At 38.4% G+C, this 72,089-nt stretch overlaps 3 protein-coding genes across 4 annotated transcripts; 1 reads left to right on the top strand and 2 right to left on the bottom strand.

The window, feature by feature from the left end:
* Positions 1 to 13,077: 13,077 nt before the first annotated feature.
* lpcat1 (lysophosphatidylcholine acyltransferase 1) lies at positions 13,078 to 38,328 on the bottom strand. 2 transcript variants are annotated; one of them, XM_042011530.1, is made up of 14 exons: positions 38,126 to 38,328; positions 28,661 to 28,800; positions 28,271 to 28,485; positions 26,084 to 26,196; positions 25,849 to 25,909; positions 20,687 to 20,745; positions 19,453 to 19,487; positions 19,177 to 19,231; positions 18,947 to 19,029; positions 18,710 to 18,835; positions 17,831 to 17,984; positions 15,328 to 15,423; positions 15,123 to 15,255; positions 13,078 to 14,570 (listed from the first exon to the last, which is right to left on the bottom strand). In XM_042011530.1, the coding sequence occupies exons 1-14, from the start codon at positions 38,210 to 38,212 to the stop codon at positions 14,437 to 14,439; spliced, it is 1,491 nt and encodes a 496-aa protein (XP_041867464.1). In that variant the 5' UTR covers positions 38,213 to 38,328; the 3' UTR covers positions 13,078 to 14,436. The 2 variants fall into 2 exon arrangements, with proteins under 2 accessions (XP_041867464.1, XP_041867463.1); XM_042011529.1 differs by having other exon boundaries at positions 15,328 to 15,426; positions 38,126 to 38,327.
* A 3,957-nt stretch (positions 38,329 to 42,285) lies between these two features.
* On the top strand, positions 42,286 to 46,438 carry ndufs6 (NADH:ubiquinone oxidoreductase subunit S6). The gene is made up of 4 exons (XM_042011541.1): positions 42,286 to 42,578; positions 42,861 to 42,914; positions 44,537 to 44,659; positions 46,305 to 46,438. The coding sequence occupies exons 1-4, from the start codon at positions 42,435 to 42,437 to the stop codon at positions 46,371 to 46,373; spliced, it is 390 nt and encodes a 129-aa protein (XP_041867475.1). The 5' UTR covers positions 42,286 to 42,434; the 3' UTR covers positions 46,374 to 46,438.
* Positions 46,439 to 57,934: 11,496 nt separating this feature from the next.
* On the bottom strand, positions 57,935 to 60,798 carry irx4b (iroquois homeobox 4b). Its single transcript, XM_042011533.1, has 6 exons — positions 60,754 to 60,798; positions 60,393 to 60,566; positions 60,150 to 60,259; positions 59,780 to 59,936; positions 59,479 to 59,632; positions 57,935 to 59,392 (listed from the first exon to the last, which is right to left on the bottom strand). The coding sequence occupies exons 1-6, from the start codon at positions 60,796 to 60,798 to the stop codon at positions 58,809 to 58,811; spliced, it is 1,224 nt and encodes a 407-aa protein (XP_041867467.1). The 3' UTR covers positions 57,935 to 58,808.
* Positions 60,799 to 72,089: the final 11,291 nt, after the last annotated feature.

The following is a 72,089-nucleotide window of genomic DNA, read 5'->3' on the forward strand; positions in this document are numbered from 1 at the left end:
GCCAGCGGTGCTTTTAGTGACCTCTGGAAATTTCAACAATGCCTCTCTCTCTGCTACACCTCCAACTTTTCTGTGGTTTTTCCATTTCTTTCTCTTTTCTTTTCTTCTTCCTGAATAGTTTATCTTGCAACAGTATAAAATCTGTATATTATCCCATCCCATAAATAACATAGGATGAATAATTAAAAAATGCCCCTTTAAAAACTGATTTAGCTTTTAAAAAGAAAAGAAAAGAAAAGAAAAATGGGAGGAAATGAGCTAAATCTGGATAAATAAACTCATCAGTAACTTAATTAGCTACACCTGCTCAGGTGCTTGTTAACATGACGTATCATCCAATCACATGGCAGCCAAAACAACTTGCTGAAGTTTAAGCTAAGCATCAGAATGAGGAAGAACGGGGATTTAAGTGACTTTGATCATAGTATGGTTATTGGTGCCAGACTGGTCTGAGTATTTCAGAAACTGCTGATCTACTGGGATTTTCATGTAAAGCCCAGGTCTATGGTTTACAGAGAATGGCCTGAAGAGAGAATGCCCAGTGTGCTGCAGTTGTCTGGACCAAAATGTCTTGTTGATGTCAGACGAGAATGGACAGACTGACTGGAGATCTGAACTCTTGAGATGATAGAAAATGAACTTAAATATGAACAGCTGTAAGATCATGGGGCATATTCCTTTCATCCAGTCATTTCACAGGCAACAAAACATCTTAAGTGACAGCTCCCATGCTCTGCATAGAGAATATACATAGCTAAAAACAGGGGGGAGGTAAAGGGTCCCCATATGCAAACATAACAGATGCAAACATTCATTTGTTCCGCTGTTCGTTAAACATTTCAATGAGCAAACATGATGAGGTTAGTTATGATGGAATTTATGGCAAATTTTGCACACAGACATTCTTTACAATTTGTATTGTGTTACTTTAATTGTTTCAAATTTTATTGTTAGATGCTTTTATTGTTTTAAATTTAGCATTTCAAATTATTGTTGTGTTGTTATCTTTTTGTTTAGCAGTGTCCTTTAAACCGAGCAAAATTTCTCCCAAGTGGGAAACAAAGAAATCTTAAAATCTTGAAATAAGCACTGGTTCCAACCAAGATATGCAGAATAGCATCATACCACCAAGGTCCACTCCTGTCAGCCAAGAACAGGAAACTGAGGCTAAAATTCACACAGACAATTAATTGAGTTAATACAAAAGGAAGTCCAACTGGGGTAGCAGTGGCTCAGGTGGTAGAGCAGGTCATCCGATAACCGATAACAGGTTCATCCCAGTCAACCTGTTGTGTCCTTGGGCAAGACACTTCACCCTCCCTGTCTCCAGTGTCGGCTTTGCTGGGATATGAATGTGTATGTATGATCTGTGGTGGTCGGGAGGCCATTGACACAGATTGGCTGCCATGTTTCCAGCAGTCTGCCCCAAGGAAGATGTGGCTGCACATGTAGCTCACCACCACCATGTATGAATGATGGATTCAATGTAAAATCGGCAGAAAAATACTATATAGATCAAATCCATTGTTATTATTAACCAATCCAGTACTATCAAGGTGTTCCAAATAAAAAGGCTGGTGACTGTATTCACACAACCAGCAGTTTTATTTATACATATATACATATATATATATATATATATATATATATATATATATATATATATTGTGATGCATTGTAACAGCCTATAGCTTTATGGGATCAAAATGGATTTTATTATTACACTAGACTCACCTTCATTATCACGGTGTAGTGATTAAAAACATTTATAAGACAGTTTCCCTGAAGATCATTTAAAGACAGAACAGAACAGCAGTGTATGATGAGAGATTCCCTCATTTATTGTTAAATAACTCTTGACTGGTTGACATAGACCTTTAACACAATGAAAGAATGATGTCAGTTTGGATGAAGGGGAGACACGTGAGGAAGAAAGATTTACACAGAGACATTAAAGGGTTCAAATGTTTTGTTTTTTTTTGTTTTGTTTTTTTTTTTCCAGCTGAACTATTGTCATTGCAGGTGTGAAAACATAAGCTCAACATCAAACTTGTGAACAAGCAACCTGTCCATGAATTAACAGTGTATGTACAAACCAGATGTTCATCACTTCCATTAAAAAAAAAAAATCACATGAGTAATGCAGAGATGACACAACACCAAATAAGGACAGATGGCAAAGTTCGAGGTGCTGAAAATGAAAAGCTCAAGGACTACAAACCCTTATAATTCTCTGGTTTTAATATGAACACTCCTGTATGCTCACTCTTGATTGAAGCAACAACTCACCGCTTCTCTGGTGCCTGTCTGAAGTCATTCATGCAAAAAAAAAAATGGGGAAAAAAATGACTGAAGGAGAAATGTTAGCGAGACAAGGAGAGAGGAGGCAGGTAGGGAAGGAGGGGTGTAATTTAAAACACTTCATCACAACATAACTCCAGGAACACATTAAACTGTAGATATTGGTGATATATATAAAACAATTTTAGATGATCTGCAGTTGGTTTTCATTTCAGTTTTAATGACTTGCCAAAAAAGTCCATCTTTCCCTCCAATTTAATCTGCTGTGTTGATCTATCTCATTTAAGTATTTATGAGAGGAAAGTAATAATAAGGCAGCTATATTCAAGGGTGTAGGTGCGCAAAGACAGGGCTCAATAAAGTGGTAAGTAGCATTTTGAATAATTATTGCATCGTAAGAAAAACTCCTTGTACTGTTGCTCTAAACTAATTTAATCCTTTTATGTAGATTTACATGGCATAACTGTATCTCAACCAGCAGTAAAAGCTAAATTTATGTGATATTAAAAAAGGGTGCATGTAAGATTACCCCACTTAAAAGAGACAATAGACGGTACCTGTGTCATCTCTGATAAGAATAATGAATGACTAATAAGGATTTCTGTGTTTGAAGGGTTTGACAGTGTTTCCTCTCCTACACAATATTTAAATATCAGCCTTTTCTCTCTCTCTTTACACCCTCCCTCCTAATTTAAAGCCCACTGACAGAGGAGCCCAAACACACTGTTAAGCTAATCAAAAGTTTGCTTTGTGTAAAAGTTATTTCTCTGGCTCCTTTGTCTGAATCCCATCAGGAGATTTACCACACTCAAACACCTCTGCATATTTGCAGTCACCATTGGTTTGTTGAGCATTAAAAATGTTAATTGGAATTTTTAAAAAGGAAAGAAAATATCGCATTACCATCCCACCTCCTCCAGTCACAGGCTGTCAAAATGCAATATTCCAAATTAGATTGTATTTGGATAATCTTTTGAACTGTAATAGGTTTCCAGCCAGCAGGCATATTACTATTGGCACATCATTATTAAACAAAAGTGACACCGAACCATCACTTTGCAGGCGGTGCCAGATAAACGTTCGACACCGTGCAAATAATATTAGTTCTGCTTCCAGAGTCACTGGCTTATCTCTGGGATGCTATATTGGGTTCATATCCCTGTCGGCTGGCGAGGGCCTTCTGACGGAAGTGTCTAAATTTATGAGTAGCCAATATGTGTGAGGTGCATGTTTGAATAGGCTGCTGTGTGTGTACTATGTAACATGTGAGTCGCACATTAATGCTTTTATATGTAAATGCTAGTTTTTGTATGTGTGTGTGTGTGGGTGGGTGAGATGAGTGTATGCCTGCTTGTGTGAGCAAAACTGGATACATTCATATGTAAATAGGTAGTGTATGTGTGGCTATATATGCAGACGCGACCCATATCATGGCATAATGAGATCCGCCACTGTTGGTTACCCTCAGACTGTGGTAATTATGGCTGCAGTGAAAAGAACTGATGCTGAAGGCAGAATGGATGCTTTCACGTTCGCACATTGAACCTCACACAGGCCTCAGTCTCACTGACAGCCAGCTGCAGGCAAAATGACGCCCTGTCCATTCTACAGCGGGAGGGAAAATTGACTCTGTTAACTGGAATTGATAAATGAGACCTGCATTCGCTTTGTGATCAGCCTTACAAAGCCTGCATACCTGTTCATATATTCAATAACAGAGATGGAGGACATTCACAGGGATGTCATGTCAATAAAAACTGGATAAAAACCTTAATAGAAGACAGCGTGGTACAAAGAGTTATCAATAAAAACAAGCAATATGAGAAAATGTTATTCCTTTTTTCAGTCATACCATGAAACTCACTTCATTTGATTCATGATGTCAAGTCAAGTGGTCTATAGATGTGTTAAATGGAGCAAAACAAACAAAAAGGTATTTTCTTTAAAAAAAAAAGGGGGAGGGGGGGGACTTATAAACTTCCATGCAAAAGAATTCTAATGGCTCATCTTTGGTCATAATGAAGTATCCTGTCTTTTTTGCACGAGGACATAATAGAAAAAGTAAAAGCATTTGATCCACCAGGCCCCAGTTGAACAATTTCTGAATTGTTACAGTCTTATTATTTAACAAGAACAACAAATGCTGAAGAAGGGTTTGGAAAAACTAAGTACACCCTTGTTTCAATATATAGCAACCAGGTACGTCAAAAAAAAAAGCATTTGATCAACTGATGGTCATCCCTGTGAGCCTCTCCATTAAAAGCAGGTGCTTTGGCAGTTCACTGGCATCCAGCATTCAGGTGTGTTTCAACACAGTGCCAAGGAGGAAAGACATCAGCAGTGATCTACCAGAAGCAATTATTGCTGCTCGTCAAATCAGCAAGATTCATCAGGCCATATAAAACTCCATCATTCTACAGTGAGAGAGGTTATTAACAAGTGGAACATATTCATCACAGTAGTAAATCATGTCAGGAGTGGATATCCCAACAAGTCCGAGCCCCAGTCAGACCATGCAATACTCCGAGAAACTATTCAAAAGCTACATCTCAGACTCTACAGGCCTCAGTCGCCATGTCAAATGTTCATGACAGAACAATTATAGAAAATGATGGAACAAGTTTGGTGCCAGTTAGTATTGTTTCTACAAATGAAGAAGGTTACTGGTCTAAGTCTTGCTTTGGCCCTTTTGCTGTGGAGTTTGCATGTTCTCACAAGTTCTTTCTGGGCTACACATGCTAGTCATGCAGGTCTGGATTTTCTTTGGTCACTCCTTCTTCCTCCACTGTTCCAAAACATGCTTGTTAGGTTTTCTAAGTTGAACTAAGGAGTCAGCATGCATGGTTGTTTTTGTTAGCTCTGTGATGGACTAGCGACCTGTCCAGGGTGTACCCCGCCTCTTATACCCATGGCAGTTGGAATAGGCTCCACAGCCTGGATGGATTAAGCAGCCATAGAAAAAAAAACTGGTGGATGAACAAGAAAAGTTTGTTCATGGGCTTCTAAAAAAAAGTATTTTCTCTCTAGAAAAACCCATTACGAGATGCATCTGAAAAATTGTCCTCGGGACAGATCAGACCAAAGTGGAGATGTTTGATCATAATGCACATCAGTACATTTCATAAAAACTAAACACAGTATATCACCACAAACACCTCATACCAAATGTCAAGCACAGTGATGGAGGGTTGATGATTTGTGCTTGCTTTGCAGCCTCGGCACGTCTTACAGCCAACCATGATCTTCTCTGTATACCAAAGTATTCTGAGAGGGATGTGAGGCCATCTGTCCGGCAGCTAATGCTTGACTGAAACAATAGGAAAATTGTCCCAGAAATACCACCAATCTACAAGAAAGTGCCTGAAGAAGAACAAAAAATGAAGGCGCTGCAATGACCCAGTCAGAGTCCAGACCCCAACCTGACAGAAATCTTGTGGAGATCTGTACCAAGCAATAACTTCAAGTTACTGCTGCTAAAGGTCATCCTACAAGCTGCCAAATCATGAAGGGTAATTACCTTTTGACATGCTGCTGCTGCATTTGGCTTCGTTTTTGGTAAATAAGTCATGACAGAGTTTTAAATGTTTGGTCTGTTTTGAAAACCAGATAATGTCCCTTCTTTATTTTTTCCCTCCATATCCTGGTTCCACAAAACCTTCGACCTGGAAGCTGCACTCTCTTTTTCACAACTATTTCCCCTATAGATTTCCAACAAACACAATGTTTAACAAAAGTACAGCTTTTTATATAGTCCTGCAGCATCAAAAGGTTTTTAAAACAAGAATTTAGTATTTGTTTGCTGTGTTTAAAAACGCATGCTTTCATTAGGAGCCATTCAGCTTGCAGCATGTCAGAACATGAAGGGCTGGAAGAAATAATCAGATGCATTTCTCAACTAGCAGATGGAAAGTAAGTAGAAATAAATATATATTAGCAGAAAATTATAGTTAAAATATTAAATCACAAGCACAGTTTTCCCCTCTGACTGGTGTAACATTACATATGGAATTACATCATTACTGAGGAATCAGTGTAAGCAGCAAGTTGATGCTGCAGCTACTAGACATGGAGCCAATTAATACAATTTTATATAAGGTTTTATGTACAGTACAGATATCAGAGGTAATTTTTTTCTTTTTTTTTATACAATTGAAAAAGAAATATAGTAAAAATAACTTTGAAAAGTGCTTAAGCAAAGTACATGATTAAATGTGCTTTCAATACAAATACTAATGCACAAACCACTGCTTTGTTGTTAATTATAGTCTCGGTAATGGTGTGGAAAATATACATATCATCAGCCATTAATCACTCAAAATTATTCATGTTCTTAAAGGTTCTACTTTCTACGATCCTGTCACAAGAAAAAAAGACTTCACATCTTGTTACTTATTTAATGAATTGGTGATAAATACATATGCAGCTTTGCTAGTCAGTGCCCACCCACACAACTGTACCAATGGGACTAGCTCAAGATGTCTTGTAACACATAAAAACCATAAACATCTTGGACATGCCATTATTTTAAATGAAGACTTTAATTTAAATACATATTTACAATTTTAGAATCAATTGATTTTAGAATCAATTTTATGACATTTTTTGTCAATTAAAGCTTTACATGAATTAAAAAAACAAAAACAAAAACAAAAACACAAAAAAAAACAAAATGCAACTAAATAAATAATTTACTGTACTCCCTTTGCAGATGCTATTTTCTCAAGCCTTGCTGTGCTGAAAATAACTGACTTAACTTAGTTGTTTTTACGTCCAGTTTCTGCTTGTCACGCTCACTCGTTAATAAACTTCATGTTGAAAACATGTCTGACTTACTTTTACTTCACAATAATTCTTGGAAGCTAAAGCTGTACGAGACATACACACTCAACGTGAGTCATCCACATGCTTTTCGGCAGTCATATTAGATCCATGGCGGATGAAAACATGAAGAAAGGTACGCTGTGAAACAGCCTCACTCAGGGTGTTTGTATCCTGTCACATCTTCATTTCTAACATCTGTCATCTCTGTAATTGTCCTTGTGCTTCTGTTTCTCCTCCACAGAGAGCTCATCCTGCTCTCTGATGTTTCTGACAGCCTGTTCTACCTCACAGGCTCTACATCCCTTATGCTCCCTGACAATCGCATCAGCCAAGTTCCAACTCATTTTCTTGGTACTCGCCTTGAACCTTTCAACATCCAGTTTCGCTCCCTTTACATCTTTCTATCTCCGAACCCCAGTGTTTTTACTCTCTGCTTGTCTCAGAGACTAATGGACTCCATACAGCACAGTGTGCCTTTTAAGGCGAGGGTCCCTTGATCAAATGCATTTTTCCATGTTTCATATAAGCAACACAGGAAGAAAAACATAAAGGATATGGCAATATTCTATGAGTGCAAGCCATCAACCATCAATATGTTGCACTCAGAGAGCAGACGTGCACGTGAACATTTTCCACAGCTTTTAACGTGGATACCTCTTTAAATGGTTCTGAGCTGAAAGGCTTTCACAGCTGCTTGTCAACAAGGCCATTTCTAGAAATTTGCAACCTTCTTATTAAGCTCATCAATGCTGCCAGCTTAGCTCCTTCCAATTCAGAATACATCTAATCATTGAAGCTGTAATGGAAACCGAGATGAAAAAGTTCTGTAAAAAGCAGCATTGCCATGGTGCACGCCTCTTGGCGTGATTTTGATGTAGCTAAATCACCGTGATTCGAACAGCAGGGTGCCTGTTCCTCTTTCTTAGAAAGGATTTCATTTTTAGTTTCTTGCTGCTGACATTTGATGTATACGAAAAAGCATCTTTGGATAGGACTTAGAGGGTGGATGCTCAAAAGTGAGCAGATTGAACCATGAACACATAAAAAAAGTCACTCAGACTCAGAGGAATTTGGTACATTTCTGCTTCAGCACCTACGTTGCTCCGCTTATGAAGCAAGCGCTGCACAAAATAACTCTCATGAGGGGAAGAGGAGTACAGTTTGCAGAGTCTAAACAAGAATAAGTATGAAATCTCTGCAGGCAACTCACAGAGATTAAGCTACTTCATGCATCCAACCCTGAACGAGGTTCGAAACAGGTGGTAATTGTATGAAAGCCAAGTAACTAATACTGTAGAATTTGATCAAATATACAGTATACAGTAGAAAAGAAGGTAAATACACAAAAGAATCAACATAAGTGATGATTTTAGGGGAATTCATTTCACTCAGATGATACAACATGCAGACTATAGTGATATTAATTTCTTTACCCTATCACTACGTTCCAAATTTGTTTGGAATTTTTTTTTTAATTCTTTATATTTTTTTTCCACATGCCTAGCCCAAAGCCATTTTGATTTAAATATATATATTTTTTCCATTGATGTGACTTATATAAGACTTTTTTTTATGGCTGTGTGGACACATCCAGTTGATTTGTGTCACTTTGTACGTAGAGCTACAAACTCACATCAGTTATCTCAAGGCACTTTTAAAGACACAGTCCAAAATAAATAAATCAAACTGATCATATAATCCACATAACTTCAGTTCTTAATATTTGTGATCACATAAAGCCAAATTAATGAATTTATTTTATTTCTCATAGTTTAGATTAAAGCTTTCTAACTCTTTTCCATCTTCAGTCTCTATGATAGGCAAGAGAAGACATTTAAGGATTGAAAAGGTAGAAAGAAATAAAAAAGAATAAAATCATGAGGAAAAAAGAAGGAAAAAGTACAGATCAGATTGCACTGAATGTTCCCATGGATTCAATCTCCATCTTGGGAATGCATGAGGTGGCCGGCAACAGACAGAAAACCAGCAGGACCAGATCCAGAGAGGACGGCTAGCTAACTCAACCAGGTGAGAAAACTCATTCTTGTTACTAACCGGAGCATTACTACAGTACAGTACTGCTAACAGTAGCAACTAAAACAGCTAAAGCTAGCCATCTATCTGTCGTTGCTCATTGCAAGCTTTTCCTCTGTAGCTATCCTCTAGATGTCCTCATCAAAACTGATGTGAAAGCTCCCAATTCATCAAGTCTCCTGAGCGGTCTCATAAAAATGACATTTTCTGTTATTGATACAAATGATGCAAGTGAAACGTGCTAGTGCACATGTTCAGTTTCATTCACATGAAAGTCAAATGAAGGATACCTGTTAAAATGTAAAGAGTCAGATGTGTTGGTAATGAAAACTTAGTGTTTCTATTGATTTAACTTGTGATCAGATATATTAAAAGTCTGAAGCACATGCAAAAAAAGTCCCCACTTCTTGAATATGTAGGAAGAAGAAAAGATCTTGTGGAGAGTCAAGCCCACAGGCTTGAAGACTGAAAAAAAACTAATTCATCACACTGTGACAACATTTGTAATTCAGAGGACAAATTGAGATAAAGGCTAATTAAAGAAAAATCACCAGATGTGCACAGCTGTGAGCCCATTCATCTATATCAAGTTGTAAGCAGAACTTTTAGAAGTTGTGTGTCTATACAATCATTACTACAATACTACAATCATTTTGACCATGAATGACTGTTACTGAACAATAGTCTGGATCAATGCTGAAATTTCTGTTGCAGCTTCTCTGGCTTATTAAAGAAGTTTCTGACAGCCAAAAAACAAATCTGAGGAGAAAATATTATTATGCTCTCTGGAGTCTGAAAAACCACTTGATGGAGGATCATCCAGAGGCTGGCAGCTGTGCAGAGACCTGCACTTCAAACACCGCTAAGGTCACAAAGCGAGATGTTAGCAGAAGGCTCAGAAGTACCACTTCATCCATAGATGGCTGCAATCTGTTGGATGGTCCAGATGAATGTCTAACGTAAAGATGAAGATGGCAGAATTACAATCTGAGCTGGAATGCTGGGACATGTGATGGCCGGTCCCTTTAGGATCCTCCAGGGTGTCAAAATGACCTCTGCAAGGTATGCAGACCTCCCAAATCACTATTCCCTGCTATGGAATTGTATAGTGAAGAGGAAGCAAACCTGTGGAAAGGTAATTATGTCTGTGTTGGACAAAGCTCAGCTGACTCTGGTTGCTATGGGAATTAAAGGAGAGAAAACAATACCCGATCTACCCCTTATGGATAATCTATGGGGCACCCTTAATACAAAAGATTTATGAGGTTGGGCAGCGGTATACATCAAAACAGCAGTTCTGGGAGGCAAACGGGTATCCTCAAGTGAAAAACAGGCAGTAACTAAACATGGATTTAGAAGTGCAATGGATGACAGATCATACAGTGAAAAAAAGAGTTCAGAAACAACAAAAGATCACACTGAATAATTCTCAGTTGATCCAGACTGAAACAGATTTTTATGTACAGTAACCCACAGGCAAGAGATAAATAAGTAATTGTGTAATAATTTGTGGCTTTTCTTTTGCATACAAACTCACCTCCTAAGCCGAGATGCTGAGAGAGAATTTCATCCATTACTTCATTAGTGAAGCTGGAGGGGCTGATAAACACGATGAAACCGCTACATGAAGCGGTGTGGCAGTGGAAGCTGACATGTTTGCTCAGATGTGTCATCAATCACTCCCCCAAAAATATATTTTACTTCAGTAGTGAATAGTTGAGCAGAATCAGGTCACAGCTAAAACCCACTGAGATGCAGAATATTTAAATAATGCCAACTGAGGAGGAACTCAACAGTGAAATCAAAGCCAAAATGTAGCTGCACTTACTGGTTCAGCATAGTTAAAAAGACTGAATTTGACAGCTGAAGAGGAGATTATCCTACTTCTTGTTGGACCACAAGACAAGGATGGGGCTTTTAAAGGATTTTCAGATGCAGCACACCAATGTTTTCTTTACCAGTTCATGCAACTAACTATATGGATGTTTATCCACAATTTTTAGCTTATTTAAACTGTTTTACTTTTAGTTATTTTATATTTTTCTGTTTGAAACTCAGTTTTATTTATCAATTAGAATAAAAGAACACCATAATGAAACTTGGACAGATTTTCTCAGACGTGCCTCCTAACGATGGTAAATTCTGTATCCATCTTGCATCCTGTCTCTTCTCTGAGCTCACTCCAACGAGTAAAAGTCAGTCTGATGTATCGCTTGCTATGTCCCTTTCTCTTTGCCTTTTCCGCTCTTTCCCCAACAATGTCCTCTTGGGTTTCTTTGCTGAATCGGCCAGGTGCCGCTGTGTTGATATCCATTTATAGTGTGTGACTCTGTACCCTAAAACGAAAAGTGGCGGTCTGGGAAGGAAAATAAACAGTGGTGAAGTGCCGTTTCTCAGCCTCAAGATGCTGCTGGGCAATGACGACTCCAGTTACGTACATAATAAATATCTGTGGGCCATCATAATGAGTCAGAAGCAGTGTTAAAGTTGAAAAGTTGCTGTAACCACTCAACCTCCTATTAGCTATTAGCCTATGAACACCCTCCCTAGTTATTATATGGGTTTGTTTTATAATAACAAAATATACATAATCTCAGACACCCCTAGACTACAGAAATCCAGAAAGAGAGATCATCACAACTGGAAAACATCAGGAACAACAAATTCTTCTCTAAGTGACCAAGATTCTAACTTGGCTACAATTCAACCAGGAAGTCTGAAAACTTCATATCGCCCTCCCCTGAGTGACTGTTACCAACTGCAGAAGTTATGCAGTACACGTACTGCTGGTTCGGACTGTACTACATGTCCCCTTTCATCAAACCTTTACCATTACAGCATAAGTTGTAAAAGACGTTCTAAACATTTATTCTAAATGTTTTAATGTTGACATCCACTTGGCTCAGAGGAAAGGAAACAGGCCAACTTTCAGGCATTGAGAGGCTCATCCTCTTTTCATGTGAAGCAAATGTAAACATGATCAGTATGAGACTAAATACTTCCATACAAGCATGAATTTAAAAAAGTCCTCAATTTAAATCTAGATCAGCAGAAAGAGTTTTTTTTTTTTTTTTAAGTAGGTCCATAAGCCACCTCTTGTAAAGTTTTTATTGTTAGTGATCCTGTTCAACAAGCAAACTGTACCAATCATATAACCTCCTTGGCAAAGGAGAAGCGAAGCTAGGACCAGGGTTTCTTCAGAGGAATGTGCTGTGATGTTTCCTCAAGTACAGTCACTGGGATTAAATCCAAGTTCTGGGGAGAGATTTTTCTTGGCTAAGATAACGGCTGGAGATGGATCTCCGTACACTGAACAGATTCAAACTCTCCTGTGTGGTGTGGTGTGGTTCGGCACAGTAGGCTGCAGGCTGCCTGCTGTAATGGCAGCGTCCTTTGAGGCAGGAGTATCTGAGGGATGCTGCAGACAGGCACTGCTCAATGAGCAATTTATATGTTCTCCACAAAGCCTCTTCTTTAGACCCTGAAGGCAGGTCTTAATTGTTAGACGTGATATCTCCACTCTCCCTCTCCCCTGTTTCTTTGACTGTTTTCTTCGCCCTCCTCCCACCCGCCTCCCTCCCTCCAGCTATTAGGAATTGGATTTGGAGCAGAACGATCCATTTAGTCTCTCTCCTCCATTGCTATCCCCCTCTCCCTGCTTCCACACCTCCTCTGTAGGTTTCTCTCATCAAAGCCCAGGCTTAATCTGTCTATTTTTACCTGAAGGAATGAAGGGAAGGGATGAGGTAATGCTTTTCCTGTCCATCAGGTGGGCAGTGGTGCATGGGGCTCTCTGGTGTGGTTAGCATAGGGAGTTAGCACCACCATCTGGACTGTTAAGAGAAGAGTCATTATGAAAGTAACAGGAGGATGAGGTTGAGCCTGCTCATCTACTGTACGACTAGAAGAAATGATGAAAGGAAATTGCAAAGAATTTAATCTTAGTGACAATTTTAAAAAAGGGTTGAAACACAAATAACACCAAAATCCACCAGTAGCATTATAAAAAAAAATAAAAAATAAAAAAAACAGTTTCTGATATGAGTCTTACAGTAAGGCCACTTCAGAAAAGTTAAAGCATGTGGAGGGAAATGTATGAAATCAAAGCTCCACCTAGTGGATAAAAACAGAACAGAAAAGACAAAAGTATTTTAATTGTACAATAAAGAAAACAGCTTTGATCTCTCGGTTCATGACTCTTATTAATGACAGTGAAATGTGACAGAAACACTGCAGTTAAAAAACATGTCAGTCCAGCAAAAACATCTGATATCAACAATTTAACCAGCAGGAAAATGAAAGTGAAGGTAAGAAGTTCTGTAATCCAGAAAGGCCAAAAAGTTCCCAAAGTAAATATTAAAAAAAAAAAAAAAAAAACACAGAAATAACCTTAAAAAATACAAATAAAACAAATAAAAATAAAAAAAAACAAAGAACAATGTTATTCTGACACCACTGAAGATATGAAGTTATACTTGCTGCCTTTATAAGGCCTTTATAAAGATAGTCTGTCATCAGACTACAAAACATGAGTGAAAACTCTTCATCAGCTGTTTTTATTTGGGAGATGATTCCTGTCGAGGAGAACATCTAGGAATGCTGCAGAAGTCCCAACCTGGCAAAGACTTGCGACACATAACAACCTGATGAATTTCATGAGGCTTTAGATTATTACTAATTTTGGGATACCATGTTCACATTAATAGATGTATTCATAAAGGATGAAGCCTTTACTACGATTTCACTACTATCAGGAAAGCAGTGTTTCGTGTTATGAATATTTGAGAAAAAGCTGGTTTATACTCTGTGTTTCCTCTTTTTTCTGAAATTTGCCTCTTTTGCTAACATTCAGCACAGTTCTGCAGATTCTGAGACATCTGATAAATATGAGCCCAATCATCAATCAACATCAGTCAGCTTCAGGCTCATTAAATTACTGTATTCTTAGTGGTTTTTAGTTTAAAAATGAACTTACAAAAACTGGAAATGTGCTTAGATTTGCCTGAGACAACCTTTAATAAATGTAACTCATCTGCAACAATAAACTCAACTTCAAACATAAGAAGGTTAAGATAAATTACATGTTTGCAGGGCATAAAAAATGTTCTTTTTATAACAAAATAGGAATTAAAATAAAGCAATTTAAAAGAAAAAAAGAAGAGAACTGATGGCAAGATGGAGCAGAGGTTTTTAATCCCCTCTAACAGCTTTGCTCTGTGTTTACCTGCACTTAAAGGCACCGAGGTGGCAGGCAGGCAGATAAGATAAACAGTCTGACTTTTAGTTATCTTTGTCATGGCTGTGGCCGTTGCAGCTCTTGGGTCGACTGATGCAGGATTTGTGTGGATGATCTGTAAAATGAAGGCCTTCCGGGGCGAAGTGTGGATGCTGCTGTATGAGATGCTGAAGCTTGTCTGCAACGGTAAGAAATGGACAAATTAAAACAGATACAAGCTGATTATTTTGTGGTGAAGAAATTCAACTTTAGCATTAACAGTGCTAAAGATCACATTAACATTTCTGAAGCTTTTTTATTTAGAGAAATTATTATAATTAGTATAATCATTTCAGATCATGACAGATACAACTAAAAAAGCTTCCATCTGTCTGTATACTGCATTTAACATGACATGCAGATGAGAAATCTGCTGAATTGTTTTATGGTAAAAGAAGAAATGGATTTAAAGGACAGCTGAGAAAGAAAAGCAGAACAAAAAAAAGCTTTGACAGTTTCTAGAAAAAGCAGATGGTGCACATAAAATCTCCAACAGATGGCATTTATCTTCTCCAGTAAAGCCAAGAAATAATCAAAAGTGATTGTGACAGCACAGATGAAGTGGAAGACACGCTGACAGATGCTGTCAATCATATCTAACATGGTCTCAGTTGTATCATATGCTATAAATAGTACAAATCCTTAAACAATAAAAATAAAAAAACAACCACAAACAAAAACAGTGTCTTACTATAAGAGATCGTCCCTGTTTGAGATCCTTCAAGCAGACCTGAGAGCTCCACTTTCTTCACTCCCAACATTATTTCCAAGACGACGACGAGCTCCTCCTCCAGGATTTCTCCGCTTTCCTCGTTTTCATACATCTGCTCACGAAGCTGCATTTTAGTAAAATGGAGTTAAATGTACAAAGCAAATTTGGTGTTAAAAACGCTCACCTTGAAGGCCAGCTTTAGAGTTTCCATGGATTTAGAAGGTCGACGTGTGGTGGACAGAGCGACGACGAAGCGTCTGACGTCTATCCGTCCGTCACCCTGCTGAGGTCGCAACAATCAGAGAGAAAGCAGCAAATAAACCAACCCGATCAATAAACAGTCATCTCCAGCTTAGACCATCTTTACTACATTAACCCATAAGAGCCCGACGTGACATATTTGTCACATACAGTTTCTGAGACATTTTGCTTCAATTTATGGTGTAAACTTTGCCTAAAATCCTGTTGAACACAATCTGATATTTGTCTTCTTTCCCCTAATAGATACCCAGAAGCAGAAAACCACATTATATTTTTAAACTATCACATGGTAATAAATGGTAGATATCCCTCCCAAAAAAAAAAGTTAATTTTTTTGTTACGTTTTGTTAAAGGGCCAAATAAAGACATCATAAAAATTGGACTTTTCTAACCATTTTTTAATGGGTCGGGCCTTTATGGGTTTAAGTCATCTCAGTGTTATGTGCTGTACATGTACAAAGGTGTTGCTGTTTTCTTCTTCTGTTACGGTAAAATAAAGTCATTTTCAACCCATTTAAACCATCAGTGTTTGTTACAGGAGGGATTTCAGCATTTACAGCAGCTCCTTGTTTATAAGTCTTATTTACCGTTTTTAACGTGGGAATGATGATTGAAATTAACTGTTCAAATAGCAAATTAATAAAACAAGATTTTCCAAAACACATTAAAACCAAAACATTACCAAAACTTTTATTTATTTATTTTACTTTACTTAAAGTGCAAAGTGACAGATCTGCATCTGCAAGTACTATTACACCCTGGAGCTGCAGTCAGCTGCACCAGTTAGAATACCTGTAAATAACTGGGACTGCCACTTTATTAAATAAATGTAACTCTCACTGCTGACAAGCTCATATCGCTGCTGTCGGGCGCGAACCTCCCATGTCCAAAACAGTTATTTTTCATAAAATGAATAAAACTGTATGGTTTTTATAATAATGGACATAATGTCATCAAACTTGGTGTTGTGTTTTACATCATATATCATCGGTTAAATATTTGTAAAACTACAGACAGACATGAAGGGTGACCAATAGTACTGATTTATGAAGGAAAAAGAAAATGACGAATTTTGGACATAGGTGGTTTTTCCCTGACAGCAATGATGTGAAAACTACGTATTCTCTTTTAATTTTTTTATACTGAAGGTCATCCTTGAATAGTTTGAAATATAATAAACTTTACAGAGAAGAAAATCTTGGATCAAGATCTTTAGTGTATTTTTGTTGTTGCTCATTCTGTGGAGCGTAGATGGAACAATGCCATTTTTCCCACAATGTCAATGATATTTTAAACCTTTAATGCCACTGGTATAATTTAATAGATACAGTTTTGAGACCTATTGCATCACCTTATGTTAAAAACTTTGCTAAAAATCCTATTGTAAACAACTTCTTACTTGACTTCTGCCCCCTGGTGGACATCTTTTGCACTACACTAAATCTGACATATTGCACGGTAATAAATTGTACGTAAATTATTTATCTAGTTAATAATCTATTTCTTTTTCACATTTTATAAAAAGCCCCCCAAAAACATTTTGGATAAAAAAAATTTATTGAAAAAAATCATCCTATTACTTCTTGGGTCAGGAGTTAAGAGGGTTAACACATTCTACATTAAATCAAGAATCTTAAACCCTGGTCATCGAGGGCCACCATCCTGCCTGTTGTAAACGATTCCCTCCTTCAACACACTGGGTTAACATTATTGGGTCATTGTACAGAACTTAGGCTATCGGATCTATTTTTATTTGAAGCAGGTGTATTGGAGTAGGGAAACATCTAACACCTTCTGAACATTGGCTCTTCAGGCCAATATTTAAGATCCCTGCATTAAACAGAACAAACTTTAGAGATGCTCCTGGTTTTATATTTATATGACTATGTAGAGTAGACCATAGAAAACAGCAATAAGCATTCACATAAAAGCAGAATGAGGAAAATAAATACAAGTTTCTTAATCTCAGAACAGCAGTGATTACAAAAAAAACAAAGTCTTCATATAACTAATGAAGAGCCTCCATATGAAGGGCAAGGGTTTCAAATTTCAACATCACCTCAGCGATAGAAGCTGATTTTAGGCATGAAGGTTTTTTTGTTTTTTTTATTAATCAATCAGAGATTAATTTCTGTCCGTAAATATCTGAATATCTTATATTGTATTTTATTCAGTTCCACTAGTGTTGCACACATCAGTATTAAGTGTTTGTACTTAATACATGCTTTTCTTTCTCCGAGTTCAGAAAAGGAGGAGAAGATTTGTAATGTAGTGTATTTTAATTTATAATAACACAACTTCTAAACCGTGGAAATGTTTCCCATCAATGCTAAACATAGATCTCATTTCCTCCAATGCTATTTTTAATTTTTACTTGCATTCATTTACTTACAAAAACACTTGTTTATTATGTGTGTTGTGTTTACCTGATCAAAGAGACTGTGGATTTGATTCAGTGTGTCTGTAACTGGTAAATCGAGGAACTGGGCAAAGTCCTCCAAACCCAGTCTGTCTCCCTGCAGCTTCCTGGCTCTCCTGGCCTGATCCTCAAGCAGCTGCTCTGTGCTTCCTGTTTTCAGCCTAAATATATGGAAACAATGCTGGTCAATGTAACGTTTCTTAAGCTGTCAAACAAAAATAAATAAACACAATATTCTCTAAAATAATTTACATAAAATTTATGGTAAAATATTCCTTCTCCACTCAACATATAGCAGTTGTTACTTGTCATACTTTAGTGTGGTTGTCTTAAAGGGAGAACATAACCCAGGTGGGTATTTACAGATGCTTTGATACACAACACCTGCAGATTTAACACAGAGACTACATTTTCCTCTTCATGCATCTTATGCAGGCAGGTAACCATAGTTGCCAAAAAACAAAAACACACACAATCAAAATCACCGTCTCGAGAGAAAGACGGTGATGTCTATAAGCTACAGCTATCAAATGTCATTCCTGTAAGCAAACACACAAAGGCAGCAGAAATAATGCAAGTTACAGTTTTTGCTATATTATTACCTGCACACTCGCCTTGTGATAAACTTTATGTGGATCGTCATGTTTTGTAAATCACAGGCATAACTGACCAGATAAAATTGCCCAGGAACCAGTCATGCAGTGCTGACTTATGCATAAGTTATGAAAATCACCCATTAGCAAAGAGTAAATTTCTTGCTGTGTATGCATGTTTTAGTGAATGGCTTTGCCCGAGTGTGTTTCTGCTCTTTGACCACCAGATGTCAGTGTACACACACCCTGAATCAGCCCAGTTAAATGAGTTAATCCAGTCTCCGACCACTCACCCCAAACGAGACAGCAGCTGGTTGAGCTGCAGTAGGCTGCTGCTGTCACGGATACGCAGCGGACCCTGAGACAGGATGATGTCTCGGTCATCGAAGGACAGGTCTGTGAGTGGCAGCTCCAGCGCTCTTCCAGTACAAAAGGAAACAATTTATGTTTACAGACACCAAAAACTGAAAACGAGTGGGAGATTTCAATTTCAATGACACTTATGCAAATAGACCAGAATAAACACTTACTTTGCCATTATCTTTCTGACATTATTGGCAAACAGAGTGGGGTTTTCTTTTTCCTTCTCGGATGGCGTGTATACTGGTAAATACTGAGGAGATGAAGAGAGCGTGTCGGCTGATTTCTGCTGGCCTGTCACACTACTGTGCACTGAAGCACAATATATGACGATTTCCATAAAACAGAAATACTAAGACATAAAAAAAACACTTTATTTCTGATAAACGTAGTCACTCACCTCAATTTCTATAGAGTTATGAGGTTGGCACAGAGTGAGCCAAATAATCTTAAACCTGGAGGGAAGAGTTTGTTTTAAATGGGGTAAGACTCTTAATATAAATTTATATTATGAAGCTATAAGTTTGCTTCTAATGGAAAGCAGATCCTATTTTAAACTGCACCTGTCCAAAGTTTGGGCACACCTTCCTATTTAATCTAATGGGTAAATGTGTCCAAACTTTTGACTGATAGTGTGCATCTGCTGTGTATGTCATGTGTCTGAAAGAAAACTCACGCTCCAGGACCATGCCACGTCCATGTAACAGTGTCCTGTAGAGATGGAAGAGATGAATAAGAAAAAGCGTAGAAACCCATCGTACAGCTGAAGAAAGTTTAAAAGTTGAGATTTGATCTGATTATCAGCCAAAATGAAAGATTACGCTCTAACCAGTGTTATTTTACATCCAAATATCTGCTACTTATCCTAACTTCTCTTAGATTTTACATGTTCGCTGCAAAGAAAATGTTCATTTTCTTTCTTAACTCAGAGTAGATCAGCCAAGTGAACTCTGTTGATGCGTGGAACATTTTTTCGCTGAGCTTGTCAGCTTCCTACACATACACTCAAACCAAGATGTGCGCTTTAGCTGTACCAAAATCTGCTCCTCTTACACTTTAAAGCTTTGGGTTTATTTATTTGCATCTTGGAGTAATAAAAAGTTCATCTCTAATTGTTTCGCAGTTTTTGGAACATTAACATTAACCGGCAGTGACAACAGAGGGATTTGAGTAAAGGAGCCCTTAAAAAATTCCAGATGCAGCTTTAATCACAACTCCCTTAAACGTAATGTGGAAACTTAAAATCTTAACTTTTATGGCTTGAAAATGAATCTTATAAGGCTCCTAACGTCAGCTGAATAAAACACTGAATGGAATATGCTTAAAATCCTTCTGCATGATCATCAAAGTATAAAACACCAACATATTCATGCACGGAGAAAAAAACAGAAAGACTTAAACTGGTCCAAGTGTTACATCTACAACAGGCCTGTGGTACCATCAGCTTCCTTTAACAAAGTGCCAATTTTTTTTACCTCAGTGTGGCATCACCACATTGTCAGTGATGTCAGCACTACAAAGTGAAACAGAGACGAGGGGCTTTCTAGGGAAGAGGATGAGGGAAAACTAGGTAAAACTCTAATAAATGTATAATTAATGAGCGGGTGAGGTGCTGAGGGGAGACATGACACCTGTGTGTGTAGGTTTGTGTGTGAAGGGTATGAAATATCATCCCCACTAGAACATGAAGTCATTCAACACAAAAGGAAAACACACCCTAATGCAAGGGGATATAAAGCATTACATCACGGGCGTGTCAGTATGTGTAGCTGGAAAGTGTATAACTGGAAGTATGTGGTGTTTGCATGAGCACAAACATGAACCTGGTTACAGGCGTAGAAAAGGAAGAAGCATAGAAAAGATTAAAAGAAAGGAACACTAGCAGAAGACAGGAGGGGCTGGGTATTTACCAGTTTGTTTGAGTACCGTAGTACCACTGGCTGCACTGGGAGTCCTGGGATGAAGGCACCTTTGAACCACAAGAGAGAAGGGGAATTGTTATTGTTACATATTTATAGCAGAAACAAAACCCAAATAACTGGACTGTTTTGGGGTTTCAGCAGAAAAAGCATAAAGGAAATGAACTGATGAACTGAGCTGAGATGTGTAGAGAAGAAAAGCTGCACGGTGGGAGAGGAATGCCGTCTTGTAAGGCTTGTCCTCTCTTACTCATGCTTGCTACTGAGGTTACTTTGGCTAAGAACGATGTTTACAAGGTCAAACCTGACAAAAAAGAGAAGAAATAAAGAAGAAACAGCAACACTAAGGTCCAGTATTATGAGTCTGATAAACGTACACTCAGCAGCTACTTTATTAGGTGCATCTGTTCAACTGCTTGTTAACACAAATATCTGATCAACCAATCACATGGCAGACTCTCAATATATTTGTGTTATGTAGAGACAATCAAAATGACTTCTTAAAGTTAAAATTGAGCAAATGAATGAGGGGAAAAAAGGAGATTTAAGTGACTTTGAATGGTGGTTGTTGGCGCCAGACAAGCTGGTCTGCGTATTTCAGAAGCTACTGGAATTTTTACACACAACCATCTCTAGGGTCTACAGAGAATAGTCTGAAAAAGAGAAAATATCCAGTTAGCAGCCTGGACTGATGAGTCTCCATTTCAGATGCAACATTCAGATGCTAGAGTCAGAATTTGGTGTGATCCTAAAAACACGGATCCATCCTATCAACACTTTATGCTGCTGCTGGTGTAATGGGGTGAGGGATATTTTCTTGGCACACTTTGGGCCCCTTAGAACCAAGTGATCATCATTTAAACACCAAAGCCTGAGTACTGTTGCTGACCATGTCCATCCCTTTATGACCACAGCGTAGCATCTTATGATGGCTACTTCCAGCAGGATAATGCACCATGTCACAAAGTTTAAATCATCTCCAACTACTTTCTTAAACATGACAATCCAATAAAGCACCTTTGGGATGAGATGGAACAGGAAATTGTCTTTATGAATTTCAATCCATTCATTTTTTATACCTGCTTTTTCTAATTCGGAGTCGTCAGGAGGGCTATACCAACAATTAGCAGGCGAGGGGCAAGGTGCACCCTGGACAGGTCTACCACATCATAGCTGTGCAGCAACTGTGTGACGCTATCATGTCAATATGAAGCAAACCTCTGACGAATGTTTCCAACACTTCGTTGAATCTATAACCACCAAGAATTAAACACTAATTACGTAGCTTTCCGACCTCAAAACTCCGTATTCCGGATTCATTTGATTCACAGTGACATCTATCATGCGCATTTCTTCCCAGCAGCGTCCTGAGGCTGAGAAAACACACTTTACCTTTTTCTTCACGTTACAACCAAGTTTTGCTTTACACATCGAATCATATGAAAGAAATGCAAGAAGACATCACAGGAAGAGAGAAAAAGAAAGGAAGGGACAGAACAAGTGTCAGGATAAGACTGCCCTGCTGGCTGAATTGAGCTCACAGTACAGGTAGGATGCAAGATGGATGACGAATTATCCGACAATAGTTTGCGTGTCACTGGGAAAATTGCAAAAAGTTCTGTAGTGCTTCTTTAAGTTGTGAAGGCAAAGGTTCAACCTGGTACTAGTGTTCAGTAAGTATAGCTCCATACCCTGAACTAATTTAAGAGGCTCATGCACCATGTTCACTCTTCTTCTAGCACACTTTTTTGAGTGAGTGGGTGCTCTCAAACCCAACTAACTTCATGAGCAGTTGCCCAACTGCTGACTGCAAGAATCTGCTGTTGAGTCAAAGTCAGACTCACCGGAGAATCTGACCCCCATCTTTTGGTTCAGTTGCAATTAATTGTTTTAGTTTTAATTTGGGGGGGCACAGTATGTAAAACAAAAGTGAGCTGCAAGTTTGATCTTATGGTGTGTGCATAAAAACAGACCTTTAACCTTAGTATGCATCCCTGCATACAAAAGACAACGGGATGGCGTGTGAACAAAACACTGACCTCCAATGATCCAAAATTCAACATGGCGTGACGTCAACTTCACATTCTCTACCCCAGCCCTGATGAGCGACAGCCTCAGGATAACCTGCTGTATTATATCCTGCTGATGACTGACAAGCTGACCAGCTAACATGCAGTATTAATTGCTGGACAAAGACCCATTCAAGCTCTGCGACCTTTGAAAGAACTAGAACATGAAAAGAATTTTACAGACGTGAAAATGGTCAACATATTTTTGACCAGTGTATGAGCTTGTCCACTTCTTTTTCAGTCAGCACTTAGTAAAAAAAAAAAGGTACAAATTGAGCCTCTTTCACTAAACACAAATGACTGGCTGACAACTGGTTTTAAATAAAACAAAGTTACAATGATCAATGTTTGTTAAAGCTTCTGATGAGGCAGAGAGGACATGAAGCATGTAACTGATCAATATCTACATTATCTGTATAATGGTGGTGTTATATTAAGAGAACAAAGAGACAAAAGGGTGGAGATGAAAGACATAAAAAGCTGTTTGAAATGTGAAAATAGGGTGTTCATGCACAGGTGGCAAAAGCACAGCAATACACACACACAAACAGCTGATGTGTTGTCCTAGGAGGCAGTGATGAGACATAACTAGAGGAGACAAATCCAGATAGGACTGGCAACACGCAGCAGAATAATCAAGCTGGTCAAACACACACACCATCACACACTGACAGCAGGACAGAGCGACCAACAGGGCTTACTGGGAATGAGAGAATTACAGACTGGAAGAAAGGGGATTAGAGAAAGCAGCCAGTGGACAATGGCTGACAACATAATGCTCACACACACACACACACACACACACACACACACACACACACACACACACAGGATGTGAGTTGAAAAACAAGTTCTCAAAGAGCTGAGTCTGACTGAATCTGCAGCATCCTGAAGCAACACACCGAGCCTCCAACCCCACTGGCCCATCAGATCAGTGTACCCTGATGTCTGGAAGTGCAGAACAGTCAGCTCCGTTTGTAAATAAGCCTTTACAAGTCCAGGCAGACTCAATGAAATACATACAGACGCTTTCTATTGACACAGACACACCTATGGTTGGAAATCACCGACAATCCCAAACGCAACACCGCTCTGTAACTCCTACAACAACCATCAAAGGGACTGAAGGAAAAGTTGCTTTACTAAACTAAACAAACAGAAAGTAAATTACATTTACTGTAATATCAATGTCAACGTTTATATGGAATGCTTTGGATTATGCAAACTGGCCTTGTAAATTAGAATTAAAGCATTAACCATGTTTTTTTTTTTTTTTTCGTTTTATTCCAGCTCATACAAGTCTTTTAGCAACAAAACATAAACATGTGAGGAAATAGCTGAAAACATGCAAAAACATAGGACTAGATTTAGATTTAAAAGTTACATTTCTGTTTATATTTTAGGATTCTTTAATCAGGCCAGAGATTCTTGCTCAGTAACACATTAAAGCATCAAAGATAAGACTACTCCTCACACTACAGAAGCATCCACATCTAACTAGCCAGTTATCCATCAGGCTAAACACCAGACATCTAGCTAGGCAACAATAATGCCTTCATCACACAAGTGCATCAACTATTGAAGTATGGGTAAAATCTAAGACCCAGTTAATCTAAGAGTGGAGGATCATCACCAACATCTGCCACTGCTGTAGCTATTTTACACCTGGTAGTTTTACAGTTTCAACAGTGAGGATTTGCAGGTAAAGTGCTGATGAACATGAACATTACATTTTCCAACCAAGCTTCTCAGAGACTGACGAAGGTAAAGGTCAAATTTATTTATGCAGCACCTCAGTTGTCCCAAAACATCCAAGGCTGGTCAAAGTGCTTTACATGTGTACCACCTCTACTGTGTACAATGCTTGTTTATATTATTTTATTTAACTTATCTTATTGTTATTTGTTGCATTCTATTTGTGCTTTTCTTGCACCTTGTTGCCTCTATTTTGCTTTGTACCTGTATATATTGTGTCTTGTGCTTGTCCTGCCTTACTGTTGGTGTTGTATTGCTGCTGGTACCCAAATTTCCCTGAGGACTCTCCAAAGGGATTAAAAAAGTATTTCTACTCTATTCTATGTAAATTTACAGTCCAAATAATGTGCATTAGTGTTGTGCCTACAGAAAACAGACCATTAAGCAACAGCTCAGGGACTACAAAGTTTAATAGGATTAAAATAGTATTTTTTCACCATGATTCCTAAAGAGCTATTAGCTGAAAACTTGGTACATCTAAGCACAATTTGCAGTGTGTCTGCAAATTTAAAGAAACTAATCAAGAAGAGGACAAAACAAGTGCTTTTTTTTTTTACAGCAGTGAAAACTGACATCCTTAAGAAATAGGGAAAAATACACAAAAGACCTGATCCAGAACCTGAGAGATTCATCTGGACCTTCAGCGAATCCATCTACTCTTCGCTGAATCCTCATTACAAATGACAAGAAGCCATTCTTAAAGAAGGGAAACGGAGAAAAGGCTGAGGTATGCCAAATGACAAGAACTGCACTGAAAATCAGGAGCAACAGGTCTGATGGCATGATGAGTCCTTCCCAGAGCCTGGACCTCAACATCACTGAAGCAGCGTGGGATCGTCAAAAGGCAGCCAACGTCCTAAGAAGAGCTTTGGAAGGTTGTTTAAGTCAAGAAGTCTGAAGATCTATTCCCAAAGACTACGTAGAAACACCACAAGAGAACTTGTCTAAGCGGATTCAGGCTGTGTTGAAGAATAAAGCTGCTTTTTCCAACTATTGACTTTCAATCTTATTAGAATTGTACAAACACTTACAGGCAAAAAGCCTTATATGCTGCATTTCCGTTGCTGTTTAAATGTTTCAATAAACCATAGCATGTGTATGCTGTTATCTTAGCAATGAGGATTGTACATGCAAGTAAATATCAAACAACTGAAGGCTTTTTGATTTAAATTTAACTTATTTACAAGATATTCAGTTCACAGGGAATGAATGAACACACACATGAAGTTTAATTTAAGACTTAATATGGATGCAGAGTGGACAAACACAAGCCTTCCCTCCACCTGGTTATATTAACGAGTTAAAGCAGGAAGAGCACGGTATACATACCAGCTTTGAATAAGATGAGACCGGACCTGTTGGTGCACGTCCCCTCAGGGAATATCATGATCTAAATCAGAAGAGCACATTTTAGGGAGGAAACACACACACAAGAAAATATTTGTAGCTTTCAAGTGTGCAGCTCACTCCTCTACTCGTGCAATCAACTTTTAATCAACACGATGTGAGCTGGTTTCACCTCTCTGTGTGTGAGCAGGTGTATGTTCACTCTGACATATTCTACCTGAGGCCACTTCCCCCCCGACTGGGCCCTCCGCTTTATCTCCTCCACGGTTTTCCTTCTAGAGTCCGGGTCTGAACGAAACACAAACACTGGCCTGATGTAGCTGATCAAAGCTGAGGGAAGAGATGAAAAAGAGATTTTGGAAACCAGTACAAGACAGAAAACATGATAAATACAATTAGTCTTCAAAAAATAGAAATATAAATACACATCTAGTCGGTTAATCGTATGTAATTTGGTGATGACTGAGAAGTTTGTGGTACCGTTAGTCCTAAAACTGCAACTACTAAGTGACACTTGTGTTTTTGCACCGACCAACCAGTTCAGATTCTACTATGCTTAAAAATGTCTGACTTGTAATAAAAAAAAAATATCCCAAAATGTTGTGTAACAGTGTAATTTGTCAACAAATCAAAATGTTAATTATTTTAAGCTTCATTTAAATCATTAAAGACAACTTACTAAACTTACAATTAACTTCTGAATTATGGCATTTAATAATGAAAAAACATTATGATGTGAGGAGATAACCTTCATACCTCCATCATCTTTATTCTATTACTACATCATGTAATTTAAGAGGAACAGATCTAGTTAGCACAGATCTAATCTGGTCGTCCTTGAGACCGAGTGGTTGTTTGTACAAAATTTAGAGATTTTCCTTCAGGACATTCCTGAGATACAAAGAAATTAATGTGGATAAAAATGTATCACATCAAAGTTGTTGGTAGATATCTGGATGTAGCAAGATGCTACCGAGGAATAATGCAACCCCAACTCTGAAAAGATGTGGGTCGCTGTGTAAAATGAAAACATCAGAGTGGACTTATTGGCAAACCTCATAAATCAAGATTTTAATTACAATAAAACAAAGAAAACATAAAAACATTTTACTAGTGTATGAAATTTTTGACTGATGGCAGCAACAAGTTTAAAAGAAATTGGGACAGGTCCGGGTTATGTTACCACTGTGTAGCACCTCCTATTTTTATTTAAAGAAACACAATCCATGCACATCAGGGAGCAGCAGAGATCAGTTGCTGCTTCTTTGGAAGAAGAATGTGGTTCTATTCTTCTCCACTAAAGAATTCTGTAGCTGCTCATCGGTCCTGGATTTTCTTTGTTGCATTTTGTGTATGATGTACCAAATCTTTTCAGCTGTGGAAAGTTCTGCACTAAAAACAGGTCAGTCCAGCGCCTGGACTCTTCTACTACGAAGTCATGCTGTTGTGATGGATGCAGCATGTGCTTTAGCATTGTCTTGCTGAAATATGCAAGGCCTTCCCTAAAAAGGGAAATTATCTGGATGTGAGCAGCAAAACTTTGAAGGCTTTGACCGCGCCTTTCCAGAATCACGTTTTATAGGCACCCTTTACTTCGTCTCAGTTAATCTTATATGACCTTGTGAGTCATTTTCACACATGGCTTCTTTGCAGGATAAAGCTTTAACCTGCTTTTGTGGATTTGCGCAGCAAACTGTGTTCACATAAAACGACTTCTCTAGATGTTCTTGAGTCCAGACAGAATCAGGCTGATTTTTACTGCAGCCCTGCCTGAAAGGTGGAAGATCATCTTTTGCTTTTACATATTGCCAGTTCTTTTCCCATCTTTACTTGTGAGAGACTCGGCCTCTCTAAGGGGCTCTTTTTAAACCCGGTCATGCTACTGATCTGTTGCGAGTTGATCTAATTAGTCACACACGTTCCTCCATTTTCCTCTCTTGAGTCTGACTTAGTTTTTCCGGCTTGATGCACCCATCCAAGCTTTGAATGAAATAATAAAATGTGTCACTCTCTAAATTTGTTTTCAATATTTTTAATTGTGAATAAAATATTGGTTTATTGTCAGTCATTGTATCCTGGTTTTATTTACATTTTACACAATTTTTTTCCCTTATTTGAGGTTTTATACTCAAACAAGGTATCACAGTTTTTAATTAAACTAAGATACTTCTTACCTGAGCTATAGACCATTTGTCCTGAGAGTTAAATATCTAACATTTCATTTTCAATTCTTCTTTAAAGACTGAGTGAAGCAGTTTGTTTTATTAATTCATAATTAATATTTATAATTTGTCAAACTCTGGATGTAGTTTTTCTTCTGCTTTACTTAAATTTGACATTTTTAAACATTTTTCTTTATTTTACTTTTACCATTTCCCTGCCGTAAACAAGGTGTTGAACTTACTGCCCCAGACTGGGATGCTCCTGCTCTCCAGTTTGGCGACGATGGAGCACATGGTCGTGGTGACTGGGATGGCATCGAAGAAAGAAGAATGTGGCGCCACAGTTAGGATCGGGACTTCAGAGGAAGCAGCACGCTCCCCCTTCACCTTGATCCAATGAAAACCGCCACAAAACCACATGGCTCGCATGATCAGCCGCAGACAGAGATCTATCAATCTGATAAGGCACAGTCTTAGCTTTTTCATTGAAATTTTTCCCAATTTTAAATGTACTGACATCAAATATTACTATCCAGTATAAATCATAACTATTAAACGTTTAGCTCTTTACAGGATGCTGAAGTTTTCTGGTTTCTAAACGCTTTCCATCACGCAGACATTCAACAACACACCTCCTCCACCATGACTGTGGCTCAACAACAAACTCGGAGCGTCTCAGGGATGCTGCGAAGGCGAAGGGCCATGCCAGCAACATCAGGAAGGAGACGAGCAGCAGCCGCACTGGAAACACCGTAACGGACATCAGTCCTATCTGAAAAGAGAAGACGTAGAGGGCCACGAACAGAAGCATCGTTGCCATATTACTGCATTTCTGCTGCCTGCAATTCACTGTAAGATTCCTGTGGCCTTGTAGCCAACAGCAATCATTGCTCAAACGTATGCAGAACATTCCTATGCAGCAGAGAAATATGCTCGTTTATCCTTCAGGGTAAAGGGGAGGAGACCCACATTCCAGCTGAGCCTTCAGGAAGGAACAAACTACCATCCATCAACGGTCATGTTCTAACAACAGTGCCTGGGTTAGAAATACCTGCAGCTCCCAAAAAAAACAAACAAGCAAACACATAATTACAAGTTAACTTCAGTCTCTGGACAAGTGGGGCAGACAAAACTTAAAAGAAAATCAAAAGATCCTCAAATAAACTTCTTATTCCTAGCGGTGTGTTTGGTTTTTAGGTTTCAGAGCTTTACTTTACTTCTGTGTTAACTGCTTAGTTTATCCAAACTAAGTGCTGTTTCTATTTCAATATTTGCTGGTCATTGAAGTTCTGGATTCATTTTGCCAAGCTAAGTATGAGGGGTCCCCAGGAGGGAGGCCTGCATGTAAATCCAGAGATTTTATCAGTTATCAGCTCCGTTCTTTAGTTATTCTCTGATGAAAATGAAACTGATGCAAGCAGTTTGCACCGACTAGCAGCATATTTACCAACATAACAGAGCTCTGTAGCTGAAAAATGAGCCTCACTTCTAACAAAGTAGATTTTGTTTGCTTGGTCTTAGTTTTTTTGTGCAATTATATGTTTGTTTTTTTAACTCCACTATAACTTGCTGTAGAATGTGTACATAGTTACTACTGCATTTATTGCCATTACCCCCTTTGTTGTGTCCTACCCTCTATTTCTCTGGGACTGTCCTTTACATTCTTACTGCTGCGGCATGTAAATTTCCCCAATGAGGGATCAATAAAGTCTTTTATTTATACGATCAGTAAGGTCTTATTTCATCTCATATTATCTTAAAATGCCAACTGATGGCTTGTCATGTGGAACCAACTGAACCATCTACATAAAACCTTTAAAAGAAACTCTTGATGAGAAAAAAGCATTTTTGTTCATTTATTTAACTTTTTGTGAAGAAATAACCTCTAGTACCTGCTTTGTGCTGTCAGAATCAACAACAGTCTGTTTGGGGCCTTAACCCTAAACCCACCTGAAAGATGCTGACAGCTCTGAGAACATGCACCACAGCACAAACACCTCGTCTAGAGACACAGATTCTCTGACTGATACACCGACTGCTTTAATTACATGTCTGTTGTATTTGCACCTATTTGAACAAATAATATGTTTTAATCCTTTTTTTTTGTCCATATGCTTTAAATGACCTCTCTGACAGCCCTTATAACCATGCTGGGTGAGGAAAATGAACAACTTGCATGCCCCAAAAATTACATCTAGACATAAACATGACTGAATTTTAAATATCAAAGTTGTGGAATCACATTCAAAGAAAATGTAAAGGTTGTGTGACTATAAACATTTTAAGCTTTTGAACTTCTGTGGTTTTAGAAATGGAATTGATTTTTTTTCCCTGGGTACCAAAATTAAGTTTGCAATTCTAGTGTCCTGACAAACCAGAGTAACAATGACTGATATCTAGCTGTGAAGCTGGAGAAAGCAAGCGTCTCCAGTGCTGTCCCATTCATTATATCTGGAGGGCCACTAAACTGTCAAGACAAAACAAGCAACTTAGGTGCCACTCCAGAGAACTTTGACCTTCATCAGTCACTTCTATCTGGGAAAATAATGTTTATTCTTGTTTCCTGCTTTTGTTCTTCCATGGTTTTTCTTCTTTGATGAAGTCAACTCATGCACAGTTTTCTGTTCTTGGATTATATAATAAATATGATCCTGAATTTCTCAAATGTATCAGCTACAAATCAGTATTTACAGCCACAGATTCCTCCACTTTCTTCTTCTCTGCATGCCTCTGAACAGCAATCTGTGCACATTTTATGTCATCCCACACAGGATAACATGGCAGCACAAAAATCTTCGGTGAAGAAGGACACGTGACTGAAACTGATAAATTTTACAGGTAAAAATTCATTTGGCTAATCAATTAGACACCAATTGACTTTTTTCTGTTGAATTATTTAATTTCTTTCTCATAGAACATAAACTTTAAAATGCATCTGTTAAGAAGTTGATTTTAATTATTTACTTAGATGGAAGAATTTATTATTACACTTCAAATCCATTCAAAGTTAGCCCTTAATGAATTTCAAATCCAGTTATTCTACCTTTTATTACTCACCTCTGCGTTGTAGGTTTATTGCTGTATCTTTCTTTACAAGCTAAAGAAAAGTACAATAAATAAGTAAAAGCTTTTATTCTATGATGCTTTAATTGTACCTGTATATGTGTGACATCTGCAGAGGCTGGGACTGTATGGTATTGTTACAGCCTCATCACTAAGCATATGATAAAGATAGATTTTTTTACTCTATAAAAACAGAACAACTTCTAGAGCTACTTCTGAGGCTGTTTAAAAGGGCATAAATCATTCAGATTTAAGGGTTTGTGGATAGCTTTTCTTTTTTTCTACTTTATTTCCAAACCATTAAGCTTGCAAATCTCTTGTTTTGCCTATGAGTGGCACAGAGAATGTGCATATGTATAATGAAATAAGCAATGATCAGGTTTAAAAAGATAAATAAATAATCAAAAACAAAAGAAAAAAAAAACTGAGTAAATCAATCTCACACTCATCCAGGAAGATGGAAACACTTTTCCAATGAAGTGCAGCCTGAACAGTGACTTCATTCCAATGACTAAACTTAAACGAAAAAGCTTGCAGAGTTGCCTAATTTAAAATAAAGTAAACTGAAGTCCTATAGAGGTGATGAGAAGTCAGCTGGCTGACCCGTCATGCTTTATCTTACTGTATAATAAGTGAGATGTTGTTGTATGCACCTACAGGGTCACGGTGTAAATCCAGACTGTGTGACATAGCTTGTTCCTCCTGCTTGTGTGACCTCTGTTCAATCTCTTCATTCCCTTCTCATCAAGCTCTTGGCTTACACCTTATATTAATCTCTAACCCCAAGGGGATTCCTCTCCTCACCCTCCATCCATCAGCCCCTCTCTCTCTCTAATAGCTCAGCTGCTTCATTTACTATGCTGCTCTCCCTTCAACTGTGTTCTTCCTACTTTGCAACGACATGCTTCTTGTCACCACTCTGGGGACTCATATCCAAGCTTCTCTCCTCTGCCCTTTTTCCATTCTTCCCAATGTATGGCTCTAGTTGGAGGACCCAGGTGCATGCTTCAGGGCTGTATTAATAAATAAACAGCAATGAGGGTGATTTATGATGCTCAAAACCTCTCTCGAACCATTCACCCCCAGTGATTGTGCGTCATCATCAGAGCTTAACAAATTCATCCGGGAAGATCTGCTGACATTTTCTCAAGAGGCGGAATAAGAATGAGATGAGGTGGAGCACAGCTAAGCAATTTCAGATGTTTTATGGGAACCGTAGCGATCAACAGCTTCTGATTTATTAGTTCCAATAGACATAAACTTCAGCACGGCTGACCTCTCTTATACCACAAATCTATGGTCTATTACAAAAGCAACAAACAAGTTTTAGTTTGTCTAATTATTTGATACTGCACTCCTCATATGCTACTACAGATCCAAACATTGAGAAGTCCTCTCTCAAATGTCCACTACAAGTCCCTTCCCGATTTGTCTCGCCCCTAACATGTGACTCGCCAGCAGGAAACAGAAAGCAGCCATGAATACCAGGGGTTAACTGAACATGGTAAACACATGCAGCTGTTCTCTTATGTAGAGCTGCATTTTATCCAACCACCATATCTTACAGGTACATGTGCAGAAGATAAGCTGTCAGGAGTGTTTTGGGCTGATTCCCCTGTCAGTACTACCAGAGACCAGCTGAGGGTGCAGGTAAGATGCAAGATGGATGATGAATTAACCGTCGTTAGGGGGGTGCATCTCTGAAAAAATCTCCCAAAGGTTTGTAGTGATTACTTAAAAAAACACAACTGTTTAATACTGCAATGATATGATTTGCTAAATATATATATTTTTTTATTTCACTGACTGATGCTCCTTCTGCACCAGTACATGCTAGTTAGTTGACATACACAGCATTTACAAGCTGAAATATATACTTAATCATTCAAATTAACCAAGAGAAACCGGCAACAATTTATCTTTTATAATTCATATAATATTAAAATTAAAAACATCTTCATGATACACAGATAAAAGTAGAATGCAGCATGCTGGTAAAGATGTTGGAAGTCTATAAATAGTTGCCTTCACATACTGTTTCTAAACTGTGTGCATGTAATGGCAATACTTCATTACATATACATTTGAAGAATTACAGACTGAATTTTCAGTGTGATTGGCATTAATTGTGAAAAATATGACAAAGTTCTACAAGCTTCAGACACTGGAAAGAGTTGGGCTGGGAAGTTTTAACGTTTCTTTAAGATTGCTCAAAGTAAAAGGAAGCAGACTAGAATATAACAACCATGCTGGAGACATTGTGGACAAATTAATGCCAACCTCAGTCATATTTTCTGGTTTTGTGTCAAACTACAACCTTTCTGGGATAGTATTATGAGACTTTTGAAGTACATCTTAAATCATAAAGTTCTCAGGGACCCAAGGACTTTGTATCTGGGACTGATCCCAGAAAGATCAATTACGAAAGAGGACAGCATCCTCTTGAAATATAATGATAGTTGCCAATAAGAACGTCATTACCTAGAAACTCCTTCCTGGCCTCCATTAACACACTCTCCCCACCCCATTCAACATTTGACTCCTCTGGATAATGTAACTCTTTAGTTTTACAGTTAGTTTTAACAACTTCCTTCTCTTGGTTTCTTATTTTCAACAAGCAAAAGGAAGTGAGACCTGATTTCAGTCGGGTTGAGCAGGGAGTAAAGCCTGGCAGCAAAACTAGACCACAGCAGAGCGAAACTGCACTACGTGTTACACAACAGAGCTTATTGTAAACACTCTGTCTTGCATAGGAAGCTCCTGTACAGTCCCTCAACATAGCAGCTCTGCTGAAAGTTACAGGGGTTTTGTTTGTGTACTGGAGGGTTGGCAGCCATGCCGGTCAGGTTCAGAAAAGTGTGACTCAGCTGAAAATGAGTGCTACTGTTTATCTGTCACTTCTTTGTGACAAACATACAGATCCTAAGGTTGAAAATAACTTGCAAAGATATTCAAAACTTGCAGATCTAAAGGGCAGATTTTAGAAAACACAAAGTGGACATTTTGCTGTGTTTGTTTTTTGTTTTGTGTGTTTGCATGAGCGTGTGTAACCAACTCCACACAAGTGGAAAAACACACCTCACTGCTGTATTTGAGGCAGGTAGCGGGAGGTGTGAAGCAGGCAGGAGACACACATGGTCCAGCTTACATTCACTGACCTGCTGCTGTCATCTGGCACCATTCACAACTGTTAACAATCGACTGCAAACCCTAATGGAAAAACTGACAACAGCACAAACCAATGAGGACGCTCTTAGCAAATCTAGGAAAAATAAAAAGTTTAATCACGGCATTTAGTGAGCCACGGTGGAGTGTCCAAGCCTTGAAGTGTGGTTTACTGCTGAGAAAAAGGTAAAACCAAACAGGCCCTGGTTTACTGCTTATCTCAGTGGAATTGTTGATTGCCAGGAATCGGTCGTGACGATATCATGGCCAATTTGCTGAAGTTTTGTTTACCTGTGAACGAAAGCTCTGAAGCCTGGGGCTATTTGAAGACAGATAAACCTGAAGAAATATGTACTGTCCACAATAAATGTCAAACGATTTTCCAACAGCACTGCAACTTTTTAAAGTAGTTCAAAATTAGTTAAACTTAAACACTTACATGTCCATGTTTGAATGTAGAGAAAATTCTACATTCAGTGGATAAAAGTATCTATATCAATATCTTATCAGGGCACTGACATGCTATCAGCAAATGCTATTAAATCACTTACTATGTGTATCTACTGATCTGCTGTTTGACTGATTAGGAGACACTTTATCCATGTTGAACTACTCCAGGACAGTCCACTGATTTTGGATCGTACTGTAGTGTAGCAAAACCAGCAGAGTATCTCAAGTTGTGGGATCAAGGGTATTGTTTTGTATTGTTTTTTTTTTTCTTTTATTATTATTATTATTATTATTATTATTATTATTATTCCAGTTTGTTCAGTACATGATAATAATGTGTCCTCCACATGTATCAGGGTTTAGTATGATGTTCCACAGGGTTCTGGATTTGGACCACTTTTATTATCCCTGTGCATGCTATGTTAGGGGCTATTTCCCTGGGAAACACAAATCTTCATCGAAGTTACAGGTTTTTCTTCAAGACATAAGCCCCGTTTCCACCAAGGGGTCCAGCTTGGGACAGAAGGATTTGGTGCAGTTTGGTATGGTAAACCCCGATCTCTGTTGCGTTTCCATAACCAACCATCCTTATCTGATAGATGGCGAATCAGCTGGATAGCGATAAATCCGTCAGCTACACAATGACATGAAGTCACAGTAGTACTATGCCTCCCTTGAGTTATAACAAAGATAAATGTGACACAAAAGCGAAGGACAAGAACAGCAGACATCCAGCAGTTGGTGTTCTTTATAAAACTGTTCCTCTTATTGGTCTTATGCCAAGTAGTAGTAAAGTGTAGATTCTTTCAACCAATCAATGGATTGCAATGTGTCAAGCTCCACCCTTTATGGGTCGGATCAGTATGATTGGGACCCCAATGGAAGAATCCCAAAGAAGTAGGACAGATTGGATCAGATATTCTGGCATCTTTCCCAGTTTTTGCCTGTAAAAACACAAACAATGCGTATCGTCTAATCCCATACCGAGTCAGATCCCTTGGTAGAAATAAGGCTACAAAGACTTGAATAACTCCTCATTTTTTTGCTTTTGAAATCAGGCAAAACTAAGGTCACTGTTCTTGGCCTTAAAAACGATAGAAACTCAATCTGCATGGCCTCACAAAAAACCTGGTTCAGGCACTTGTCACGTGTAGGCTGGACTATTGCAACGCCATTTTAGTTTGACCTAAAAGTAACTCCTTGGTGCTCATTCAGTTGATCCTAAATGCTGCACCCAGAGTATTGACCAGTACCACCAAGGGAGAGATCACACGTCTACATTTTTGGTCTCTCTTCACTGGCTTCCTGCAAAGTTTAGAATAGAATTTAAAATCCCTCTCATTACATACAAAATATGACAAAGCTCTGATTTATCTGAAAGATGTCATTGTTCCCCATCATCCCATCAGAACATTTGCTTTCAGTGTACAGGTCTACTAGTTCCCACAATTTCTAGAAGCAGAATTGTAGGCAGAGCCTTGACTTTACAGGCTCACCTCCTGTAGAACCAGGTCCATGACTGGAAAAGGACACAAATCATAACAACTTTTATATGCATCAAAGCCTAAAACTCTCCTTTATAAAAAAAAAGTCAAATATACAGCCTATTTATCAAGGTTGTGCAAGATGTGATATTTAGATTTTGATTTCAGATGACAAATGCGCTTCTGCCACTTCTGAAGGTGCTTATATGAAAATACCAGTAGACTCACTGCTATTGTTGTGGACACTATTGCAATCTTAGCATCTTTGTCGCTATATTTAGTAAGTATTCAGACCCATGTAAAAAACTCTTTTTCACAAAAAACATCTTCTGGTGACTTTTTCAGGTGTTATTGAAGACCTATGGAGACTAATATGAAAACATGTATCGTTCCTACTCTTTACAATGAGCAGCAGTGCTCCAACAGACCCATTCCCTGTCCTAAACTACTCGCAGGAGGGCCAGGGGGTGTGTCAAAATATGACCGCCTGCTTATTGTGGTTCCAGTTTCAGCACACCTGCCCTCGTGCCGCCAGCCCTCCCAGCTGGAGTTAGGGGAGGAGATGCTCACCTCCACGCCCAGATGAAAATGAATCGTGCATGTGTGAAGCGATCACTGCTGATCCGCCCTGGCTTATAACCAGATATTACTAATGTTTATGCAGACTGTAGGCACACAAATGTAAAATGTTGATTAAAAAGCAAGCCAGACTAAAAAAAAATAAAACATGTAAACTAATAACTTCTTTTTATTGAAATTTGGCTTTTTGCTTTTATTGGCAACTGAATTTTTTTTTATGAGTGTTTTTCATATGTAGATTTAAATTCTCATCTTTTTTGCCTTGACTGATTTTGTTTAAATTAGCTTTGGCTCTGTAAAGCACTTTGAGTTTATTTTTTAATATAAATCAAGTAGATTATTCGGTGTTGTTACACACCTAGTTCTGACAAACACATTCACATCTTTTCACCTGCCACCCCTGAAACCTTAACCTCGGATTTAGCCCTCAGCTAACACCCATGTGTAAACACACCTGAGAGCGCTTGTGTGTGTGTGTGAACTAGACAAACCTCTGTTTAAAACAGAGTTGGCTGCCACTAAGAGTACATCAAGTGAACATTAGGCCAAATAAAAGCTTGTCGTGTTTACAGCAGGTGTGCAGAAATCTAATGCAAATATCTGATATTTACATTTGGTCAATTAAGATTCAGCTGTGGCTGTGTACCTTCATCCAGGAAAAGTGGTGAAGTGGCAGGTACCACAATAACACCACAAGCTTCAGATAATACTCAAAGCAGCACGTGGGGCTGCCTGCTACATGTGTACATGAACAGATAATGATATGAACATGTTAAAAACCGTTAGCTTTGTGTGCAGTTGCACAGGTGTGGATTTATCAGCAGGAAAAGTAGTGATAAGCAACACTAAGTATGTTTAACCATTTTTAGAATCTTGTCATTTAACAACGCTGATAAATAACGTAATCTCAACCATTTTACTAAGCTAAGAAGACGGCTACATGTCATGGACTGCTAGCTAGTGTTGTGGTGGGCTATCAGGAAAAATGACAATCCTCTGTAGCTACAGATTTTAATCACTTTCAGTCTCTTTAAAATAAACATTGTTTTTCCATTATCCACAACAACAAAACACCGCGAAGCCACTTTTCCTCAAGAGTAACTCCAATCCTCTCACCATGTTTTTTTTTGTTTTGTTTTTTTGTTTTTTTAATGACAATATTTACATCTCATTTCACCAGAGTGAACTTCTCTCAAAGCACGTCATTTAGACTATGTCAGCACACGCTGGAGAAAGTTTCCGTGTAGGGCCTTCTTTGTACACGCTAAACAAGCAAATGAAACTTTAAAATAACTTTTAAACTCTTAAGAGACTATGTTTAACTACAGTTAAAACAACTCATTTTAATTCTCTTACCTTTATCTTCTCTGTCGTAGTGAATTTGAGCTCGTGGACGAAGGGGTTTCTACCCGCTTCTGAGCAGTGACTGTTTGACGTCTTCATTACTAACAACCAGACCTTTAAATATCTAAAAAAAAAAAAATAAAAACTTCTATCCACTATCGCTAGTGAATTCTGTCACGCTGAGAAAACCTTTCTCCACCGGTGGTGGCGAAGACTGATGTTGTCTGGGCGGGGAGGAGGATGGGTTTCTGTGCGCGTGTGTCAAGTTAAACACAAATACGCAGTTAAAGTGGCGTAACTTCCGGTTTTAAAACTCAAAATTAAAACTTATTTTACCAGCTGAACTAAACCTAATTACATTACTGAGTAATAAAATAGCATTAAACGTGGACACGCCATTGTATACTAAACTTTCACCAAATTTAAGAAAATCTTTTGTTTTATTTCTCCTGTTTAATAATAATACAAATTGGTGTTGGACATTTTTATTAGCTGTTGTCAGATATTTTTTGTAAAATTAAACCCTAAGGAAAGTGCCAAAGGAGACATTTAGAATCAGAAATTTTAACAAATGCGACTGATTATGTGAGAACAATATTCATTAACAGGTTATAAAACTACAGGACAATTAGAAAAAAAACTTGTGAAAGATGCTCCAACTACACTATCCACACTGTGGCTTTTTTACTGTTTTTGTCTATTATTTTGTCTGGACCACTTATTTGTGTCAGTTTGTGTTTCTTTGAGCATGCGCAGACCAGAAGGTAGGTGTCCATCTTCAACCTCTCCTTAAAGCAGACCGCTGTCCCCACATGTTTCAAACAGACCACCTTGTCCCCAAAAAATCCCCCATCACCTACCTAAATGACTACTGCCCCACCGCATTGATAACCACCATCATGAAGTGCGAGAGGCTGGTCAAAACCCACATCTGTTTCCTCCTCCCCCAGTCCCTGGACCCCTTTTAGTTTGCTTACTGGCCAGATCCACTGATGACACCATCTCACTGACGCTGCCCTCTGCCCTCTTCATCCTGATAGACCTCAGATGATGACGATAGGTAATGTCTCCTCATCCACCCTGAGTACAGGAGCTCCACAGGGCTACGTTCTCAGGCCTCTCCTCTAAGCCCTGGTGACCTTTGACTGCGTGGCTACAAATAGCTCTAATGCCATCCTGAAGTTCGCAGACGACACCACCATCAAGGGCCTTATCTCCAACAATCATGAGATTGCTTACAGGGAGGAGTTCTGTTCCTTAGAAAAAATGTGGTGCCAGGACAACAATTACTCCCTAAACATCTACAAAACCAAAGAAATGGTAATACTTCAGGAAATGTAGAGGGAGGGGTCGCTGCACCATCCAAGCACAAACTACCAGACTAAAAAACTCTGTCTACTTAACAGGTAAACACCATGCAACACCTTCATCTACATTTGCACTGTCTTGCACATTCATATTCACTCATGCACATTTTCTGTACAGACTTTATTGATGTGTATTGTCATTTTTTTTTTGTTTGTTTTTTTTCCCTTCATTATCACTATACTTTTTTTATTGCCTGGAGCTTAGTTTTCTATGAATGTCTACATTGTCAAAATATTTTTCATTGCTCAATACAAATCCTGTTTCCTGCCATGCACACAATAAAAAAAAAAAAATTCTTGAAACGTGTAGTGATTTTAAAATCCTTTTATGGACATGTGTGTGCCTCAATGAGCCATTTAAGGTTGTTTTGTGTCTCTAAACCAATTTTGTGGTCACTTGGTGATTGTTTGTGGCAGTCTTACTGACTTTTTTACTGGAAATGCTATTCCTTACTACTGAATGGACGTTCAAGGCTGCCTAAGCAGGTAATGAGGCTTGGATCTGTTGTTCACAGTGGAAATTCACCAACCAAGGAACCACCCACTTTTCTAGAGGTTTTGGAACATGTTTACAGCTGCAAGCTTTTAGGACTATGTTGCACGGTGACAGGAAGCTGACTGAACCAGGACGACAAAGCAGAGTATCACCATAGTTGGCAAGATATGTCTTCTGAATACCATGTTAAGTATATCTGAGGAGATCAGATTTCTGCACAAGAAAAGCTGGTGATTCTCTCTATTCACTTCTTATGTCTGTGCCAAATGCAGTGCTAATCACTGCTGTGCATCTACTAACTTTGTAATAATAAACAGCACTGAATAAAACATGCCCCACTTTAAAATTCCATAAAGAAATGCCAGGATGAACAAATCTGAGCTCATCTGCTTAAAAGAACAAGCAAATGGGTTTTGAAATTCACCCAACACTATTCCGCACACACATGACACAAACAGGCTGGGGAATGTGTGCTGTAGATGTTAAAGATGATCTGCCTTCATTGTAGTATTGCAGGCATTTGAAGTTGGACTTCCTCCAACATGTGTCCGCCCACTCATTGCTGATATCTTGTGAACTCCATGACAGCGAGAATCCAAATAAACAGAATTTTAACCCTTAAACCTAGAAGACTGATGTACTCTAAATCCTGCAGCAGACTGCTTTATCAGCCAGTGTTTGAGGTGTACTTAGACCAGCTTATTTCACAACTCAGGAAACTTCTGATATGTTTGTACTTGTATGAAAGTGAATTAAAAGCTCACAAATGCTGGATCAATACTCTGCTGTGCTCTGTGAAAAGCTGACTTGCTCATAAGAAATAATGCAAGTGCATTCATGCAGGCGTTCTATAGTTCCTTGTTACTCCATTAGCAAATATTAACCTTTAGGAAATCTATTTGAGCAGGGCCAGGGTTTGTTGCCAAACATCTTCAAACCAATCTGGTTTCCTTGCCTTAGAAGTTTGAATGTTTTCTGGCCAAAAGGGTTACACACATTGTGCGTTCTTAAGTTTTTGATACAGTGGAAGAGAATGTAGCTGTAGATTTTTAGGTTGAACAGCTAGTTCATCTCAAGGCTCAGTAAATACACAGTCATACAGACAGGTTATGTAAAAGAGAAATAGCTGAGCAAAGCTGCTTTCCAGCCAGGATCCTGTGCCTTACTTTGGCTCCCTCTTGTGGTGGAACAGTGTAATACACCCTGTTGTCAAAAAAAAAACAAAAAAAAACTCATGTTTGTATTTTTCTATAAAATCTTCTAACAAAGAATGTTAATGTTTATGTTAAACAAGAACATTTGCTAGATTCCAAACCATTGCTTTTATATAGCCTAAATAAAGAGGTATAAAGTATGAAGACTCTTCAGCACTTAAACATTTATTATGACAGCGCAGTTTTCTTTTGTAAATATCCACAACCGCAAAGCAGTTCTCTCCAACAATTTAGCCCTGCCTCTGCTTATGTCTTGGATTTGTCTTGCAGAAAACAAACAACCGTCCCCTCCTGCGAACAAAGAAACAGTCTTTGCAGCGCTTCTTCAGGGCTGACTTGGTTTTCATCCCGGCTGAGGGCTGGATGCAGGGAAGATGACACTGATGAAACAGAGAGGGTCCACACAGAGCAGAGAGGCCAGATGAAGGGAGTCGGAAGCAGCCGACTCTGGCTGTCATCAGGAGCAGCGAGCAAGGGGCAGCGAGTGTGCCAAGACATCTGTAGGCACTGGCTGCTGATAAAGAGAAGGCTGGATTCAACCGGCTCATTTGGGCCACTTGTCGAGATAGGGAGGTAGCCAAGTGCTTCAGCAGGAGGGGTGCCATGGTGGAAAAGGCTGCAGAAAGTAGACCAAGACAGATATGTTTAATCTACAGATATATGACAGTGTAGGTTAGAGATGGAGGGTTAATAATTACAATAACGTGGAAATGAACACACACATACACACACAAAGATAACTATGGAACATGCCCCAAGGAGACGAGCATGCCACAGTTTGACCTGCTAAAGCTAAAACCCGACATTAAACCTGCCCAAACATTCACCACAGACAATATTATCGTCCTGCTACGAAAAAGAACGAGCACAAACCTTTAATAAATTCCCAAAACGTTTAAATCTGGGGACATACCCCTGAATGTAGTCTTTTAATCACCACAAGACAGCGATGCTAGTCTTGGCTTTGCAGTTCAGTGAATAGCTTCCGGTGGTAAGTATTGGTGTTCAGAGTTTTGTCTCGCAGGCAAATCCCCGTCCTTAGTTTTGGAAATAAAGCCTTTAGTTTTAGACAAACAGACTTAAACTTACAGTTAGACATAATAATTTTCTATCTAAATATTTGAATGATGTCAAAGGCTTGTAAACAGTTAACGTTTTTTGTGAACCTGATAGACAAACCCCGAGAATAACATTATTTCAAAATTTATTCGCAAGGCAACTTGGGAAAAGAGACTAGCGTAAACATGGCGGCGGCTTTAGGCAGAGTTCTGTCCTTCAGTAGAAATGCAAAGGTGCTCGTTTCGCCTTTAAGGTTAACTGCTGTACCTGTTCACCGTTACAGTTTGGAGGTTTCCAGCACCGGTGAGCCCATTACTCACACCGGCCAGGTAAGTTTACAATAGTTTCCCGTTAATGGACTTTAATATTAGCTAACCTTAGTCAAATGGTAATGTTGCTAACACTCCCATTATCGGACTACCCTTATTGACGTGAACTATTGGATATAAAACACTACATAATCAAATAGTTAAAATATGTCCTGTTTGAAAGGCAGCATTTATTTTTATTTTATGCCAGTTGGCCAATAATTCTTCAAAAAAGGCGCTTTCTTAAAAATAAGAAGGGATTATGCGCTTACCATTTTAAAATATATTTTTCTTTTTTAACAGGTGTTTGATGAACACGATCCCAGGAGAGCCAGATTTGTTGGCAGACAGAAAGAGGTAAGAACTAAACAACATATAAACTTGAAGGTAAACTTTGGTTGTCATTACCATAATTGACATACTACGTTTTATACTTTCCAAATAATGCTAATTTCTATTTAGTTTTTAAATGTCACATGACCACAGTTAACCAATTAATATGGTTTTAATGCATAAAAAGGACAGAAACAAGCCCCATAGGTAAAACCTGAGGATATCAACATTAAAAAATGAATTTTCTTCCAGCATTTTACGGAAATACTGGATAAGAGTTAGGTTGAATGTTCTAAATAAGTCTAACTAACAGAAACATGACATTAGCCAGCGTTTTGTGACACATTGCAAGTGATTTTCTAGTAGTTTCACCCAGGAGCAGGATAATCACACACTTCTCAATATCCAAGATGTAGCAGTAATACCTGAAACGACCACAAGTGGCAAATAAATCACTGTGTCAGTTCTTACAGCATCAAATAAACTGTCAGTGCAAACACTTTACACTTGAATGCCAACCAACTTGGTCTCAGGATTCGTAAAGATTATGGCTAAGACTGGCACGGTAGGTTGAATAGGGGAGTGACCCAAACATACAAATTAGAATTTTAAAAAAAAGAAGGCAAACTGTCGTAAATATTAAATTTTTTTTTTGGTTAATTCTAATAATAAATTAAATGAATCAGTCTAAATGCCTGCATTCACCTTGTACATCACCTGTAAGGTTCCTGCATAGATGCTACATTATAATTCAAATAACCCTCTTAAAACCGTCACCATTGAATAAATTAAAGCTGTTGTTGAACACGGTATATCAGCTTGTTTACAGGTGATAAAATGAGACCAATAAGTAAAACTGTATCATACCTACAGTAAAACATTGCAGAGTTTCAATGATTTCAATGAAACACATGATTAAATGTGTGGAGTACCTCTACATTTTAGAGGGGTTAGAAAATCTGTTGCTGAAAGTATTGCTACACATATCCAACAACTAAAGCAAATATTTTTTTTGTTGTTGTTGTTGTTTTGTTTCTTTTAACTGGCAATGAATGCATTTCAGCATATATTCCATTGTTAACTTCTGAATTCAGTGTAGTGGAAAGTTAAGTGATTAGTTGGCTGCAGACTGTAAAAGAAGCTTGTAGATCATTGATGGGAAACCCTGGTCCTCTAGGGTCGCAGTCCTGCAAGTTTTAGATGTTTCCCTGCTCCAACACACCCAGTACAAATGAATGAGTCACTGTGCAAAACTTGATTAGCTCTTGGATCCATTTGAATTGAATAGATTAATAAATAAATTTAGAAATGAATGAATTTGTAGTTAACATGTAAAACCTGCAGGACTGCAACCTTCGAGGACCGGGGTTCCCCACCTCTATTGTAGATTACTATAAAGACTCTCATCTTTGTCAAATGTTCCGCTTTGAGCTATTCATGAATAATTTCAGTAGTTTCACCTAAGTTTACTTTAATTTTGATCATTTCTTATTTTCATTAACTTTTTTTTATTTTGTTTACAAGATATCTGTTAAAATATGTGAATATGTGCGAGGGTTTAGTTGGACAGTCGTTCATTATTATGTTATCAGCTAACATTGTTACAGTTCTTTCCTTTTATTGATTTATTGTTTGTTTGCGTTAAGGTGAACAAGAACTTTGCCATCAACCTGGTGGCAGAGGAGCCAGTGACAGACATTGAGGCCAGAGTTGTGTCTTGTGATGGAGGTGGAGGGGCTCTTGGACACCCTAAAGTGTACATCAACTTGGTGAGAACCAGCCTCCATGAAATATTTAGAATAATTTTTAAAAAGCTCACATGTTTGTGTCACTCAATAAATAAGTGCAGAAATGGATGAATATATAAATGCACAAACCCTTTTTACCCAATTTTGATATATTTAGGGCTTTCTTATATATCAGAAAAGCTTTAATATTAATCAAAATTACTCAAAACTACAGTTTTGAAACACCTAATATTTAACTGAATGTCCTTGCTGCACCTTGGCTCTCTTTCCATTTATAAAAAACCTATTGGAGAGATTCTAGTTGGTTGAGATTGCAGAAGTGATGACTTTCTGGCACTAACCCAACTTTAACTTTCACCTGCTGAAACACTCTCATGTCAAGATTTTTACATCATCATCTATCCCAAAAGCTTATTATTATACTGCTTCATCCCTCCAGCAAGCAGCCTAAATAATCTGAACTGTTTTGACTGCCTGCTGGATTTGAGATTGTGCTGAGGGAAAGGGGAAATTATTTCATAACTTTAATTTTTAATCTTTAATCTATTAGAGTCCCATTAGCAGCAAAACAGCCCCAGAGCATCATGCTACCACTGCCATGCTTTACAGTTGGAGAAGAGTTCTTGCTGTTGAATGCTTTGTTTTTACTTCCAAGCATACAGTAGCATTGGGGGTTGCGATCAAACAGCTTTGTTTTTGTCTCATCTGACTATAAAATCGCTCCCCAGAAGTCTCCATGACTTGACTATAGTCAGTTTTGTGCTGCATGGTGGACAAAGATCTATTTTATTGTGGGCTGAAACTGTTGGAAATAATGTGATTTAGTACTGATTTCTTTCATGTTCACTTGATTTTTTTATATTTATATTTTTAATGCTAAAATCTGCTGTCTTCTAGCCTTTTCCAGCTTAGCATTAACTCAGCAGACTGCATGTGTCAACATTGGTTAAATACAGTTTATACCTCATTCTAAGCTAAACCCATCTACTGACATGGATCACACAATGCCGATGTGTCAGCAGGTCTACCTCTCAGGACTCATTCACACTGGCACTGTTTGGTCCCTTTCCACGAATAGTCCGGTCCATTTGAAGCATTGTAGACATGCATTCGGACTCTGGTGAGGACCAGAGTCCGAATTGTTTCAGTAAAGTGCAGTGTGAAACCAAACAAAGGAATTCCCACCCCAATCCCTGGTAAATGGTGTGTAAATGCGCCCCTGTTTCCTGGGTTGTTCCTGACCACCTGAACCATTTTTGTAAGTGGTTACATCTCCTAAACCTTGTATTTGTGTACAACTGTTTCAAGTGATTGGTTTACCTTTTGGCACTCAGAACTTTGCTGCTTCTCTTGGACATTCCCACCGTACGATGTGTCCGTCAGTCTAATTACTGCTGTCATTTTATATGGGCTGGTAGCTACCAGCTTCAAACATTAGTGACAGGAAGTTGATGTATTGTTTAGTCCTTGTGTTGATTAACCAAAAATGCGAACTGATTAAAACCTGTGCATAAACAAGACATATATAGATTTCTTGTGCTTATATGTGCTGTTTTCTCTGATTAAATTACTGAGTAGTGGCTGAGTAAAAAAAAAAAAAGTCCCAAATTGTAAACACTAAACAAATTATTTCATTATTATTATTATTATTTTTGTCTGCTTGCAGGATAAAGACACAAAAGTGGGCACATGTGGCTACTGTGGACTTCAGTTCAAGCAGAAGCATCATCACTGAAACATTACCTTTGTCTCTGCTTCTCTGTATAAATTGCCATATTGGTTAATAAATTATATAATGTCTGTTTATTTGGTGCATTTTTTCTTTACAATAATAAATAATAAACTCGGATATAACATTGCTTTCAGCTATACCAAGCAGATTGTTTTATTAATGGTCAGAAATGTGAGTAAAAAGGAAATATTTAAACTTCTTTGAGTTGCTGCTATTGGCTGCAGTTCCAGCCTGTGACAGAGAGAGGTCAGCACTGTCCTGCACATGGTTTTGCTCTGAAACAATAGTGACAGGTTCTTTTGCCCCAGAAACAAAGACAAATGATGGCTTTTAGTTTCTGTGAGATCACTTGGATCTTAAAAATTTAACTGCTGAAAGTTATTTGCAACTTTCTGTATTAATAGCTGAACTGTGAGTATGTGTGGGTTGACAGCATGAGTCTCATTTGTACTGTTTACTGAAAGGAGAGAACCTTGGCATTCCTGGTGCATCTGCTCACCACAATCTGGCAGGAAAGTCTTGCTCTGCCAAGCCTGGAATATACCAGGAGAGAGAGGCAGCCTGATAAGACACAGCAGCGTGGAACAATACATGTTTGAAGAAGATCATATATATATTTCATCAGGCATATTCTCCATAGACCTCTGCATGCCAAATTGGCTCAGGCTTGGCTCAGGCTCCAGACACCACTAGCCTGTTCTGTCCCCAGTGATGCAGCCAGTGGAACTGCATTTTCCACTCCATAGGGTTCAGGTTGGGAAGAGTTGTCAGGCTGATATAATTGGCCCCGGTGACTCCTGGAAGTAGGGCTTACGCTGTAGTTAACCTCATCTATAGTCAGACCACAGAGGATGATTGAAAGGGAAGAGAGGTACGCTGTTAAAATGAGCCATGTGAGTCGGGTCTGTGTCAGGGAGATGGCTGGTTAGGCTTGCGGTCGGTAAGTCTGGGTGGTTCAGAGGCTGTGGTTTGGTTGAGTTTCAGGCATTGCCACGGGCAAAATCTTCAGATGAAACTGAGCATATGAATTGTGCTGAATTAAACAGCACAGAGCTTTTGTGCTGGGTTTGACTGCACTTTTTAATTATTCAGTGCCCTTAAACGCATCACCCAGAATAATACAGTATCCTTCAACATCGTATATGTCAAGTAACTCCAGGTTCTAAAGGTAGATTTCACCAATTTGCAGATGGACTCATTGAGTGGTTCAGTTTTTGACGGTCAAATCAGCACACTACATCCAGTTATCCATTTTCTTTCTGCATAATATTAGATCGTAATTGCAAATACAGCTCTAAAGCATAGCATGACCTGCCCCAGTGGGTCAGACCACTCAAAGATGAGCTCAAATGAGACTAATCACATTAAAAAATGTCCTCAACCCTAAGCCCCTCAATAGATAATGGCACTAAATGCCACTGAATTCCTTAATACAGCGTCCCTCCACAACAATCACTCACTCTACACAAAACATCCTCCTCTTCCCTGTAATTGCCCTATTAAAATATTTCTCCTTTAAGATGTGTCATATTACAGACCCAGAGGCTCATTATGGAGCTCCCTGCAGCCAATTATCTGAGCTTCCACGTCTGGAGGCAACTGTGACCAAAAAGGGGCTCAAAGGCAGATCTGGGAGCAGCCCGTCCTCCTCAAATCTAGTCTCACTGCATGAGAAGCAAATCAGAAAACTGACCTTTGGTCATTGTCTCGAGGCGAATCCACTCAGCTCCACTTTGGTCAGGTGACAGAGCCTCTGACCTTTACCATGGAAATAATGACTTGTTCTTGTGCCAGGAGCTCAGAGGGTTACCGCGGGGAGCGAGACACCTCTGGCGACATGTGACAGTATTTGGAGGACAGAGTTTGCACTCAGCACTTTGATAGCTCCGGAAAACCAAAGTGTGTGTGACAAGACACAAGAGACTTAGAACTGTGAGTATATGTATGCCAGTGAGTGTGCGCATGTTTGTGTGTTTGAGTATGCAACAGAGACTCAGACAGTGTTGAAAGGAAATAGGTGTCAGACAGAAGGTGCAGAGAGGAGTAATTTGAAGTTGTCAATACTTCCTGTGCGTGCAGACATTCCAGGAGAAACTTCAAAAGTTGAAAAGATTCAGAAAACAGGCCACACAGTGGAGAAAAGATAAGAAAACCAACAAACTATCAATAAAGTTTTGGCCCAAAAAATTACCTTTGATGATTCAAATTTAACACCCTTTCACTGTTTTGTAAAACACAGACTCCAGCTGCTGGGAATTAGATAAGCTGACCTAAACATTTGAGTCCAACATTCCCCGACTCGTGCAGCAGCACACTGAGTCTTAATTACATTATATGGCTCAGAGAGCGAGGCCTTCGTATCAGACTGGCTGCTGAGTGGTTCTTTTGTGTCGAGTGCAGACAGAGGTGAGGTGAGACGAGCACATGGAAGAAGGGGCAGAAAAGATAGGAGAAGGATGTAGAGTTGAGGAGGGAAAGGTAGAGCTGGAGATTTAAAAAGAGGTCTGAGAGGTCAGTTAAGCCAGGCAGTTCGATAAATCAGAGAGGAAAAAATTGATATAAACAAACAAAATCATCATTTTTCAGGTTTTTAGATTGTAAATCATAATTTGTTTGAAAACAAAGTAAAGTAGCTCTAATTAGCATAATTTCTTTTTGTCATTACAGCCAGCTTGGTGGTGGGTGTTATATAATGTTAGCTGTTTTATCATTTCTTTATAAATATTGTTTTATTTACAGGTTTATCATACGAGATGATAGCACAGACAGAACAACATTATGATCAGTACATGAGCGCTCCTGCATTTTTTTTTTTTTGTTTTTTAAACATTAACTTTAAAATAAAATGCCATACCCACATACTACAGTTCAACTTTGCACAGCTTGACAAATAATCAAGGTTGATCATCATAGCTGGTCAGGAACTTTATCAATATGCATTCCACTGAGTTCTAGTAGGTCCATTCAGTCCAAAACTAGGTACCAAATTTGATCAAACTTGTTGAAATTATCATGCAATAAATTCTCCAGTGGTAGAATTCTGAATATTTCTCCATACCAGTTCTCCAGTCTGGGGGAATTCTTGGAAATCCAGTTTTTCATAATTACTTTTCTTGCAACATACGACAATAATTTAATAATTTTATAATTGTATTTATTTTGGGCTTGAGTTACATAAACTGTTAATATACAATTAACAGGGGTTACTCCAAGTTTTACCCAACAATGATTATTATTTTTTCTGATCACATCATCACAAATTGTGTCTCCCTCTCTGTATTACTGGTGAGAATGGAAAATGTGATTTTTAAAGCAGAATGCGAAACCTGACCATCAAGCTCCAGTCCAAAATCTTTCTGCCACAGTTTCTTAATATGTTCTGTGAACTGATCTTGATGCAAATGGAAACTTTTATATATGTATGAATTAAATCTACTACGTAGTGTTTGAGTTAAAATCTTTTACAGAAAATTAGTATTTGGAGCTTTTACAATTTTGGGGATAAAATGTTTTGTTTGGAGATATCTGAAGAAATCTGAATTTTGCAAACTGTACATTTCCCTCAGCTTCTCAAACGGTTGCACTGTTACCCCAACAAACAGCTTCACTGGGTCTTGACATGAAGGTAAAATGTCTGGTTTTTGCAACTGGAGTCAACAATGAGAAGTAATTCTTTAGTTTGAAATATTTCTTTATCTTGCTCTGTGTTCCTAAAGTGTTCAAAGCAACAAAGTTATTTTGAGCCTCCAAATTGGCTTTCTTGTCTGAAACAAACAAGATATCCTTATTTTTCAGTCACACGTTTAAGGAAAGCAAGACTTTCCTGCCACACATTTTCTGGATCTGGGTTCATCCATTCATACATATATCTGAATTGTTTAGCCCAGTGAAAAAAATAGATATTCAGGACTCCGAGCACCTCCTTGGTGTTTTGGATGTTTTAACTTGCTTATTTTCTTGCTTGCTTATTGCTGACCTTACTGCCTTGCAACAAGACATATGTGAAAATTTTGTTCACACTGCTGTAAAAAGAGTTTAATAGGAAGTTTAATATAATCTAGGAGAATGTTCATATTAAAAATTTTAATTATTCCCATCCAGGATAAGAGGAGCTTTTACCATCTCTGCAGCTCTTCTGAACTGCTGGCTTTAACTGGGCTTATATTGAGCTTCACTTTTTTTTTTTTTAAAGGGACAACTTCTTATTCCAGATAAGTAAACTGTTTTCTGTTTTGGGGACCACTGACAAGGGAAGTTTTCAGGTGGCACAGTGCAAGATAACAGCCCTATAAGGTATTGCTTCGGTTTTTGACACGTTTACCTTAAACCCTGATGTATCTCCAAAACTGTTGCAAGTTCTAAACTTTAGCAGTTTTTTAACAATATATTAAAATGTATTATTATTTTGTTTTCTTTCAGAAAAAATGTTTGTATTATAACATTTGTCATCACTATCAAAGTTTTGTAAGTTAACAAACAAGCAAAGTTAGCGACTGATTACTGAATAACTCAATCAACGTCTGGAAATTTAAACAGCCAAATGTTGTTTCTTTAAACCCTTAAATATGACCAACAAAGGTGTACTCTAAACTACTGATTCTACAAGCACAAAAGGGAAATACAACTTATGTTAGCATTTACATATTTTAGCAAATGGCATCCCCAAACATCTGCTTTACAAAAATTAAACTAATAAGAAATTTTGGGGTTTGAGCTGTTTGACATGTTGGCAGTTTAGAAATAAAGTACAAATTTAACCCCGAGGCACAATTTATAAGAAATCACACTTTTCTTCTTAAGGCCCTTTTGGTCACTTGATCATAATTCGAAATGTTAAACACGCACACACACACACACACACACACACACACACACACACACACACACACACACACACACACACACACACACACACACACACACACACACACACACATAAAACCAAAACTCCAGTCCTCATCACATACAAATGTAAATGTACTTTTATACTTTTATCCAGAAATGGCTGTTTATTTACATTTTTTTTTTACACCAAAAAATTACATTGTCAATTTTATTAATGTAAAGTGCTTTTTTTTGGGTGGAGGTATAAATAAATGTTTTTTTTTATTTTTTTTATAATTGATAGAAAAACAGCAACAATATCAATTCTCTTTCTACAAAAAGCTGGCACTGTCGCCTTTTTGGTTGTCACTTGCTCTCCTCCAGCTGGCCTCTGTGGACCGCAGTCACTGTATCAACGACACTTGGATTCTGGGGAAGCCAATGCTGCCGCTGTATTAGGAGGCTCACCATCCTAACCGGCTGTCTCCCTTAGGGGTCATCAGCCACCCGAAGCTGTGCTCATTTTTGGAGAAGCTGGGACAAGCTGTGGTGAGGGCTTTTAGGAGAAATGTGTGATTATCCTTTTTCTAAGAGGAGCCTTTAGGATTAAATGCTTTTAATTATTTCCCATAATAATATATGTTATAATCCACCTAAGTCATAGAAGTAGTAGCACCGCCATCCATCTTGAAAATCTACTCCCCTTTACAATGTAACTTTCTGACCTTAAACTCTGTGTTTCTGACTCGTTTGATGGCACAGTGACATTTATTGTGTACATTTCTGGAGCTGTTGCCACTCAGCAGCGTCCCAAGGCTAAGAAACTGCACTTCACAACTTTTGCTTCCAGGACCCTGCATGACATTACAGCTAAGTTTCACTTCTGCACCGCATCACACATCAGCACCCAAACTTACCCACACTGGTAGTTTTAAATGCACACCATGGCTGATTAAGCAAAGAAACACAAGAGGATGTTCTCAGAGGAAGAGAGGAAAAGAAAGAGAGAAAGGGACAGAGTAAGAGAGAAGACAAGAGTCAACATCAGGACTGTCTTTCACTGGCTGGAGAGAGTTAGAGGTAGGATGCAAGATGGATGCCAGATTAACAGTCGATAGGGGGCATCACTGAGAAAATATGCCAAAGTTCCGTAGTGCGTCTCTAGCCCTTTATGGGGCATTCATTTATGAGGTTTGATAGCAATGAAGTAGCTGGGATGTAGCCTGATCTTTGATGATCGGTGTGGAGAGCTCAGTGTGGTTCTATGATTTCACTGACTAGAATGTAGAGGCATTTTGTATGTCCAACAAAGTGTACAAACATGGTTCTTTGCACAATACAGAGTTAAGAGCCTGCAGCAGCGCTGGAGGACAGGAAGTCATCTGGTCTCTGACTGGACAGTTTCATTTTCACCAACCAACCAGATTGAAGTGTAAAGACATGGACACAAATCAGCTTCTGCAACTTGTCTTGTACGTTGGTTTTGCTTTGCATCCCTGAACAGATGTTTGGGGGAAAAAATTACAATTTTTCTTTACAAAAAAATTTCTTTTACAACCATGTAAATCCTTCTCTACACATTCACAAACTTTAATTTCTCAGGCAAAATTTCATACAGATTTACAAAGCTCAGATATTTGCCAAGTGTTTATGACTATATTGAGCCCATACGCTTGTGAGTAGCTGTTAGCTTAACTTTCAAGAAGCATTCCTCCCTGATACAAACATAATGCTTTATCTGTCTACTGCAGGTAAGACACTGAGCATATTTGCATGACAACAAAAAAAAAATCACCATAATATCAAGACAACACATGCAAGAATGTTAGTTCAACCAAAATCATACTAAATTGATCTTTTGCAAGCTGGAAAAAAACACATCCAGATAATTTAATTGGAGGTAAAATAACTTCTGCATGTAGACACTCAACTACACTGAAATAGGCCTAAGTGCTCAACACGTGCTCCAATGTTTCATGTTTTTGCATCTTTTATTTAAAGTATTTATTAAAGCAGTCAAATTACCAATTATTTATATTTTTAATGTTTTGGTCAAACATCTAAACACGTAAAAAAAAAAAACAATCCTGTTAAGACCATTTTTTCCAGGCTGTTACTGTGGTTAAACTAAGTCCTAATTAAGAGGGGTGCTATCTGACAAAACATCCATTCGAGTAATTTTTGCAGTACATTTTGGATATACTCCTCACAGAAAAAGTTAGAAGTGCCAGAATATCTTGAATTGTAATATCATTAGCCTTAAAGCATAATATCCTAAGTTAAATTTTAAGGTTTTTATAAATTACTATGCGTAGGGAATCAGCAGTGTCAGGAAAATAGAATTAGGCAGATGTCACAATTTGGACAAAATATGACATAGGCAATTAAACTTTGAGGCTAACATGTTTTTCCACACCTTCCGTATCATTGCCTGATATGCTTTGAACAACCCTAATTCCCCTCCCATTTTTTAATGGCCAGGTCAAATTTCCTGTAATATGTCTAATTAATTAGATCTTGTTAAAAGAGATCTTGGTATAACGATTTCCAGTCATTTAATTCTTAAAATTTGTACCTGTAGATTATTGTTGTGCCCAATGTAACTTCAAATGATTTGATATCACTTCAAAATGAGGGTGAGATTTCTCCTGGAGGAAGTGTTGTGCACAAGTAACTTCTGATTGGCTGATTTGCAGGAAGTAGTGTGTGACACACAAGTCAATGTTACACCAGTCAGGAAGCTAATGCAACTTGTGAAAGACTGAAAAATGTCATATTTAATCCAAACGTATATATCTGAGCCAGGGTCAGATCCAGACTATAAATGTTAGCAGCACGACAAACAACCACAACAAAGCAGGTTTCCACACTGTGCTGGGGCAGCAGATATAGTGAGTGTGGTATATTTTCCGGCTGAGCCAAGAACATTTGCTGCTGAGAGCTATTAAAAGGGCAATGGCACTTAAACATTCCTCCACTGTTAATAGAAGCTAACTTGCTAATGGCTTTTCTTTGTACACAATATGAAGTGCATGGGGGGGTTGGTAAATGCAAAATCTGGCTGCTTGTATGAGGAACTCTGTGTTTCTGAGTGGTTGTAATAACAACAAATTTATACTTTCAGTTGCCCAGTGAATAAATGAACACAAATAACTAGTTGTTACTGTACCTTTTCCCCTTTGTGTCCCCGTGATGCTTCTGCTAACATTCATTCATACTCCAACTAGTGCCACCAGAACACAGACATCTAAACCAGTTTCACTTGGTGCTTAAGGCTGATTTCTAGCTTCATTCTCCCTCTAAAGCCAGCAAACAAAATCCCTAAAATGGAAGTAACATTTTCTGTTGGTCCACACACACACACACACACACACACAAAAAACTGCATCCATTGAGCCAACATTCACTATATTGCCAAAAGTACTGCTTCACCTGCCTTGACTCTCGTACTGTATCAAGTAAAACCAAAGTAAATACCTCTTTCTCTTTAGTTTTTGGTGCTGTTTAAGCTCTTAATATATAAAACAGGAAACATGGAAACGCAGGTCATAGGCCCCTTAAAGGAGCAATGTGTTGGACTGAGTCTGCAACGTGGCAGACTGTAAATACTTGACTAACCCCAGATGTGCTGTTTTCTTTAAAAAGTCATTGCAAAATTGAATTGGATATGGGGCAAATTGGATGGGGTGTTCTGCTGTGATAGCTGGTTACAGTTAAAAAAAAAGGTTCTGAGTGACTGGTTGTTGAGGTTTGGGTAGACTGGGTGTTTAAACACATCTGTGACCATCTTGGACCTACTATTTGAGAAACTGTAGTGGCTATTTGCAAAAATGAATTATAAAGACCCTCTCAGGAGCTAGAGTTTGATTTGTCCAATGACTTGAGACGTGGAGAAACAGAGTACAAGATGGCAGACTCATTAGAGGGAGATCCATAATGGATTGATTTGGTGTAATAAAAAGAAAAGTTTTATTTTTACATACTTTGATATGAATAAAAACATTGATGTAAATATTTTGTTGAATTTCTGTCAAAAGATCTCAGAAATCCTCCACACTGAAAGTCAAGTGTTTCATATAACTTGTCTGTCACTTTGCACCACCCATCTGCCAGCATCTGGACCAGTAATAAAGAAGTCATGTTTCAGGTGTTCTTGGAAGTTTACAATTCCATGTGTTGATGACACATATAGATGTTCAGAATATTTTACTAATGTTTTATGAGATGTTTGAATATGTGTTGCCAAAACTTTTGGGTTTTCCTCTTTCACTTTTCTGCCTATAAAAGGTCTACAAAGTTACAAAGTCTAAAATCCACACCAAAGACTTGTTTTCTCCCACATTAGACACTGTACCTGAACATCCCTTGATTGTTCTGTATTTTTTGTATAACATACTTCCTGAGCATCCTCTTCTAGTACAGCTTAGCAGCATGATTTGCTCAGCAGTGACACCTACTGTTTAGGATGAAGACTGCAGTGACTGCAGGCATAAGCGGTTATGGGACATTACAATTTGATTAAAACTGTGAAAACTATTTTCATGAGTCACTGAATCATAATTTCTTAACATAACAGTTTCTAGAAATTAGAGTATCCCTTTAAAAGGACAGTTGCTAAAACTAGGGATCTAAATAAGAGATGTATAGTTATGTTTAATTTCAGAAAAATTGTTTTTTAAAGAAAGCATAAAACTGTGTTTTAGTAAACAGGCAAATCAAAACAATGAACTTGTAAATTTTAATAATACAGGCTCTGTAAATAAAATAAATTTGTTTTATGCTTTTTATCAAACGTTAACAGTAAAAGAAGACAAGGCTGTACTTTATTAAACTACTTCTCCCCCCTTTTTTAGATCCAGTTGAACTGTTTAGCGATACAAACCTGGAGTGTATAAACGCTCACCAGCCACTTTATTAGGTACATCTTAGTTGTACAAGCTGTTTTGTCTTCAGAACTGCCTTCATTCTTGGTGTCATAGATTCAATAAGGTGTTGGAAACATTCCTCAGAGATTTTGCTCCATATTGACATGACAACATCACACAGTTTCTGTACTTCCATGATGAAAATCTCCCGTTCCACCACATCCCAAAGCTTTTCTACTGGACTGAGATCTGGTGACAGTGGAGACCATCACAGTCCAATGAACTCGTTTTGTTTTAAGAAACCAGTTGGAGATGATTTACTCATAAATCTGGCCCCGCCATCCCAAAGTTGCAGCTGAAATGGAGACTCACCAGACCAGACAATGTTTTTCCAATCCTCTATTGTCCGGTTTTGGTGAGTATGTGAATTGTAGCCTCAGTTTCCTGTTCTTAGCTGACTGGAGTGACTCCCAGTGTGGTCTTCTGCTGCTGTGGCCCATCTGCTTCAAGATTACCACCCTGTAGACCACCCTGTATGGCACCACCAACCATACCACATTCAAAGTCACTTAAATCCCCTTTCTTCTCCATTCTGATGCTCAGTTTAAACTCTAGCCAGTCATCTTGACTGTGTCTACATGCTTAAATGCATGGAGTTGCTGCCAATGGCTGGTTAGCTGTTTGTGTTAACAAGAAACTGAATGGGTTTACCTAAATAAGTAGCCTGTAAATGTATGTGTCTCTACAGGAATCCCCATCATCTGTAACCTGGAGAAAAGACATGTCTCAAACAGCGAAGGGTGACAAGCTAATATCGCCTAACCCCACTCAGTCAGCCTCTTATCTGACCGCCACTCCATACTCTTCATGACACTACCACCTCCTCTTTTACAGTCAAATATGCCTCATTTCATTGGAGACAAAAAAAGAAAACAAAAAGGTGATGCGATGAAAAGTTGTATTAGTTTTAGTACATTAAACTTAGAATGATATTTTTTTTAGCAAGATCATAAAAGATACACTAAAACCCATCACAATGAGATCTGTCTGCCAGTAAGTAAAAGAAAGTTTGCAGAAATAAGAAGTCAGATGTCATTATTTATCATCTTAAATCTTACTTATTTATGAGGCAGAAACAGAATGAAATTCTCGGTTGAATTCATCCTGAATTATTTAATCTGAAATGGTTAATTCCATACAAAGCCCAGGCAGATCCCTCCTCTGTTCTGATAAATACTTTATAACTGTTCCTAAATCAAAAAACAGGAGCAGGAGAGCGATGGGGGGGTTGAAAAAAAGGAAAAAAACTACTGTTTCTTATTGTGCTTCTGTTTAGAAAGTGTTGGTTTAAATGTTTTCTGGGTTAATTTGAGATGTTTTTTTTTTTTGTAAAATTTCAAGTTGATGTAAATCAGTTTCTAAATAAATATTTATACCTAATCATGCCTTTTTTCTCTGTTTATTTCAGTTCTATCTGTTATTGTTGCCTGAATGAAAGGGAAAAATCACCTAATGGATAAAGGTGTGACACTTCAAATCACCTAAGAGCCTCTACGTAGCATTTTGCTCGTTGCGAATTTTCTTGCTGTCCAAGGTTGACAAAGTCAAAAGCTGCCTAATGAAAAGGGACGCATCGCTGATTGCAGCTATATCTGGAGCCGAGGTGGAAGTGGCATCGATTTAACAATTTAGCAGCACCCTCCTCTGTGTGTTTCCATTAGTCACGGCTGAATACCACCCACTTTCCCCCTTTCACTCCCTCCAAACACACACAAACACTCTCTCACACACACATATCCAAAGCTGCAGAGGTATATTCCGCTGCTCCTGAAAGGAATTCATATCAGCTAAAAGTGACTCCACAACAGATTCCAGAAGAGTGGATGTCTAATATGAGGGCACACTCAGAGAACGTTACCATGTTACAGAATACATGTTTTATTTTTGATTTTTTTGTGACTCAGTGCATGTGCAGGCCGTAGTGCAAAGTGTACGACAGTGTCTATTTTTTGAAAGTGTGTAAACTGTACAACCTCGCTGCAGGAAAGTGTGTGTGGTGACAGCTGCTTTGCTTGAAGACGTCCGATCATCACTGAAGTTTGAGAGTCCAGAAGTTGCTGGAGAGCTAGGGAATATCAAATTGCCAAAACAGGATCATAAATCGCTAACTGGCCGTTCGCTAAAGCCCCAATTTAAATGATAGTTTATAAGAAGATGATATACATTACAAGTGAAATGGGGACATTTCATTTAAAGAGAGGGAAGAATGCAAGATGAGATTCATGTTTGCTTTGGGTGAATACGAGTTTGATTTGTTTGGACTATATCTTGCTTCTGGTGTGGTGGAGGGATATGGTTGAGACTGAAGAATACACCCTGATTGTTTACGTAGAAGAAGAGTGCATTCTTCAGTCTCAACTATATCACTCTGCCTCCTCTCCACCACACCAGTAGCAAGATATAGTCCAAACAAATGAAACTTGTGTTCACCCAAAGCAAACATGAATCTAATCTTACAATAGTTTGGAAGTTAAGCTACTGTGTATACCAAGAGTTTGGAGGATTTCTTTTGTTTGTGTCATGAAAGATGAAATAGAGCTGGATCACTCCACTCCAGTCAGTTGGACTTTGTGTTCTAGACGACCTTGTGGGGTGTTTCAGCGAGCGATCAGTTGATCATGTCACACAAAACAAAACTTTTCTTTTCTGTCTAGAAATCAAACGTTCCCCCTGATGACGTGTTTGTGGACTACAAAGATGACGGGGACTGAACCAGTTCAAAGGATTGTGCAGGTGTCCTGCTGTCCATCATGGCATCGTTTAAGCCTTTCCACACCTCAGCTGGTTTAGGCTGCTGGAACGGAGGGCCGTGGAAAACGCCATCCACCCATTCTCTGAGCGTGGCGACGGGCGATTCCTGTTGCCTGTCTGCCTTGGTGAGGGCCATACTTGCTGGGTAGCCGGGAGACGAGGAACTGCTTGACGACAGCATACAAGCTGGGTAGTCTGGCTGCAAGCTGCCTTCCAGAGACACGGCCGTGTTTGCTATGGACCAGATTTTCGGCTTGGTGTCTCTGCTTCGAAGGTCTGGAGCAGTATAGAAGGAGTTGTTTTGGTGTTGGACCGGTGTAAGTTTGGGGCAGTCTGGGGACAGTCTCTCCTTTGCCTGAAGCAGATCTGAGTGGTGCAAGAGACTTCCATGTGGGAGGTCTGTGTTTGGGTTTCCTTCTTTGTCCTTAGGTAGAAATCGTGGCTTGGGTTCGCTGTCAGAAGCATCAGATTCTAGCAAGTCAAAATCCTCCATATCGCTCTGTAGATCTGCACACTGTCGGTCTGCAACAATGAACCATTCAGACAGCCATGTCACAAACCATGAACAGAGGAAAACAAGCCAAAAGAGTGGCTTAGACCTTACTTACCAGGAAGGTCTGTGTCACTTTTAAGCGTCTTCTCAGTTTCATCACTGTCATCTTCACAGCCTCGATCTTCAGAGCTTTTACAAGCCCGCGGCGACCAAGTTACCTTGTTTTCCTTTTTCAGTCTCCTGCGTGCATTGGCAAACCATGTAGACACCTGAAGGAGGGAAGGAGAGACAGAGCAAAGGATTCAGAGAGAAACCAAAAAAAAAAAAAAAAAAAAAAAAAAAAAGAAAAATAACACAAATAAAATAGGAAGAAAGTCATTCTAACAAAAAATTTGAGATACATTGGAAAAACCCACCTGTGTAAGGGTCATCCTAGTGATGATTGCAAGCATTATCTTCTCTCCCTTGGTTGGGTAGGGGTTCTTTTGGTGCTCCTGCAGCCAGGCCTTTAGTGTGCTGGTGGTCTCTCTGGTGGCATTTTTACGACGTGATGAACTGTCTGAGCAGGAATACCTGACCAGGATGAGGTCAGATGGGGAAAGAAAACAATAAAATAAATAAATAAAAAAAAATTATTTCAAATATTAACTAGAAAAGTATAAGAAAACAATGTCTTAAAGAGATATTAGACTAGAAATGCCAACACCTAACAAATATTAGGTACCTAGAAAATTGATAGGACACCCTGGGAATATTTCTCATCCGTACTTACCCATATTGACTTACCCATATCTATCATAAGGATATTGTCCAAATGTGTATTCATAAGGATAATAGGCAGGTGTCTGAGAAGCCCCCAAGTGTGCAGAAGCACTTTCTTTAGCATCTAGTGGCCCCTAAAAATATAAAGAATTAATATCTACAAATCCATTGCTCTCATTTTCCTGTTATTACAGACCAGTTAAGTACAGTTTACAGAATATTAGTCTGAAAAGTGAGAATAAACTGGAAATAAATCATCACACTTACTCTGGAATAAAGAGCGGTGGCGTCACCGGCGCAGGCATTGTAATAACTTTGACTCTTTGAATAAGGGCCGCTGTAGACCCCGATTCCAGCTCCAGGAGTGAGCTGGTGGCCCGGCGTGCGCAGCACCGGGTGGGACGGGGGAGTTCCCGTCAGAGAGCTGGGGGGCATCAGAAACTGTGGAGAAATTAAAGGGAAGGAAGTGCATCATAATTTTACTTCAAGATATTTTCACTGAAACAAAGAAAATTCTGAATTATTTCTTTATACAAATTAGGAAAAATTGAAGTAAACGGGAAGAAAACTGTTTGTGAGTTTATCCAACAAACATCTGGTTGGATTTTTGACTAATTACAAGTACTACCTGTGGTGTGGAGGAGTAGGAGTATCCCAGTGGAGAGTAAGCCATGGTTTAAAGAAGATCAACGAGCCCGAAGCAGGAGTGGAAGCGCGTGGCAAAATTTAACAGCATCCGTGCCAAAAATCAGATCTCTCCCTTTGGCACAAGTTCAGAACCAGTTCTCACTTTTAAACATCACAAAATCGTCTACCACCGTGTCCAAACGAGAGCGTGCAGACGTTTACGCATCGCTTTCATCGCAAAAAAAACAAAAAAACAAAAAACAAAAAACAAAACAAAAAGGAACCTTGAAAGAGTTACTTTTGGAATCGCAGCTCGCCCTCAATCACGCAGCTGCTGCAGTTTCTCTACAATTTCTCCGCTACTGTCCAAGCCCAAAGCAAGATTGCGCGTTATGTGCGTGTGTGCCTGATCTAACCATGCATCTCTCTGGGATGCGCTCTTTGGTTTTAAAGCGCGTCTCTCTGACGTCAGATCGGAGTCAGCGCGTGCAGCCCCGGTGTTAACATCAAGATGAAGAAACTCACCTAATTAATTCTCCACCCAGTTTCCTTCTGGGCGCATATCCAAGAGCACAGCTCTGCGCTGCGCAAGTACAATCCCCCTGCTCCAAAACGTCTCCAAGCGTAAGGAGAATGCAAACAAATCTCTAAATAAACACACACAGATCCCTGTATGCGCGCGTGCACACAGTACACACTCCACTGTAAAGAGTATGGCCGTAAGGTGCGGTGGGATGGATGGAGGAGGGGTTGGATCAGGGACGTGACGCGCTGACACCACATTGACATAAGATGATTGATGACTACAACCTGATATTAGCATAATCGTTTTGCCCTGTAGTTTAGATAACTTGTCACCACGGAGAAATCTCGCTGTCACCCACATATTCATGAGTGGGGATATTTCAGGTCTCCCCCAAGCAAATTAATCAAACAATAAACACTTCCGTGCATTCCCTTGAGTAAGCACCTTTAGCAGCTGAATGGCTTGTCATGTTTTTAATGAAGTCTTAAGCTGCCCCGACCAAGTGGAAACACTTCCCTTTCTTCAAACTACCTACAGATTTTAAGTTTTTTATTTATTTCTTTTTGTTAACGGATAAGAAATACAATGGCAAATGTCGAAAAAAATACAAGGAAAGTGAAATATTTACACATAATTCTGCCTAAAAAAATGACAAAACTGAAACATTTCAAGGGCAGAATGAATAAAGATGACACAGAAGAATGAGAATTGTATTTTAGCTTTCTTTTGCATATAAGGAAAATATTGTCAATGCCTCCATTTTTCTGACGTCGGAACAATCACGCTTTACTAAGCTTGATCAGACCACAGAGATGTCTGTAAGAAACACCTAGAAATTCCTATTACAAGCTGAGAGTCCAGGCATGTGATATGTGATATGAGTGCAACACCTTCATGTTTAAGGGTGACAAGATGAATCATGGGAAAAGGCAGAAAAAGAAACAAAAATAAAACTAAATTTTAATCAGGATTTGGCTCCATTTCACTTTCTATAAATAAGCCCAAAACAGTAGCCTGAACACAAGCATCTGCGCTCCCTAAATGTCTTTATGCTTCATAATCTCATTAAATGGCCAAGTTTAAACTATTAATTTACAATTATGTTGTGAAGGTAGAAGTTTTGTGGGATGGAGTGTATCAGTAGATCCTTGGTCCTTTTAACTTTCCTTGGTCTTGCTTTTACCCTCTGTGTTGTGTGTGTGTTTGATGGGAAGGGGTGGGGGGTGGGCTTGCTGCTCTTGGGTTGGGGTTATGTGGGGGATTTTACTCTCTGTAAAGCACCTTGAGTTGCTATTTTTCTGTATGAAATGGTGCTATATAAATAAAGTTTGATTTGATTTGATTAGATCTATTTTTAGAGACAAATTATTTTCCTTTTCATTTTAAAGCTGGTTAAAATCTATAAGGTGAAGTGTTTGTGGCATGCTTTAATTAATAAATAAATAATAATAATAATAATAATAATAATAAACAGTTCAAGAGCTTCTTTTTCCTCCAATAATTTTCATCTATATTCATTGCCAGCCCATGCTTTTATGGGTTCCTAAGTTCAGTTTGATTTGCTTTATTTAGTATTTGGCATTGTGATATCATTTTGCCGATTAAACATTAAAAAAGTTGTAAATTCAAAAAAATAGTTTGCCATTAATTTGCACTTTTAGATATTTAGAGTGATGTATGAGTGTGGCATACTGAACTTATTTGAACAAAACATCAGCAGACAAGACACATTTATAGTAAACAAGTTAACCAATTTAACCCTCTAAAGCCTGACACAAGAAATAATGAGCAGAAAATTCTCTCTTTTTTTTCCTTATCCAATGTCTTTATTTGCCCATGTAAAGAAATGTAAAAACAAGAGAAAAACATAAACAAAATAATTTGCAATTATTTGCATGCATTCAATTTATTACTGTCAGAATTAGTGTAGTGCCAAAGGTATCCACCAGGGGGCAGAAGACAAATATTTAATTGTGTGCAACAGGGTTAGAGCAAAAAAAAACAAAAAATCTCAGAAACTGTAAGTATCAAATATGATACAGAGTGCATTATAGGATTAATTAAAACAAAACATGCAATACTCCACTACTAATTAGCTTAAACGTAGCCGTAAGTCACGTGACTTCTTATTGGTGTGTTTTTGTGTGTTTTCTGATTTTTTTTTAATTCTTCAATTATATATTTGGATTTGGTAATACTCTGAATTCAAATCTGGCTGTTGTAGAGTGTCAGCGATCCACTCAAAATCAAAATTTAATATATCATGTTTGCTATTTTGCATATTTTGCTATTTAGTTTTTTTTTTTAAGGCCATTTATATCTACTTGCCGTGGCAGCTGCCATATTTGTGCCACCATTTTTACTGTGTCTCTGAACAGAAATACAAACAACTGTGTGTGTGTGTGAAGTAAGAACCCCCTGACCTTTTAAACTGCAGTACAAGCTTTGTTTGATAGGTGCTAGAGCAGAATTTGGGATAAGTAACACTTTAAAAGGCACATAGAAGACGAAAATACACATGTTCACAATTTTGGAGTAGTTGTAGTGAAGTCATTGCTGCACCTGAGGCCACTGGATCTATTCGCAGATGAAAACATGATTGTATCTAGAAGAATTTTGGCCACAGACAGCCACCATCCATTCAGAAATTTCAGTGTCCATCTGTGTTTAATTATTTTCTACCAAAAACTAATGGAGAAAACTTAAAACTAGGAGAACAAGTTGTATAATTTAACATGGACTACGGTATGATGCAGGGTTTGGTTTCACCGGCAAGCTGTTCATGGTCACATGAACACAGAGTTGCGACTGCCCATGAGGAGATAAGGATAATTTGCCATTAGAGTGCTTCTAGTTTAAGGGTATATCACATTTTTCTGTCACTGACCTTTGATTTTGTTACACTCTGCACCATTAATGTGAGTCCATTAACCGTGTTTGAGTTGGCGATACCGGTAGAAATTTTAAATAATCGGTCCATATTTAAATGTCTTAGTTTTAAAGTCTAAAAATATTTGGTTATCCACCAACAAAGTTCTGTAACTACTTGCTTTTCACACTGAATAAACCTTCTATCATTTGTAACCTGTTTAATGTTTGGATCATAAATCTGCCACTTTTTAGTTTAGTTTAGTTTAGTTTTATTTACTCCTTACCTTTAACACCTTCATTCAGTGTTTAAAGATCTTATCTTAGGGTTGGCTGACCTAGTTTTCCGGTTAAGGTTAGAAATTAAAACTATATTTTAGGGTCGAGAAAGATCGTGATTTGGGCAAAAAAACATTCTTTAAAAAAAACAAACTTTAGGCTGCAAGATGCCACTTTGTCACATGCCTAATCCCAGACTCGCCTATGAGATGAAACTCTTTAGACACGTCATGATCATGCTTGTGTACATGTTTTCTGGTTTTCAGTCAGATCCACCATGCATCCACAGCTTTTAGCTCCAATAAATCTGAAAAGAAATGCTTTAAAATTTTAGTCTTCAGGGGAGAATTTGTAATCAAGAAAGCCTCTTATTTGTTTATTTGTTTATTTAAAAAGTCAATGGTGCAACCATCAGAGGACAAAACTTACACTGTCAATAAGACAACATGTCAGAGGCAGAGGTAGTTTGGGGAAATGCTGGTTATCTCCTGGAATGATTCAGCCAGAAACAAAACCATCATCTCAGGATGGAAATGAAAGTGGATGAGCACTGATGTTCTCCATCGCTTCTGGCCGAATGTTAACATGGAGGTAGAATTATTCCCAGTTTAAACAACTTTAAACAGTTCACATGTTCTTTATTAAGCATGTACCTCACATGACTGCTGTATTGGTGCTATTTTCAAATGTGATAGATGCTATTGGACTATTGATCACTGAATCGATGTATTGATGTATTGTTACACTTCTGCTAGTGCACAGGATACTCTGGTCATGTTAGACAATCAAACATCTGCAAATCTTTGTAACCTATCATGCACAGGTTTAAGAAGAAGATCTAAAGAGGAAGAGCATGTGGGCAGGTTCTTCATGGTCAGCTTTACAACCCAACAAGCTTGGTTTATTTTAAATGCTAATACTGATCCTGTACGGTCACAGTGTTATTTTCTCAGTAGTGACTGATACTGTTTGGGATGAAGATTACAATAAGTCCAGCTCACCTCTAGAATTAGCAAAGTGAGCAGTGCAGTGAGCAAAATGAAGTTAAGAACCAAGAGGAAACCAAAACGGTTCTTCATCTTTCATAAAGTTAGAAAGATTAAAGCCTTTTCATTGCTAGAAATTATTTTTGTCTCTTCCAATCAATGAAATAAAGAAATGTCATGTAAAATCTCTGAGAAGTTATACAGCAACAGAAAATGGATGAAAACAATAGAAAAGTAATCTAATAACCTTTTATATGCATTACAAAACAACATGCAAAAGTGGATGTGGACCAGAGTTAAAGCCTAAAGAGGCAAACTTGGGGAGCTGAAGAAATCGTTAATAGTCAGGGGATCTGAAATGGAGCGGGGGGGATGTGGTGAGGTAAAAGGACAAAATATTCCCAGTGCACCCAAAGTAACACTGGAACAACAGAGCTGCATCACCAGAAAGCATCTCAGTCCCCACCAGGGAGAAAGCATCTGTGTACCGGTGCTTGATTGACATTCCATTTGTCCCGTGAAAGGTGCTCATATAGCGAACATGGCCTAACTGTCTTCCCCTCATCTGTGCTCAAAGCTTGGAAATGAAGTTATCTCCCTGTGCTGGCGTCGCACATATTCACACAAAACATATGTCACTCAAAGAAAATGGCAATTTGTTTAACCGCTGACAATGAACACGACTGAGTTTAATCTGGGTTTGGTGTAGTTTATGGGGAAATAACTTGTGAGCTAGATGGGAGTGAACAGACTAGAGTGGAGTTTGAATTTTGTTACCTTCTTTCCGGATATCTCACACAGAAGAAATACAAAGCATGCATTGCACACAGAGGTGCATAGATAATGCTATTTTCCTCTTTTTGAATATTCAATGCACTACTTATATATTAAAATATGGCCTGTTTATAAATTTATAGCATTCCTCTAGTATTTATTTCTTAAGGCTCTGCGTTCGTTAGACCGTGATTATATCTTTCTGATCTCACTCCCCTCACATCAATCATTCATTTAAGATGCTCCGCAGGAAAAAAAAGAAAAAAGAAAAAAAAAAGAAAGGAAACACATTCTTTATTTCCTCCTTCCTGCATCCAGCTCCAGCTATTATGCAGTAGGTGGAGCATGGGGGTTAATGATAGAAGCGTGTTAATGTGAGAAGAGGAGGAGGGCTAAGTAACACAGAAAGTGTTTGGAAGAAGAGGCCAAACAACTCCAATTACAAATTCTTTCAATCACACTGCGTTGCATTTAAGCATTTTCTACCTTTAGCCTGAAATCTATGCAATTTTAATCTGTTTAACATGTAGATGCTTTTTAAGCCTTCCGCTCGGTTTTGGCTATTTCACCTTGGAAATGCGGTAGTGCTGAAGGGAATGCCTTTTAGAAACTGGAGTGAGTGCGTGACTTTATTGTTTATTATTGGCTGTTTTTGTGTTTGTTTTCTTTTAGTTTGTTTTTTTTAAGTAGTATGTATTTAGAGCAAAGTGTTGACAAGTTTAACCAAAGAGAAAAACTGTAATTAGTTCATTTTATAATGAAGATCACTTGACTAGTCATTATTTGTTTTTAGCTGAAATTTGGACACTTTAAACAAACAAATTTGGACACTTTGTTAGATACAATTCAGTACAGTTCAGTTAGGTTCAATTGCTTGTCAGCATAAATAGCTAACTGGCCAATCACATGGCAGCAGCTCAATGCATGCAGACATGGTGAAGAAACTTCGCATCAGAATGAGGAAAAAAGAGGATTGAAGTGACTTTGAACATGGCACGGGCTGGTTTGATTATTTTAGAAACTGGGAATTTCACACAAAATCATCTTTGTGGTTTATAGAGAATCTGAAAAATAAAAAATATCCGTTGAGCAGCAGTTGTCTGGACTAAAATGCCTTAGTCAGAGGTCAGAGGAGACTGGACAGACTGGTTGGAGATGATAGAAAGGCTTGTTACAACCAAGGTATGTAGAATACCATCTTTGAATGCACAACACATCCAGTCTTGAAGCAGATGGGCTACAGCAGTAGACCATACCATGTGTCAGATAAGAACAGGAAACTGAGCCTACAATTCACACAGACTCACACAGACTAGAAGATGGAAAAACATTCCCTGGTCTGTTGAGTCTCCATTTCATCTGCAACATTCAGGTGGTAGGGTCAGAATTTGGCATAAACAACATGAAAACATGGATCCATCCTGCCTTGTATCAACAATTCAGGCTGCTGGTGGCATAATGGTGTGAGAGATATTTTCTTGGCACACTTTGAGCCCCTTAGATCCAACTGAGCATCATTTAACCACCACAGCCAACCTGAGTATTGTTGCTGACCATGTCCATCCCTTTATGCCCACATAAAGCATCTTCTGATGCTACTTCCAGCAGGATAATGCACCATGTCACAAAGCTCAAATCATCTCCAACTGGTTTCTTGAACATGAGTTACTGCACTCCAATGGCCTCCACAGTCACCAGATCTCAGTCCAACAGAGCAGCTTTGGGATGTGGAGGAACGGAAGATTCTCATTATGGATGTGCAGTCGACAAATCTGCAGCAAAACCTCTGAGGAATGTTTTTCCAACACCTTGTTGAAGCTTTGCCAGAAAGAATTAAAGCAGTTCTGAAAGCGAAAAGGAGCCAAACATTAATATCTAAGGTGTTTAAAACCTAAAGTGATCAGAAATTAGGGATGTGTCTGAAGTGAAATAGTCTAAGGATTAAATAAACAGTGTTTTACTGCTGGCTGCTTGTAGTTACATTTTTCAAGAATGCGACACAACTTGCATATCATGCATGTTATTTTTGGCTTGGAACAATGACTTTATGGAGTATCTTCTGCAGGAATGACAACTACAGTACTCCAGACTTGTAAAGTGATATCATGATATCTACATTCAAATACCATACTGCCAGGAGCATATTTCATGTATCATTTTTTTCTTCTGATTTTACAGCTTTAAAAAGATGGTAAATGATTAAGGTAAAAAATCAGGTCAGGTTGTCAGACCCAAGACTACATACCATAAAATGACAATTAGCGTGCATGACTTGGCGTGTTACTGGTGTGCTATGCTGAACTCCAAGCAGTTATAACACTGATCACTACTGATCTTGAGGAAAGTGACATTTAGAAATATATATTTAGTTTCTCTTTCCTCTTTAAGAATTGATGGTATACTGTGTAGATTTTAAAACGATGAACACTTTAATCCATGGTGCACAATGGTTTTCTAATGTGTAAGATAAATAGAAAAACTGAGATACAACATGTCAACAAACTGGTTTTAGGTGCATGGAGTGACAGAGGGAGGCTGTTTTCAGCCTTTGAGTTCAGCTAGGCTCACCAGCTGACCGAGAAAATCCCTCATTTGGTATTTATGTAAAACAGGAATGTTCTTTTTCATTCAACATGAAATCTAACTTAATGTTTTTTCTGATGTCTTCAGACAAGTGCCATTTATATGCCCTTATGCTGTCACATTGTATTGAAAAGTGGTCAGGAGATAGTATAATGGTTTGTGCTGGTTTTGCTACGTCTTGGCCCTAAGTCTTAATATTGACAACTGTACATTTATAATTTTTGTTTGTTTGGAGTTTGTTGGAACCTTTCAGCACAAGTAGACTCCAAAAACATAAAAAACATAAATAAAAAAATAAAATAAAAAAGTTGGAAGGGAGGTTAAAAAAAGAGTTGATAGAATACATGAGTAAATAATTACTGGATTTTCTGGTGGCAGGTGAGGGTGTCAGGATTGGGTATAAAAGTAGCATTTATTCATTGCTTGTTTTTTCAAGCAATGCCTCATTACTCTCTGCCAAACTCCAACAGAAAATCATTCACTGAAAAAAGAAAAGAATGTATCTAATCTAAGACAGCGAAACCAACCAGAAGCAAACTGAAGGTGCAAAAATAAGACTGACAGACATCAAGGAGATACAGTCACAAACTAAGACAAAACTCTGGCATTGAACAAATAAAACTGCAGAGTATTCATACTGAGGGAGCTAGTAACAAAAGGCAGGTGTGATGATTGTCTGACAAAATCCAGGTGTGCAAGCAGAGCAGAAATTCAGCACTGGAAGCGTCAGCACCTCATTGGTCAGAAACTAACCATGTCCTGGAGAAATGCAGGTCTGTGCTCAGCCGTATCTGGGATTGAAAACTCCTGATTCTTGCTGTTCTACTGTCAGGAGCGAATCCCTAATGTGATTCGAACGGTCTGCACTCTGTCGAGAGACCAGAAGTGTTTAATTCCAGATACTTCTGCACACATGCCTGCCTGCATTAGAAACATGGTTTGTTTCTGACTGTGAACCAGGATTTCATGTTCCTAGATACAGACATTTGGACACATTTCCATCTGGTGCAAACTAAGAAAATCCAAGGAACAGTCTGAACGTAATACACATTATAAAACAAAACAGGAAACAGAACATAGAGTTAAAGTTTTGCACAGGAATTGTGGAAAACCCACAGACTACGTCTGGGGAAATATCAGCATGTAATGGTAAAGGCCATACTGGACACTGGGCTCAGGAGAAACCTGGAAAAAATTTTCACTCATATGTGTGAGCGTGTCATTGCTACCAAAAATGTGACGCCCTTTCCTGGAAAGTAAGTAATTATTTCAGTGGGACAAATCCAGTGTTCATTCTTCATGAGTTTCATTGACATTGCTTGGCTTTGCTGCGGTTGTTTATCTTTGTTGATTTTAGGATTTTTTTTATATATATTCTCAATCAATGAAAGCAAAAGATTAAATTCTGCCACTTCCTGGGTTGCCATGAGTTTCTTTAAAGGAATATGGCTACATGTTAGAAAACTATATTTTCAGTACACTGGCTGGCTACATCTGCCAAAAGTAATATCTTAACACAAACTTTTATTGGCTGTAGTTTATATATATATATATATATATTTATATATAGCTTTACATATAGGTTTCATGGTGCACTGAGGTCCATGACTCATTCCCTCCTGGACATTTTTAGATCCAGGTTAAAAGGTTGAGGTGAAAAACCTTTTCATTTGTGACTCATAATCTCTCAAACTTTTTACATCAGAGCAACTCAGACCTTCAATCATTTTAAAATCTTTTCAGTGGCTTGTTTTGTTTTGAATTGCAAACTTTGCTTTTATTTATTTTATTCATTTATTTATTTATTTATTTTTACATCATATTTGAAGATTTACTGCTCATTCTAAGTTGCCTATATATTGTTTTTGCAGCTTGTTAAGGACTTTTGTCAACTGCAGTTGTTTTAAATGTGCTGTTGAAATAAACTTGACTTGATTTAGGTGTAAAAGGGAGAGTGCTTGTTTCTCTTTGTAATCTGTCCAGGATATACCATGCCTTCACAGCACTTTGCTATCAGTATATTGGAAATTTTAGAAACAAATATTTCCTTTTTATTTTTTTTTACCGAAACTGAAGGACATTTCAGACTCAGTTTTCAACCATCAGATACATCAACATAGAGGTAACTTTTCCACCTTTTGTCCTGCATTTTGAACATAAGGAGAGATGTTGAGACAGAAAGAAAATGGCAGGGGAGAGCGGGCGATAAATGGATAGTGAGGAAAGAAACTAGCCCTCTCGTTTCCACCACAACACACGGCCTGCAAAAGCTCCCTCTTGTTAAGCACAATAGCACCCAGTGAGAACAAGTGTGATCTGATCCACAAACAAGGCTGCCAACACCGAGCAACCTGTCTGACCACTGAGCAGCGGCCATACTTTGCATGCCGCTTCTCTGCTCCTGTCTCATAAGAATCTCATGGAAGATCTGGAGCCGCTGGAACTCTAAGTGGGATACTATAAATGCCTGGACCTTCCTCATCAATGATGTAAGACTCTGGAACAGAGACAAGCTAACCCTCTTAGCCACTGCGCAGCTTGTGTTAGTGAATATGTGTGTGTGTGCGTGAACAGAAACAGATGTGGAAAGCCGAAGAAGCAGAGAGTGGGACAGGTTTAGGCTACAGGCAGCTCTTTAGAGTGTGTACAGTTTGAGTTGAGCCCTGGGAGGCCAGCCGTATTCCTCCCCATCACTTCCACTTCATTACTCCAGGAGCAGACATACATTATTCAGCTCTCCAAGCCTCAGTCCACAGGGACCGATAGAGCCTTTAACAAACACTTTAACCCACCTTAACTCACACAATGATCCAGTCTGTTTATCTGTCCATTTCCTGAATTTGTCTCAATTGATTTCTGTTCACATACATGTCCTCGCTGCTGTGAAAAGACCCCCACCCTTTCATTTAGTAGAGATTTACTTTCTGTTTCTGTTTCCACAGACTTATTGCAAAATTAAGCATGTTTTGTTTATTCAAAATTTTATTTATTTTTTTATTTTATGAATAAACAGCTTAAAAACTTTAATATATAAATTTAACCATTTGAAATAAATTCTGTGAGCTGTAAGAGGACTTCAGATATAGGTTTTACTAAGAATTGAAGTGTATCATGTTATTTTTTAGATTTAAAAAGCCAAAATTGTCCAGAAATCTTACACAAATAATAAGAAAGTCCCAGAAAGTCTAGAAAAAAAATTTAATCACTTTTAAACATATATTATATGAATTAAGCTCACAAATTGGGGGAAGACCATAAAAATAGGGGAATCTGCTCCATTTCTCCCTGAGTTTCAGCTGCTCCAATACTGCTAGAACTCAG

This window comes from Melanotaenia boesemani, chromosome 17 (genome assembly GCF_017639745.1).
Source record: "Melanotaenia boesemani isolate fMelBoe1 chromosome 17, fMelBoe1.pri, whole genome shotgun sequence".
NCBI classification, from domain to species: Eukaryota; Metazoa; Chordata; class Actinopteri; order Atheriniformes; family Melanotaeniidae; genus Melanotaenia; species Melanotaenia boesemani.

Excerpts from the sequence above, each read along its gene's own strand:
- lpcat1 (XM_042011529.1), bottom strand. The coding sequence starts at position 38,212 with ATGAAGACGTCAAACAGTCACTGCTCAGAAGCGGGTAGAAACCCCTTC. Across the intron at positions 25,910-26,083 it reads CGGGGGGGAAGTGGCCTCAG|ATCATGATATTCCCTGAGGG; the intron begins GTAGAATATGTC and ends CTTCTGATTTAG. Across the intron at positions 18,836-18,946 it reads GTCAGAAAGATAATGGCAAA|AGCGCTGGAGCTGCCACTCA; the intron begins GTAAGTGTTTAT and ends TTGTACTGGAAG.
- ndufs6 (XM_042011541.1), top strand. The coding sequence starts at position 42,435 with ATGGCGGCGGCTTTAGGCAGAGTTCTGTCCTTCAGTAGAAATGCAAAG. Across the intron at positions 42,579-42,860 it reads CCATTACTCACACCGGCCAG|GTGTTTGATGAACACGATCC; the intron begins GTAAGTTTACAA and ends CTTTTTTAACAG. Across the intron at positions 44,660-46,304 it reads CTAAAGTGTACATCAACTTG|GATAAAGACACAAAAGTGGG; the intron begins GTGAGAACCAGC and ends GTCTGCTTGCAG.
- irx4b (XM_042011533.1), bottom strand. The coding sequence starts at position 60,798 with ATGGCTTACTCTCCACTGGGATACTCCTACTCCTCCACACCACAG. Across the intron at positions 59,633-59,779 it reads CTAGGATGACCCTTACACAG|GTGTCTACATGGTTTGCCAA; the intron begins GTGGGTTTTTCC and ends TCCCTCCTTCAG. Across the intron at positions 59,393-59,478 it reads AAGTGACACAGACCTTCCTG|ACCGACAGTGTGCAGATCTA; the intron begins GTAAGTAAGGTC and ends TCATTGTTGCAG.